This window comes from Semicossyphus pulcher, unplaced genomic scaffold (genome assembly GCF_022749685.1).
Source record: "Semicossyphus pulcher isolate SPU_LCO1_2020_fin unplaced genomic scaffold, fSemPul1.0.p SCAF_21, whole genome shotgun sequence".
Taxonomy (NCBI): Eukaryota; Metazoa; Chordata; class Actinopteri; order Labriformes; family Labridae; genus Semicossyphus; species Semicossyphus pulcher.
This window is the reverse complement of record NW_027211695.1, coordinates 22,665,297-22,716,799: the sequence shown is the minus strand read 5'-3', so window position 1 is coordinate 22,716,799 and position 51,503 is coordinate 22,665,297. Positions and strand designations below refer to the sequence as shown.

Below are 51,503 nucleotides of genomic sequence, written 5' to 3'. Positions count from 1 at the left end.
TTCTGTGTCCTTCCTGTTTCACTCATGAACAGTCTGCTGTTGCTAGGTGACAAGTGGTCCTGTCACTTTAACAGTCTGTTCAGTTCATGAACTGTCATGGTTGGTTGGTGGTTCCTGCTGAAGAGATCTAAAATATAGTTTAATCTGATTATTTATATTCATACTTTGATTCAAACAGTGTTAAACAGTGCACACAGATACTGAAGCCTGTATATAAATCACACACTTCCTGCTCTACACACTGGTGCTGCCCTCTTGTGGTCAACAGTCAGCACTACAACTACCAGGCAGCGACCTGTGAGTGACTTTTTATGCAATCATTCCTGTTTGCTGTTTTTATGACAGTCTTTTTACAGTATACCCAGGGGTCAGAGGTCACAGGACATATGCAGCTGCTCAGGTGTTCTTTGCAGCTTTTTTTCCCCAGGTGATAAACGGGGAATTCCTTCCCTGCAGAACTCAAACTGGATTAGTAGAAACAGATTTGTGGTCATGAATTATCTGGTGTTTCTTGTTTAAAGGATAACTTGGGGATTTTTCAACCTAGACCCTATTTTCCCACGCATTTGTGTGTAAGTGACGAGTGGAGACAACAATTATTGAAATCGATCCAGTGTTCAGGGAGGGAGCACCGGCCGGCAGCCGCCAAATGATATACAATGTAACTCAACGGGGCAGCGGGCAGACGCCAATATACAGCCACTAAAAGCGTTTGTTTTTGCTCCAGACAGGCGCAGACCGTCATAATAAGTGTCTGACAACACTGTACTCCAACACAACAAACGACCCTTCTCCCTTTTCCTCTTCGTCTTCGTCTTCTCTCACTCCTCTCTCCTTCTTCCTGCTACGGTCTTGCACGAGATTTCAGCACGAGACTTCTCCGTGAGCGAGACTTGGTTACAGACAACAACAGAGAGCATAAGGTAAAGTAGCATTGCTGCCACAGTGTTTTGTGCCGTCTCTTTATACTTGTTAATTTTTTTAAATGTATTTTTAAGGCCCATCTGAGGACGGGCTTTGCACTGTAGCGTAGGCACTGCTGTGGTGTGTGGCTGAGGTCCCTTTGCACAAAAACATGAGATAAAATTTCATGTTTTTAGTGCCAAATTTTTTATTGTATAAAAGAAAATGTGTGTACTCTGTTTTTCCTACTTTTACATAAATACTTAATGAACATCATTAGACTTTGTGTTTTATTTCACACGTTACATATAAATACATATTATATTATTAATCTTTCCATCTTTGACATTATTTTAATCATCAGCAGGTGGATTGTCTCTTTGAAAATATTACCCAGAGAAAATGTTTCATCTTATTTTGGAAACATTCCATTTTTATAAATATAGATTTACAGGTCAGATAGATCCTGATTCCCCATATCATAAAACTATGACATGTAAAACATAAAACAAGTGGTATTTATTATTCTGTTATCTTTTAAATACCATGTAGGCCTACGTCAAATAAAGGAAAGGAAATAAAAGAAAAAGGGAAATAAACGCAGCATGAACAAAATGAAACTTCATAATAAAAGTCTGCTGTTACATAAATAAACCTGAACACGGCCTGAACTGTGGATTTAACGAATAAAAGTTGGACTACAGCTCCGGCCCCTCCCCTCCCCTCCCCTCCTCTGCTCGGCCATCATCTCCACATCAGGACTGACACGTCACGCGGCTTCTACGTCAGCAACAGCAGCACGCGGCGACCGAGGGGAGGGGGCGGTGTATGGAACACATATATGCCATGTACACACACACACACACACACACACACACACGTCTACCGCCGCTGCACCTGCACGAGACCGCTACGGTGCCGGATCGACAGGACTGATCGACCCGCCGCCGCGCGAGGATGTAATGAATTCCTGAGCGGGAAAGAGGGAAACCATGGCAACGGGTTTTTAGAATGAGGCTGGGCGACTAAAGCGCCGACGGATTACCGCTTTCATACAAGTAAGACAGAAATATTTTTCTGCTCATTAATAGTTTTTTTTCTTTAGCCGACCAAAACAGAATTCTCACAGAAACTCATTTAATCCATCAGTTACCTGCTTCTACATGCACTCACCAGTATTACTACAGACTTATACACTACAAAAACATCGTTTGTTGTTTCATTCAATTAGAGAAACATTTTGTTAGTGAAATCACAAAATCCACCTACCAGCAACTCTAAAGGTCACTAGTTAGCGTCCTGTTTGTTTAGTATGTAAGAAATTAACAGGTCAAGAAGGGGGGTGACATGTCCGACTATTTGTCTTCTTTGGGCCCATAAAACAAAGTTTTACACTTGGGTTTTTGAGCATGAGAACAGAAAGATATATCATGATAATTATTGATCTTTAAAGATGCTGGCAGAAAGATTTTTCTCCCACTCTCCATTTTGTGCAAGGCTAAGCTAACTGGCTGCTGAGGTAGCTTTGTATTTTACACACAGCAGAGACGGCAAAGAAAAGAATGGCAAACAATACTTTGAGAAGTGTCATAAAATATGCTGTTTTTCCTTAGAGGTTTGGTTAGCTCGAGGCATAGACATGACTGGGTTTGTGAAAGATTTTGAAGGTGATTGCTTACGTCAACATGCTAACATTCTTACATTGACAATGCTAACATGCTAGCAGGTGTTATATTTACCATGTTCAGCATCAAAGTTTAGCGTGTTAGCATGCTAATATTAGCTAATTACTAGTGCACACATCATATAGCTGAGGCTGGTAGGAAGGCTATGAGCTCTGCAGGTATTTTGTCATAAAGAAGTGCTTTTGGCCTGACGATGGCGCTAGATGAAATGTCAGAAGGTCACCAAAGTTATTATGATTCATCCTGAGGTGAGCATGAATGTCTGAACCATATTTTTGTTCTCTGTGGCCACAGAGGATGTAGTTCAAAACTGCCTCTGAAAAACGGCAGAAAAATATCAAAGTGTTAAACATCCAAAAAAGGTCAATGAATGTAGCAGCAGAGACACACCCAGACATCTCTTTCTTCCTGCTCATCCATCCAGACTGAAAATTCCTCTACATGGGGTTGACCTGAGGACACACACACACACAAACACACACACACACACACACACTCAGACTGCACACGCCCAGTGCATCATCAGCAAGTGTGTGTTTTCATATTCCACACACACAGTCAGTGGGGTGGAAGATGCATGCTTCACTTAGCAATTAGCCTCACAGAAACACACACACACACACACACACACACACGTCCTACTAATGTCAGATCCTACAGGCGTGTGTCTGATAGTTAAGCACACATCAACACGACCGGCTCGTCCAGGAAGTGTGAAAATGACTCACACACACATCTCACTGAAGCTTTGCTGTTTTTAATCCTCTGATTTCAGTCTCATTAATTCTTTATCTACACAAAATCAATTATGTAGCGCGCGCACACGCACACACACGCACACGCACACGCACTGACCCAGTTTTTTGTGTGTGCAGGAGGAATACATAAAAGTATGTTACTACCATCCTCTGCTGCAGTGTGTCTGTGTCTTCTGTCTGCAGCTCCCTGGTGAAGCATGTCCTCCTCCTCCTCCTCCTCCTCCTCCACCTCCACCTCCTCCTCCTCCTCGGAGCTGCCCTACTTCTGTCCTCGCTGTGATGACAAGTTTCGTTTCTCATCTGTACCTGAGCTCCGGGCTCACCTGGTCAGCCAACACACCTATGAGACCCTGCTGGTACTGTCACAGGTAATTGAAGGCTGCGACGTGTGGTTCCTTACTGAGTAATCGGTTGTTTTCTCAAAAGATATTTTTTATGTTAAGCAGTGAACGTTTCGTCGCCTTTCATGTCTTTTTTTGCCATTTTCAAAACATGACAAAGTTTTAAAGTCATCGTTAAAATAGTTCCTGATAGTTTCTGACTGTCAGGAGGGATTGGGGCCACATGAGTTTGTTGTCAGATTTCAGACTTTAAACTCAGAACTCAAAAACATAGTTTGCACATTTGGCCTTTCAGTCATATTTCTGTTTAAACTCCGTTTTTTATATTCTATTCTAACGGAATGAAGGAATTTTAAATACGTATCATTGCACACTTACATTTCAGGCTCGGGTAAGAAGCTCCAGAGCCGGTGCTCTCCTTCCACTCCCCGGACGTGCTGTATCCCAAAGAAAGAGCTCATCCCTGGGCATGAGAGCCCACAGCCTCCCCCTCCCGCTGGCCTGCCTCGATCTCGCCTCGTCATCTGCCTCCGTCCAGCTGCTCAGGGAAATGTTTGGCCCTTCTGGAGATCGCTCTCTACCATCTTCTGCAGGACATCCAGAAGACCCCTCCAACGCCCTGGCCCTCCCCGGCTCTGTGGGGCCTCTTCCTGGGAAAGGTCTGGGCCAGGTGGGGCTCCAGCTGGGTCTGGACTTGGGCCTGTCCGTGGGGATCGGGCTGGAGGAGAAACTGGAGCTGGGGCTGGATCATAAGATCGCTCTAACTTTTGCAGAGGTGGAGGAGAGGGTCAACCGCCGCGTGGGTCGACTGAAGGTGGAGCTACAGAGGAGGGAGGTGGAGCTGGAGCGAGAGCGGCGGGATGGGGAGCGACTGAAGTGTGAGAAACAGGAAGTGGAAGAGAGGGCAGCTTACCTGTCCAGACAGGTGGGTGGAGCTATGACTCTGCAACGATACTTAAGTCCAAGAATTTGATCTGTTTTTTTCATGTGTGAATGTTGTTATAAACATATAAATACAGTATCTTTGAATGTTCTTTGATCGGTCAGGTCTCTGCTGCCATGGAGATGATGGAGCAACTAAAGAAAGAAAAGGACGGAAAAGAGAGAGAGCTGAACGAACGACAACAGTAAGTATCTCCAAAGTCTCTTAACGTTTGTTTGTCTGTATGTGTGCATCTGCAGTTTTAATCTTTTAATGCTAAGTGCAGGAACATGTGCATCTGCAGGTGTTTTAAAAAACAACAGGAAGTATAACTCAGAAAAATAAAACTTAGCATGAACGTCACTTTACTGTCGCCAACAAATCCCGCCTTGAAGTACGACCAAGCGTGGAATCTTTCACAGCCTTCAGGCTGTGCTCTGTGTTCTCCAGCACTGACATCAGGTTCTTATAAATGTCTGGAAACAGGATTTCTGGCCACATGTCCATGGATACGTCCATCTGTCCATTTCCTTCCGCTGGGTCGCGCTGGCAGCCGGCCAAGTTAGCCCAGATGTGTCTCTCCCATCAATGTTTCCCAGCTGCTCCTGGGGGATTCCGAGGCATTCCCAGGCCAGGTGGGGTATATAATCTCTCCAGCGAGCTCTGGGTCTGCCCCGGGGTCTCCCTGCCCAGAAAACCTCCACAGGGAGGCGCCCAGGAGGCATCCTAACCAGATGCCCCAACCACCTCAACTGGCTCCTTTACATGCAAAGGAGTAACGGCTCTACTCCGAGCTCCCCCCGGATGTGTGAGCTCTTCGTCGTCTCCCTAAGACAAGGAGTCCAGACACCCTGCAGAGGAAACTCATTCTGTCTGCTTGTATCCGCGACCTCATTCTTTCGGTCACTACTCAAAGCTCATGACCACAGACGAGGGTTGGAACGTAGATCGAGCGGTAAATTGAGGGCTTCGCCTTACGCGCCAGCTCCCTCTTCACCACAACAACGGTACAACGCCAGCATTACTTCTGACGCTGCACTGACCCGTCTGTCAATCTCGTGACCCTCACTGTGAACAAGTCCCCGAGATACTTAAACTTCAGCGCCGGTGCATACCATCTAATGAATATAGGGCAACATAACACTTCCTCTTACATCCCCTGAAGCATTATTATAAGTGCAGTTCCAACATTATCCCCCAGATATAAGTGAGAAAAAAAATATGATATTAATATTAGCTTCTTTCATTAACAAGCACCAGTCGGACACAAATGCAGCTTAGCATCTAACCAGCTTCCTGTATACATGAAAGGCAGTTAATATATATGTGCATGCGTAACTCTGCTGTGGCTTTAATACAACATATTATACTCAGTGATCCTCTGCTCATCATGTGCTAAACAGCAAGCACAACACGATGCTCAGGCAGAGGACACGTCATGTTCAGTCTGCATCACTGGACACACACACACACACACACACACACACACACACACACATAGCTGTGATGATAAATGTAAGATGACAGAGAGGCTCAGCAGCCCTGAGGGAGTGTGTGTGTTAGTTAGGTCAGTCACTTTGTCAGTTTGTGTGGCTGCATATATTTACATAGTGTTTGTTTCAAGCTAAACTACAAACCTGAAAATCTGAAGCTGCTTTATGTGTAAAACTAATACACTGAATATGTGTTTTTCAGGGAGGTGGTGGACATCGAATGTTTTCTGAGGGAGACGGCAGAGAAAGAGGCCGAGGCCAAATCCAGACTGCAGGTGACCCCGTCATCTTCCACTGTCACCTGTATCGTACGGTGGCCGACAAGGGCAATCGCACCGCAACGGCCCAAACGATTTCCACTAGAAGAAACAGGCAAATTCAGAAACACGTGCAAAAGTCCAAAATATTGAATTTTTGGTTGCAAATACAAAAAAATGTCCTTTTAAAATCAGCAAACTGTTCATTGAATTTCTGTTTTTTCTGGAAGGTTTCACCATAAACTGGTCCGTTTGTTTATTTGAGAGTCCACACCTTTTGTTTATGGATTAGTTCTTTTATTTCATTTTGGTCCAGTTTAGCCAACCTTTTTTCAGGTTAGCTAAATGTTAAGTCAGTTGCTAAGATTGTGTTATTCAGTTTGGGAAAAGCCAATCTCGGAACCCATCCGCTAACCTCTGACGACGGTATAGCCTCTGAGGACAATGGTGAAAATGTCAGGCGTGTCCGGTTTCGCCGGCGTTTAGGGATAAACGACTTCCAGCCAAGACTTCCTTTCCCTTCCTGAAATAACAACATCATGATGCAGATTAGGAACAAGTCAACATGAAGCTTTGTCAGGTCTGTCCTCAAGAGGAGAAGAAAACTACTGTAACAAGTTTGTTGAACGGAGGGCGGAGCCAACATTTCTGATGCATTCAGGGTTGAATTTTAGCTCTAGAACAGATTGTTAGCTGTTAGCATGCAGATGTCTGTTTATAGAGATTAATGAGATGATGAGTCGTTGTCAGAGTTCGTTACAGTAGATTAGGCTCCGCCTGCTTTTGCGCTCCACACAGACTTTTTTCACAGACAGTTTTTCTTGTATACGCCGCAACCTGCTGATACGTGATTGGTCAATATTACTCAGACTACAAATGTACTACAAACAGAAACCAGAACACTTGCCGTATTAAAAATCCACGTCCCTGCCTACAGACTCTACATTTCTCTGTAGAATCTAAGTAGAGATTAGGGAAGAGCAGCAGAGAGTGGGGTTGGAATCAAACCACAGAAATGCTTTCTGGGTTCAGTTTTGTACTTCAGTCGATGAAATTCGTCTTTCCAGTGAAGAACTTTCTGTCAGTTTGTCCATACACCCTAAGCCTAAATAACACAACCAAATGCCTAACCCTTACCCTCCCTTAAAACCAGGTCTTAACTTTCAAACAGCCTGCGAAAATGTCCCCACAATGGAGAATGTCCTCACTACGATGGTTTGAAACTGTCTATAGTCCTCACAAAGATACCAATACAAGAACACCCCCTCACACACACACACACACACACAAAGCTCTCAAGGATTATTGAAAAAGATGTAAAATGTTTGCATGTTGCTGCACTTTCAACTATGTAGCTGTCGTGTGATTGGTCAGAACAGATAACAGTAACAGCATACAGAGGTGTGACGCTACGAGTATTGTGGGTAACGTAGCCTGTCTGTGTAAATGTAATCTGACGTCCACATCCTGTTAATGAGACACTCCGGCGTGTCCTGCTGGATCAACACATTTGTTGTTCCTTTCACACCACTATAAAGCAGTCGATGTAAATAACACAGGACGTATTCTTGTGACTGAAAAACCTTTGACTGTTTGACTTCAGGTGTTTATCGAGACGTTGTTGGAGCGAGCTGACCGAGCAGAGAGACAGCTACTGCTGCTCAGCACACACACGCATCACAACCAATACGCCAACCTCCACGACAGGTACACAAACGCAAACGCGTACTCGCTCGCAGAGGGATACACACCTGTACCTGGCCGTGGAGGACGCAGTCTGGATGCCAGCACTGATGACATCATCGCAAACAAAATGCAGGGAACCATTGGCAACCGGGTGAGGAGAAAATTTTTTATATTAAATTGAGACATTGTAAAGTCAGTTTCCTGTTAATTTCTGCTCTCCTTCTCCAACCTCCTTTTCCCTCGTTCTCCGTCATCCTTCTGCTCTCCCTTCTCCAGAGGAGTTACAGTGTTTCAGGCTCCTACAGACTGGGGGAGCAGCAGTACAGCCAACACCACTACAGGTACCTGAACGCATCACGATCTGAACCTCTAAGATGTTGCTTCAGATTGAACATTTTCCTCTTTAATTTAGATCATGTTCTTTTTATTTAATTTGGGTTTTTTGGTATTCAAACAGAACCACTGCTTCCTCTTCTGTGTAAATCTTTCAATGTCTCCCAGCCGCCTCAGCGGTCGTATGAGGACCTTCTCTCTGGGGTCAGGGGGTTGGGACAGTGAGGGGGGGTTCGTCCACCTCCACCCCCATCATTACGCTCCTGTCTGGACCAGCCGAGGGCGAGCAGCAGGAGATGGGAGGCGAGAGAGACTGTGGTACGTCCAACAAGTTTTATTTTGAACCTTGCTCATGTTAATGTGGCCAATACTGTGGTTTACACCTGCAAAACTGAAGACTTTCCCATGAGCCTCAGCGTGAAAATCTAAAGAAAAACTGGGCCACGTTCAATCCAAGCTGGATCACTCGCGTTTCCTTTAACCCAGCTGGTTAAAGGAAAGAGTTGGAGTTGCTCGTCACGTTATTTAAATATGTCCCTATAAAGAATTCAATATCTGACCCACTGTGTCACATCGTTGTCTTCTTCATATGGTTCTCCTCCTCCTCCTCCTCCTGTGTTTCCAGGGTCGGGGAGGGAGGTCTCGGGAGAACCTGGGGCAATAGAAACCGTCGACACCACAGCACAGAGGAAGAGGAGGAAGAGGAGGAAGAGGATGGAGAAGAAGAGGAGGAATTCTGGAGCAGCGCTGAGATGAGGAGACTCATCTTTGCCAGGACACACACACCTGGTTCAGGTGTCCTTCTGCCCAAAATGTTCTCATCAAAAACCTCATTCTCTCTTCGTTTCTTTGTAGTCCTTCATCTTTCTTCCTCTCTCCTTCTCCCCTGCAGAAGCCCCCTCCTCGCTCGGCTCCGCCCCCTCCCGTCGTGGTGACAGACATCTAGGGGTGGACACCTTGAAGCTGAGGGCAGGGCTTTTCTGCGTGTTTCCATATCTGGACGTGCACACCTTGCTGCGTGCGGCCGAGGTGTGCTCTGATTGGCATTTTGTTGCTAGGCATCCGGCGGTTTGGACACGCCTCCGGCTGGAGAACGCCCGAGTGTCAGCAGAGGTAAAGGAGCCTTCATCCCTTTGATATATATCCCCTTTAATTAGCGTGTTGATGCAGGTTTTTTAGACCCGCTGCCGATTGTCTCTTTTCCTATTGCCAGTGAAGTATCCTCCTGTCGGTCTCTTTTCTGCTACTTTCTGACGTCAAAACACACCCGAGACGGTGGTTAGGTCTTTATTGTATCTATTACTCATTCAGGAATGATGATTGAGCGCTGCTTGGACGGAGACGGGCGAAAAGGGGGCGGAGATTAGCATGTCAACACAGGTTTTTGTGTTCCCATCAATGCCGATCGGAGCCGAGACGATAATTACCCGGTCTACTGCAGAGTCATGTGACCCGGGTCTGAATGCTGATTGGAGCCTTTAACCAATTAGTAAGAAAGCCGGGTGTTAGCGGGTTTTTAGACCTGTGGGAAAGCGGCTTAATCTTTGAAACAGAGGAAATATTTTCAGTGGCGGATTAATCCACAATTGTTGTTTTAATTTGTGCGTGTGCGTGTGTCTAGTTCCTGACCACTCTGTCCCAGTGGTGTACTCAAACTCAGTCTGTGGTTCTCAACAACCTGAAGCCTCGAAGCAGACGAGCCAACGAGACGAGAGAGGATTACCATAAGATCACAAGGTAATACACACACACCTCCACTACTATACTTGGTTGTATATACATATGAGGAGCTTTATTCATTTACCTCATTCCCTACACCCTGAACCTAAATAACACCAGGTCTTAACTTTCATACAGCCTGTTTAAGTAGACCCGCCAAAATGTCCCCACAATGCAGAATGTCCTCACTACGACGGTTTGAAACTGACTAAAGTCCTCACAAAGACACCAATACAAGAACACCCACTCACACACACACACACACAACGCTCTCGGGATTAATAGAGACATGCTGCTGCACTTTCAACTATGAAGCTGTCGTGTGATTGGTCAGAACAGATAACAGGAACAGCATACAGAGGTGTGGTGCGAAGAGTATTGTGGGTAATGTAGTTGACCTGTGTGTGTTTTTGTTTCTCAGAGGCAGCGTGGAGCCGGGGGTGGAGGCCCTGCTGCGGTCAGCAGGGGGCAGTCTGCTTCATCTGTCTGTCTCTCAGTGTCCCCACATCCTCACAGACAGGACGCTGTGGCTGGCCAGCTGCTACAGCAGGAACCTCCAGACACTCACATACAGGTTACTCTGCTCACCTGTTCATCTGTTTACCTGTCAGTTTGTTTACATGTAAATTTACCTGTCTCACTTGTCTTTTTACCTGTCTGCTCACCTGTGTGTTTACCTGTCTGTCTGCTCAGCCGTCTGTCTGTTACCTGTCTAGCTGTCCTTTTACCTCTCTGTTTACCTTTATGTTTACCTGTCCGTCTGCTCAGCCGTCTGTTAACTTGTCTGTCAGTTACCTGTTATTCACTTGTCTTTTACCTGTCTGTTAACCCGTCAGTTTACCTGTCTGTTAACCTTTCCACTTCCGGGTGTGTCTGTTTACCTATATATTGACCTTTATCTACCTGTCTGTTTTTCCTCTTTCTGCTCACCTGTCGATTTACCTGTACATTTACCATTATGTCTACCCGTCTGTTTGTCTACCCGTACATTTAACCTGACTGTTTGTTTTTCCGGTTCCGCAGAAGCTCGTCCGACCCTCTTGGTCAGGAGGTTCTCTGGGCCCTGGGTGCAGGCTGCAGGAACATCAGCAGCCTGCAGGTGGCACCAGCTCACCCCTGGTCAGTAACACACATGATCTCTTAAAGACACAGTGGCTGCTTCTCAAGTCTCTTAAATTGCATCCATCCCACCAGAGATGCAAAGGGAGACGAGAGGAAATCAAGAGAGGAGAGAGGAAAGGAGGAAATATGATTAAAGAGACATGATTCCTCTGAAGCATCACGTGAAGTTTCACATCGGTCCGATCACCTGCAGCGTCCAATCAGTAACTGTGATCTAATAAGGGGGCGTGTCAGCCAGTAAAAGACTTCCGTGAAGGCTGCTCTCGTGTATCCTCACTTCTCGCTCTTCCCAGCAGTGATAAGGGCTTTGAGACGGTCCTCAATATGGCGGCTCCGGAGGAGCGAGGAGCGAGGAGATATGAAATAAGAGACCTGAGATCCAGCCACAAACAGGACCGGAAAATTAAAAGGTTACGTTTATAATTTGATCCTTTTCTCTTCTGTTTGGTCCACGATTCTCTTTCTCTTTCCTTCTCTCTTCCAGCCAACAACCTACTCGTTTTGGAAACCGTTGCCTGCAGACTATTGGTCGGTGCTGGCCACACCTCCGCTCGCTTAGTGTGGGCGGGGCCGGCTGTGGGACTCAGGGATTGGTTACTTTAGGTGAGTGACAGTTAAAAACAAAAGAACAGAAAATAATTTTATCGCAAATAAGAAATACTTTTTAAAGGGTGCAGAACTTCTGAGCATTAGTCCCTGAGAACTGTGTGTGTGTTAGGGGGTGTTCTTGTTTTGGTATCTTTGTGAGGACTAGTGTCACTTTTAAACCATCATAGTGAGGACATCTCTGCATTGTGGGGACATTTTGGCAGGTCTGCTCAAAATGGCTATATCAAGTTATGGTTTGAGGTGAGGGTGCGGGTTGGGGTTAGACCTTTGGTTGAGTAATTTAGGTTTAGGGAGTAGGGAATGAGGTCAATTAAATAGTAATATTATTAATAATAAGAGCGCTACCAGGTTTCTGTAGTGACGTTCCAGTTTACAAAAAGTAGTAAAGTATGGAGGTAAGTATGTAAGTTGAAAGTGTGTTGTGTGTGTGTTGTGCATAGTGCGGAGCTGTGCTCACCTGCAGGTGTTGGAGCTGGAGCGTATTACCGACCTCGGCCTTCAGGCGGCAACAGAGCTGTGTGAAGCCGGACTGAAGAGTCTAGAAACGCTGATCCTGATGCACTCACCTGTCAGCGGTCAGGCCATCCTGCACTTCCACAGTGAGACCCACCTACTGTCCTCCAAACACACACACACACACACACACACACTTATTAACATCTTACTGAAACATGATTGGTTAATGAAGTGAGCTCTGTGTTTCTGCAGGTATGTGTAAAAACATAACATCTGTAGTGGTCGAGGTCTCTGTGTCAGATTACTTTGAAGAGCCGGACACGGAGGAAGCTCAACATCTGTTTGGAGAAATTCTCACAACACTGGAGGTGAGTTTAGAAACTACAGGTAAAACTAGAACAGATTTTAGATGTCTGTAAAATCTACAGACTGTATAAGAAATGGAAGTGGTTTCTAAAGTGAAGCCTTTGAAGTGCCTTATTCTGTTTTCTTTCTATTGACCAGCAGGGGGCGACTCCATTAGTAAGATTCTATAGAAGTCTATGAGAAACTGCTCCTCCTCCTCTCCTGAGTTATTCCCTCAGTAAACATGTTCCTGATGACTTTATGGTCTCAGTCTCTAGTTTCAAGTCTTCTTCAACACAGCATGATGTTCATTTAGTCACTGATGCTCCCATTGAGAGTCACACAGACCAGGAAGAGGGGAGGGTTTAGGGCGGGGCTACCTGTGATTGACAAGCTGCTACCACAGAGACCTGAAAAATGTCTTGTTTCACTAAGAGACACTCTGAGGAGTCGTTCAGTTTCCAAGTAAATACATTTTGTTTAAAGCATGTTTTTGGGGTCCCAATTTTTATCACCCAGCTAACTAAGCTCCTGCTAGGCTTTGCTATTAACTTATGTACACGTCTGGCTCCAGATGACAAGACCAAAAAAGGCCAAATCTAACCTTCAAAACAGAAGACCTCAAACCACTTGCTGAGGTCACTGTGGCTACCTCCACTTTCTATATACAGTCTATGACGGAAAACTGCTTTAAGTAAACAAAGTAACGTACTGATGCTTGAGGCTCAGTTAGCAGTTTAGTGAAACAAACCTGACAACTTCTTTGTTCCTCAGGTCCTCCAGAAGCGTCCTGGGCTCTGTGACGTCTTACAGGTTAAAGCTGAAGGATTCTGCTGACCTCATACACACACTCACACACACACACTTCTCTACGTATTTATATTATGCATTCCATGACCGAAAACCTTAACCCCTAAAGCAGAGGGTCCATCCCAACACCAACACCAGAGAGCAGAGAAGTGCCTACAGTAGTAGCATAGAGGTAATTCAAGAGAATATTTTGAGATCATGAGATCACATTTTATTACATCACAACATCAACTTATGGACATAAAAGATGAAAACAAACTCACTGCAGGGAGACACAAATGGACCTTCTACAGATCTGAAACAGTGTTAATAACACGACTGAAACCCTGAGAGACAGTGATCAGAGCTCTGGTTTTTAAAGCAGCAGGTGCCTGTTTGAGACTGTAACATTTAACTGTTTGACGTGTGTATTACTTACACACAAGTTTCACTTTAACCCAAAAACATTTACAGGTGTCAGTTGGTTATTCCAAACATTTAACAAATGGTCCATCCAAAGAAAGACCAATTAAAGCAAAAACGTACTCACACAGAGATACAGAGAAACAATTTTCCATAACGTCCTCCTGAACGACCATCTTACTAAGCTCTCACTTCGGTCAGTCACGAGTTTATACAATTATAAATGAGAAAAAAATGACCTCCCAATCTTCTTATCTATCTTATATAAGTATAGAAGTTAAAATATATATAATATATTCTCCGACGATGTTTAAATTTGTGGGGGGTTTTCTGACATTGCTTTTTTCTGTCAGCGAAGCTCAGATTTTTGTGAACTTGACATGAACTTGAGTTTGTTGTCATTTGCTTAAGAATTAATCTTAATGTTTTTTAATCTTAATATTACCCCCCTCCCCTGTTAGCCTTGTAATTTTTTTTATAATGCACTATTTAATTGTCAATATTCTTCCACAAACTGATCTCGGGAGTGGAGATGGTCCTGAGTCCTTGATTACTTCTTCACAGACCCTTAATGCGTTTACACTAGACCCTCTATTTTACATCACATTTAATTCTTTAGTTGCACTGTAAAAAGATGGCCTTTAACCTTAAAACAAACCATTATCCTAACTTCTTTAATCCATACTGTTCTCTGTTCTTAATCTACTTTTGAACCTCAGGTAAACCTGAAGTCTTTGCAAATAAATCCAATTTAACCATGAACCCCTTTCCTTCTTTATTAAAGCTCACAGCTTTATTTTCCTTAAAATAATCGTCATCTCCATTAACACCCTTTTCTAGGTCTAGCTTTAGTTTACTTAGCTACTCTACTAATGTTAAAATAAAGGTCCAGCCAATAGTGTTAGCAAAAAGTCCATATTGTTCTTTAAAAGCCATAAATCCTAAACCAAGTCACAGAAAACCTTTAGTCTTACCTTAATGAAACCCTCCTTCTTTAGCTTTTCACTGAAAACAAGCACAAACGTATGCACAAATATAATTGCACAAGATACACTGACTGATACACCAAAGACATCAATCAATCAATCAATCAATGAGATGTGTTGGACAAGTTAAAAAAGGGAATCCATCTTTGTTATTCAACATCTTCAGAGTTTTAAAGCGCTACGTGTTTCATTTCACCATCAATAAATTATTTTTTTGCCACTTCTGGAGACTTTTGTGTTCTTATTGAAGACACTGAAATGTCCCACTGTTATTACAGACACTGAACTAACCACAGACGCCGGACTGTCCCACTGTTATTACAGACACTGAACTAACCACAGACGCCGGACTGTCCCACTGTTATTACAGACACTGAACTAACCACAGACACTGGACTGTCCCACTGTTATTACAGACACTGAACTAACCACGGAGGCCAGATCAGACACTGGACTGTCCCACTGTTATTACAGACACTGAACTAACCACAGACACTTCACCGTCCTGACCTTTTGCCCAAATAAGGAAAATCCGGAAGTCCGTGTGTGTGCGCGCGAGTGTGTTATAAAACTGAGATAAACCCCTGCAGAACGAAGGTCAAGTTTAAAGGTCATGTGATCGTGCAGCCAACCCCTGTGAGAATGAGCAACTGGTCAACCTTTAACCCCAACGAGAGAGAGGGGGGGAGAGAGAGCGAGCGAGTAAGCAAAGCATGTGAGGACAACTTTGTACAGGCTTGTAAACAATGTGTGTGTGTGTTTGAACAGCAGGAGTTAGAGTGAAAGTGTGTGTGAGTTTTGGTCACCATGGTTTTCCCCAGACGGACAATGCTGCTTCGCTACCTGCTGCTGTCGGCCATGTTGGCTCTTCTCCTCTTCATCAGTTCCTTCTGGCTACGTGAGTTTCCTCCTTCACTGGCTGTCACTGAATGTCGGCCATGTTGGCTCCGCCTCTCATCCTCTCTCACACTCATTGGTTCACATAGTTACTATTCTATAAATTTGACTCTTGAATACAGAAAATAAAAGAACTAATAATAAAAATGTCAACAATAATAACAGCTCCGTTGAACCATATTTCATCTCAGTCCATCTCACAGTTGTTGAGTGTCACTTTCTAGGTCTTTTTTATTACACTGAAGCCAAAACAGCTTCAAAACTGACGTCTTGATAAGCCCCTCCCCCGAACACTGACTGACACTGCTATCATTGCTTAGCAAAAGTAACTTGTTGGTGTGATGTGCACATTTTAAGGTCTTTTTTTTTTTAAAAACAAAAAATCATCAAAATAATGTATACAAGAATTTAGCTGCGTTATGTGCACTTATATAAGTAGCAAATGTAAGCGTGTCCAGCAAACTAGCTAACTTGCTAATACTAATTTAGTGCTGAAGCTTGCATGCTATCAAAGTGTACGCTAACATTAGCAGCTCCATCCTGCTCTCTTTTTTCTCTTGAATTTAAAAGTGTATAATATCCATACAGTCTTAGCTCTGCTTAGTCTGAACAAACGTTTGATTATTTAAAAAAGACAGAATTATTTTTTAAACTGAAATGTTTCTTTGTTGGTTAACCAGACTTTTGTTTCTGTCTCAGCTCAGGGTGGAGTCAGAGACTGTGGAAGTGCCTGGCAGCCATGTTTGAGTTTTTACCGCCAAACAGTACGACTAACACAACACACACACACACGTTTGTTCTTATATCCTTATGAGGACTGTAACGTATTAGTGTCTTAATCCCCACCCTAATAAAACAACTTCAAATCAATTTGTCTTAAACTTTTTATATTAGTTAACTTTACTGATTAAATAAAGTAAATCAAGTAAGAAAAAACATCTGTGTGTATACACACACATATATATATATATATATTTATTTATTAAGACTAAACATTCACAAATTATCAAACCAATTAAAATTTATTTGTATTTTCTAATTATTTAAGAACACCAAGTACATTTCTGTGTAATCAGACCCCCAGTACAAAAGTCAAAAAGCAGATTAATTTTTTCTTTCAGCCTGAGCCTCCATTGGTCCCTGGGAAGTGGGCGGAGCCGGATAAAGCCCCGCCCCTTATAAAGGAGTGTCCTGGCCAATCGTTTCAGGCCTGGCGTCTGCTTCACTATTTAAAGTCCAGTCTGGCAGATGCTGATGACGTCCTGCTGGAGCCGTACCTGCAGAGTTGGGATCAGCTGCTCAAGTACACAAATACACACTTTTTTAAAGGGACAGTTTGACGTATTTGTTGATCTTTGCCGCCAAGGAATATTCCGGTAAATGTTTGTAGGTGTTGCTAAATGATTTTTTCACTTTTGGATTGAACCAGGTTAGCCGTTTCGTTTCAGGTCTTTATGCTAAGCTAAGCTAACCAGCTGAACAGAAACTAAGGTGGAATCAATCTGAACATCAACAATTGCTTTTTTGGGATTAAAAAACATTCAGGATAATTGTTTGTGTAAAGCTGTAATTCTAACACAAGTCCATTCACTGAATTCATCTCCAAAATCTAAACTTTAATTTTAAAGAAAAAAGTTCTCTTAGTTTAAATATCTTAAACTTGGTCCCCACAACAGCCGAAGTTCAGCAGTGCTGACACACACTAGTTTGATGGTTCACAGACGAATCTCTCTTTCAGCTTCATGGAGGCTCTCGGGACAATGGTCAGTTTCTTCTCTCAGAAAGTAAAGGAAAAGGTTGTACTGATACGAGAGCTGTTGCTGAAACACAGCGCAAAGGCTCATGGGAACGCTGACAGCTCCGGACTACAAACCCCAGCCTCTTTTGGACTCAAAAACGGGGTGAGAGTCAGACGGGTTTGGTAAAAACATTAAGATATGAAGTTCTACTTTTCCCCTCATATTCTTTTTTTTCTCACTAGGCTTATCGTTCGCTGCGATCCATGGTGGGGGCGGAGCTTAACAGGGGCGTGGTCAATTTCTCCCGCCGGACAGATTCGGGCTGCAGGACGCTGCTGCGGCTGCATCGATCACTGCTGTGGTTGAAGCTCATGTTGGAAGGTTTGGCCGAAGAGCCAGACGCAAATGGACGATACAAAACACCTGGAGAACTGAGCAGGTATCGATTTACAGACCGCGGTGTGTTCAAGGACCAATTACTCTGTCAGACAACAGAGAAGGGTCTCAAAATAAGTCAAACAATGAGTACTTGATTTCAAACGCAGACAAGGACAGCAGCTTCATTGTAGCTAGCTAGCTATCAAGCTAACATTAGCTCCATGAGTTGGTTGAAAACAATCTAAAGCTAACCTTGAAATATTGACAGATAATTGGTTTTAAATTGTCTTATGCGCTTCATCACTACATACAAGTTAAGCCGACAGACTGAGGCTCAAGCTAACAGTTCCACGGTCGTGAAATCAAGCTAAGAGACCTAAAGCTGAACAGGTTGTGATTGGCCCGACCAGAATCAGGTCCGATGGAAATCTGTCCAAGCAGGATTATAGATTTGTCTAATTCCCAGGCTAGCTAACAAGTCTAGTGTCAAATACCGTCAAAAGTACGAGCCAATGGTAAAGATGTGCTAAACAGTAGCAATTAATTAGCAATTTTATGAGCATGTTAGCATGCTGATGTTGGCATACTTGTGCATAAGAGCAGCCTCACAGAGTGATTAGCATGACTATACTCTAATTAAGCCAGAAACAGACAACTCCACCCGTCACTTTCAATGTTTACATACTGAATATTTCATGTCACAAAGTTCATTCATTCATTCATTCATATCACCCACCTCTGAAAGACACCCGCCGTCTGCTCCTCCTTCTTCCCTCAGGGACGCCTACCAGGTGGCGCTGGCCCCTCACCACCCCTGGATGCTCCGTCAGGCCGCAGAGTTCGTCTTCCTCGCTCTCCCGGACAGACGCTACTTCCTGCAGCTGGTGTGCGTGCAGAACCAGCAAGAGGCCGCGCCTGTGCTGCACATCATAATCCAAGCCCTGGAGCTGGTGCACACACAAACGCAGCGAATCCTGGCCGAACACGGGATGCTGGAGCTGCCCTGAGAAGACGTCCTGTTGTTCACGTGTCAGATACATGACTGACAGCGGCTACAGGGGTCGCGAACAAAGACGTGTCTCAGGTTATTTAAATGTGGTTTAATTTGGTCGCGTACATGTACATATGTAACAAACAAGCAGGCTCACACTGTTTAACAGTAAAGTATGTAAGCTGTATACTGCAGAGGAAATGTAAAACCAGGATATTTACAGATAATAGCTGAGTAATACTGTTGAGGATAACATGCACTTTAAGGCACCATATGCTGCATTCAGGAACACATGGGATTTTGAACTGTTCTGATGTCACGGTAAACATTTATAAAAAAAAGAGTAACATCAAAGTTTAACAGCCGATCGAGTCAATTTCAACTACTCAGTTTAAGGAAACTTCAAATTTCCCACTGGCCTTGAATGCAACATGAAATCAAACAAACAACATTTGAATATAATTATTATAAGTTATTTATAAAACTGAAGTAAAACTGAGGAAAACATCTGCGCACATGAAATGTGACGTGGTAATAACTCGTGACTGTGCTGCAAACCGGATGGCCTGTACGTGAACACACCTGGCCTGACACCTGATTCTGAACAGATGATTTAAGGACGTCTACATATGTTACTATTTGTTTCAGGAGGACATTTTTCACACGTTCATAATAACTGCCTGTAAATCAATGTTCAGCTCGTTTGACTTTCTGATCAGAGTTTCAAACTGAAAGAGATCCTCTGTAATAAATCTGTTCATGATGACTTTGTAAAAACAACACGGCTGCAGATTATTATTCTTTTCTTTATCGTGTCATCTGTTGATTATTTACACAATCGAATGTGAAGTTTAGAAGACGCTTCTTTCTTCCAAAACTTACAGAAGCTGAATTTTGTATTTCGATATATGTTTTTGTTTTGTCTCTTTTTATTTTATTTTCCAACCTCACTTTGAAAAGCAGGGCTGGGTACTTTTTTACAACAATTTGCTGCTTTACTGAACTTTAATTTCCTATTTGACAAAAGAGGCCATAAAACTGCTCGGAGACAAACGAGTGAATATCTGAGCGGACGCAGTCACAAACGAGTTGCACTCGTTTTGATAAAAACAGGACCGATGTTTTGGACGCTTCAGGACGAGGGTGCGTTCAGGAACGGGCTCTCGCTGCGATGATGACTCTTCATGTGCGTTTTCAGACAGTGGCCCTGAGTGAAGGCTTTGTCGCAGACGCTGCACTGGTACGGTCTCTCCCCGTTGTGGGTCCTCATGTGGACCGTCAGGTGCTCCTGCCGAGAACACGCCTTCCCGCAGACCCCGCACACGAACAGTTTGATTCCCAGGTGGCTCCTCACATGCGTGTTCAGGTGAGTCTTTCGTTTGAAGAAGCGTCCGCATTGCGAGCAGCCGTACGGCGCCTCGCCGGTGTGAACACGCATGTGCACCTTCAGCTCGCCGTTGGACACGAAGCCTTTTCCGCAGACGACGCAGGGGAACGGCCGCTCGCCGCTGTGCGTCCTCATGTGCGCCGACAGGCCGCAGTTTGAGAAGAAGCTCTTGCAGCAGATGTGGCAGAGGAACGGCCGCTCTCTGGACGTGTGGATCTTCTCGTGAGCCTTTAACGTGTAGGACAGTTTGAATCGCTTCCCACAGACCTCGCAGCCGTACCGCCTCTCGCCCGAGTGCGTCGTCTTGTGGCGGGCGAGGGATCGCAGGTCGGACAGAGACTTCCCGCAGACGGTGCAGTGGTAGCCGTCTCTTCCCGCGTGCGTCTTCCTGTGAGCGCAGAGCTGCGCCTTCAGACCGAACGCCTTCGGGCAGATGTCACATTTGTGTGGTTTATCGGCGGCGTGGACCCAGCGGTGGACGCTCAGCGCTGACGTGTGAGCAAACGTCTTGTTGCAGACGTCACATTTAAACGGGCGGTTTCCTGTGTGGAGGGTGGTGTGGTTGTTGAGGCCGGTGATGGTGAGGAAAGACTTCCCGCAGTAAGAGCAGTCGTGAGTCTTCTTGTAACTCCTCAGATGTTCCTTTAACTCGTCCACAGACTCAAACCGCTGCCCGCACACTCCACACGCACTCTGCGGCTCGTCCAGGTGAGTCCAGGCGTGCTTGATGAGGCTGCCCTGGATCCTGTACCAAACGCCACACACTTTACAGGGGTTTTTACTGCCCACCATCAGCTTCCCCTCCACAGCCCCTCGCCTCCTCGTCTTTGATCTCCACAGCTCGGGATCCGGGTTCCAGTCTCTGTCTCGCTCTTTCGCCTCATCGTCGTCGCTTGAGTCCACTTGGCTCTCAGCTGCACCTTCGTCATCAGCTTCCTCTGCTTCCTGTTGTTGTGACGCTGAGCTGCTGGACAGGACGGACACTCGGTGGCCTCTGTGCTGAACAGAGAAGCTGAGGAGCACAAACGTAGGGTTAGTTCGCTTGTGTATGTCAAAGAAGGTTTGAGCTTTTGTAGAAACCCTGAAACTGTTGTTTAAATTACCTTGAAGTGACGCCACCTTTGTCAGCTTTTATCAGCACAGCTGCAGCAGAAGGAGAACCAGTGATAACCTGGTTGTTTCTCTGTAGGAGGTGAAGGTCCTCCTCCTCCTCCTCCTCCTCCTTCTCCTCCTCTTCTCCTGTCTACAGGGCAAAAAAAGAAAAGATCATCTCATTGACCATCCTACAAAAGACCTCAGACAGTAAGGAGTGACTCGGATCAGGAGTCTGGACCTTCAGTCGGATGTAGAGGAGCGTCTTCTCCACCCCGGTGCTCCTCATGCTCCTGTAGATCTCCTCAGGTGTCAGTGTCTTCACTCGGAGCCGCTGGAGCCTCCTGCTGCGGTCCGACTTGAACACTTGAAGAGGTTTGTTTTCTCCTGCCAGCTGAGGGAAGGCCGCCCTCAGCAGGTCCAGGAAGTCCGGCTCCTGTAGTCCACGGGGGCACCTCAGGTCCTGAACTGGGGACTTCAGCAGGTCTGGAGCAAAGAAACAAACCCAACTAGATCAAACTACCTCCATCAAACATGAGTACATTCAGAACCCCATCTGCGTTTTCACCTTTTTTTGAGAGCACGTCAGACTGGAAATCCTCCAGCATGCAGACCCGGAGGTGGTGGTGAGTGGGTTCTTCACCGAGGCGGGGCCTGCCACGCTTCCTCCTTTCAGACGGAGACCTGAAAGATGAGACACGATGAGACGGTCCTAAAATCGGAGAAAATCAAGCAGAGGTTTGGTGTAAAACGAAGACGAGCAGGATCAGCTGACGGTTTGTGTTTGGTCACCTGGCAAACGTTTGATCAGCTGACGTGGATGGAAAATCATCTCCTCTCTGCAGGAGGTGAGCGTCCTCGCTGCTGCTGTGAGGATCCCCCGCTGTCTGAACAGATCCCAAGAATACAGACGGAACTTATCTTACAGCAGCAGAAATTCTGCCCCGTCGGGTTCAAGCGGTTTTACAACAAAGAACTACTTCTTTTGTATCCAAATGATCAAAAACTACCCCAACTGGCAGAAATGTACCCAAGCTGCTATCAAAATACCCCAGGAGATAAGAAACCCTATCCCATCTACAAGTTATATTACCATTCTGTCGGGTTAATACCCCAACTGCCAGAAAAAGCACCCCATTGGTATCAAAGTGCCCTGACAGACAGGCAAGACTGCCCTACATCCCAAAAATATTACCACTGTTATTATTAAAATGCCTAACAGAGAATAAAAATTGCCCCACTGTGATTGAAATGCCCCAAAAGACAAGAAAAACTGCACCAACTGCCAGAACTAGCACCCTATTGGTACCAAAAGACAAGAAACATTTTGACAGTTGGTAATAAGAGACGGAAAACGACTGCCCTATGTATACATGTAGCTGTTGACATTAAAATGCCCCATAAAAGAACATTTTAACTCGTTGGAATCAAATCAGACAGAAGAAAACTCCCCTACAAGAAACACTCCCCCCTCTTGGAGTAAATGTACCCCTCTGTTATGTAATTACCCTACTGATGATACCACATATTCAGAGCACCTTCAGTCGGATGTAGAGGGCAGACTTTCCCGCCCCGCTCAGCCTGATGCTCCTGCAGATCTCCTCGGGTGTCAGAGTCGTCACGCTCAGAGGCTGAAGCCGCTTCGATCTGTCCGACGTAAAAAAATCAAAAAGTTTCCGATCGGCCAACTGAGGGAAGCTGGACCGGAGCAGGTCCAGGAAGTCCGCCTCCTGCAGGCCACGAGGGCACTGCAGGTCCTGCACCGGACTTTTCTGAAAGACTGAAACAGACTCATCATGAGTTCCTCGTTCAGTTCAACGATAAAAACACGAACGCGCCTCAGTAAAGAGAAGTCTTACCACTTTTTGAGAGCACATCGATCTGAGAGTCGCCCAGGATGCGGATCTTGAGATCGAGGTGGCTTTGGGAGTCACTGATCCGAGGTCTGCCTGGCTTCTTCCTGCCAGAGCTCACTCTGGGGGAATGAACCCAGAGGATACAGATAGTGAGCAGGCTATTAAAATATACAAAGCTAACTGTTCCAACTCCGTAATGGACATATTGAACTTCACTGTTGCAACCATGCTATGCTAAGTTATGCTAACAGAATGCTGCCCGAGCAAAAAAATAAATTAACGATAAAGGAAAACTAGCCTGCTGAAATATCTAGCATCATCCTTTAGCCTCCACCATTCAATTCAAACTAGCAAACTAGCATGCCAAGCTTACTAGCATTCTGCCTCAGCCTCCAAGTAAATCAAACACCATCATCAACAGACTAGCATGCTAAGCTAATGAGAATAGTTCCATGGCCGCCAGAAAATAAAACACTGTTGTAGAAAAACTAGTATGCTAAGCTAACTAGCATGCTTCCTGGGATAGTATAACACTAGTATACTGGGATTTGTAACCTTGGTGATATTTGAAAATCGGGGTCCTTCAGATCTTCTCGCCTCTGTCTGGAGCTTGTAGTCATTGAATGCAGAGAGAGCTGCTGCTCTTCATCTCCACCATCATCTTCATCAAACCAGAGGCCCAGACTCCCAGTGTCCTCCACACCTGGACACAGGTGTAGTCGCAGGTCACAATTTGGTCATGATTGGATTTATGATTAGCTGTATGGCGGCTGAAACATGTCAAGTTAATTTGAATATGAAAAACACAACATCATCAGCATAGAGCGAAATCCATGTGGTCATAAACCAAATCCAGTGCAAAAAAATGCTAATTTAACCTCTGGCTTAAACATATGTATGTTTCTGTTAATGTGAAGACCGTTTTAAATTATTACTTAGAGCTAGCCTATATTTGTATGTAATTAACTGCAAATAAATCAAAAATCCGAAACTAGAGAATGTGATATGTTTTTATTCCTACAAAAATCGATATAATCTACTTAATGAATTAAGTATACCTTTCCCTATTTTTTGTCTTAATTATTCCTTTTTCTGAATTTGAAAACGTACACATAAATATTTGAATCACACTAAAGACTGTGGCTGATGTTTAACTAAAAATAAAGACAAAAACAGTAGCTGTAAATAAAATACAAGCTGCAAAAATAAACCGTAATTAACTCCCACAACCTTTAATTTCAATAATATAATCCTGCATTTAGTGCAAAAGTTAAAATACTGTAATAATGGAATAAAAAGAGGAGATTTACCGGAGTGCTCTGCGGGCTGCTCTTCCTCTTCACTCAAAACGACCACTTCATGGTCTTCTACATCTTCAATCAGAGCTTCGAGTTTTCAAGTACAAGTCAAAGAAAGTCAGATGTAGATTTTACAAACATAACATAATAAAAATCCTCCTTTAAACAGCGGACCACAGCAGCTTTAAACAAACATCATGGGCGTTAGGATAGGGCCCAGGAATCAAACTCCAAACCTGACTTGAGTTACTGGATAAAATCTGGCTTTTTGTAAGCCGAATAATAAGTGACAGCATGATAATATGTTTAAGCTTTTACTTTAGTCCCCCTGTATGCTGCAGAGTTTTCAGCCTGCTAAGACTCATTAAACTCGCAGTTTTGTGAAAGAAATTCCACAATCCGCATCTGAAAAGTACAGAGCCTTTGTGACTGTAATAACAGGGTTATTTATTGCTCCGAGTTCACCCAGACGCTCACCTCGTTTCTCTAATGTGACCCGAGGCTGCAGGAGAACCTCCAGCTGCTTCCTCTGCCGGTCAATCTCCCGTCTGAAGCCCGCCGCCTCCTCCTCGTACCCGGCTACGGTTCTCTCTACCACCGCTAAGATCTCCTGCGCGGCTGTTGTCAGTTTCTCGGTGACGATGCCTCTCAGTATCTCGGATTTAGACATGTTACCGAGGCCGTCCAGTGTCTCTGAGCCGCCGCCGCTCCTCTTCATCCAGTAAAACATCTTTTCTTTCTACTGACAGATGTGATTTTACGCACATTTATTTCGCACATTTACGTTCACTGAGTTTTTCCGGGTTTTGGTGCAACTGCAAACAGTGTCCGTCGAGAAACAAAGTAGCGGATAAAACTCGCAACGTCTTATATGGTTACCAAATGTTGCTATAGTTTTTTGTAGGGGTCTTGCAAATACAAAGATGAATCGACCCAGTTATTCTTTATCTGTACTTGACAGGTGTGTGAAGATAAAGAACCAACTTAAGAAAAACTATTGACCATAATAAGCTCACTAGATTCTAAAAAGTTGCCACGGTATGAAGAAAGGGTAATGGGGGTAATTAAATATAAACCATGTTTCGTTTACGGTTATTTCTTGGACTGAAGATGGCTCTGAATTCATCCTGACTTCCAGATATCTGACTAAAAACCAACGACTTTTAAGTTTAAAAACTACATTTTGAATTAATTCTTAGAAGTCGGACATGAAATACAAATTTCTTAAAGCTCATTCATTAATCCTGAATTTCCCAATAAGTATCTAATTGTGACGTAAAACTCTTCTAACGGCCACTTCAGATCAATGATTCGCAACGAGACTGGACGCAACTGCTCAAAGAATCCGGACATCTGATCGTAAACGTTGCAAAACCATGCCGTTCACAGAAACGCAACGCGCACGGACGCAGCTGACCGTCTCCATAGCTACGACGCACTGACATACCCCACTACTACTGCGTTAATACTAAACCGTTAGTTAATACTATAACGTTATAAGGTTACATGAATTAACTAGCTGGATTTCTGTTATCGTTATAAAAAGAAGTGATGACAGCGACGTGCTCAGTGTTAGCTGTAACACTGATTCATTAACGGCGAAGACGCAGAGTTTGGAAAGAGAGGATCCGGAGCCGTCTTCGGCTACTGCAGCGCCAGAGACAGGGTGCCTACATGCTGTTTCCTGATTGGCTGAAGTGAAAAAGCGACATCATTCAGTTCTAAAACTGCATTGAAGATTTGACAAGTGGAATGTTTTGCAACTCCAGGCAACGGCTTCAGACGCTCTGCAACGAACCAGCTCACACGGCTGCAAGTTTCTCTGCAACATTCTGAGACTGCTTTGTTGCGAAGCATTGATCTGGCCTTAAATCAACTTTGACTTTAACATATAATTCTGACTTTTCCAGTCATACCGGAGAAAAAATGTAAACAAAAATAGCTAAGAACCCTACTCAAGTAAAAACCAGCTTTATGAAGTATTCTAACAATACAGGTGCTGGCTGTGCACTGAATGATATCTGATCTTATACGGCTTCATCAGATTGTTAACGCTGGTAATGTTTGAGCTGCATTCACTGTTGGACGTGTTTATTTTGACATAAAAGGATTTGTAGTCGTTTACTAGCAACCACGCCCTGTGGCTAGTCAACAATTCCCAGCATAAGCAGTTTAAGATGTTTACAAATGAAAACAAAAGTCATCAACAGGACAACAGCAAAGAAAAAAACAGCTTCAGTGTGGGAAAGCATTGAGTTTAAAATCTGAGATAAAACCACAAACAGCTTCATCTCATTTCTGCTGCAGGAACTCGTTCTCATGTGAAATCTGCTGAAACAAATACAAAATAAAAGCTTTTTTTTGCTTAATGTGGAAAGGGCATCTGTAGCTAACTGTGCAAACCCTTCCTGCTGAAAACTGCTAATCAGTCAGACTCTATGAGAACCCACGAGAGGCTGAATATCCCCTGAGGACACTGAAGGAATCAACGCCTGAATCATCCTGACGACTGTTTTGGACCGATTGTCAGTTCAGTTGTAGTCAGAGCTCAGTGTTCAAACTGTGGCCGACATTCAGGACTTTAAATCTGCTGCATAAATGCTCAAAGAGAAGTCACAAGTAGAAGAATGAGATGCATCCAGCCTCGTCTTTACGTTAGCATCACTGGGTACAACAAAACCATTTGTTCATCAGCTACGTTTAACCCTTTTACTGCCATTAAATCTGCTGGTTAAAAGTCGATCTGAAGCGTCAGTCTCACGTTTGTTTCGTCTAGCCGGGTGTTTGATGTCCATGTGTCTCTTCACACCGTGGCTCTGACTGAAGCCATTGCCACAGACGGGGCAAATATAGGGTTTCAGTCCGGTGTGGATTCTCATGTGGACCCGAAACTGCAGCTGCGTGGGAAATGTTAGGCTGCAGACGTCACAGGCGAACCCTCCTTTCCCGACAGTCCGTCTCGTGTGACTCAATATGTGTTTGGACAAAGTGTAAAAGCTGTTCATAGTTTCACCACAGATGTGGCAGCTGTGCGTCTTCTCTGCTGTGTGGATTATCCTGTGCTTTGTAACTTCTTCTATTGTAGCAAATGTTTTCTGGCAAAATTCACACTGATGTCGTTTGTCCGCCACATGGGTCAAGCCATGAGTCCTCAGCACCCACTTGTTAGTGAACCTTTTGTGGCAAATCTTACATTCGTGCAGTTTCCACCCTTTGTGTCCATCGACGTGTCCTCTGAGGCCAAAAACGGAGAGGAAAGACTTTCCACAGATGTTACAGCTGTGGATTTTTTGGTGACCTTGAAGATGACTCCTCAGCGTCTCTGCAGACTCTAAATGTTCTCCACACATGCCACAAAGCCTTTCTGGTTGGTCCACATGACTCATGGCGTGTTTGATCAACATGTTCTGTGACTTGCGCAGAGCTTTGCAGACTTTACAGGACAGGGGAGCTTTGCCGGTATCGGCTGATGCCTTCCGAGAAGTCTGATTCCTCTGAACACCGGGAGGTCTGTCTCGCTTCCTCTTATCTGGATCATTCTTCATCAGATGTTTCTCACGTTTATCGACACTGGCCTCATCGTCCCTGTCACTGTCTGAGGTAACGATTGGACCGGCTGCCTCGGATCCTCTAACATCTTCATAATCAGCGTCCTCAGTTTCCGTGTCGTCCTGTGTGGGTCTTGAGCTGCAGCAGGAATCAGAGTTATAGACATTTCATTTAGATACACAGCGTATTTTAAACACATGTATGGAGATAACACTACACCTTGTTGTGTCCTTTAATGTGGATCATCGTGGATTTCTCACCAATCTGTTGAGGGAATTGTGCCACAAACTTTGACTACAAGGACACATTGTGGATGTAACAAGCTTTGTTTAGGAACGTGGTTGTTCTTGGGGCTGTAACAAAAGACACAACCAGCCTCATCATTCCATGAATCGGCACCATGACATGGAGGAGGGGTTTGCGTGTCCCTATGAACCTGGGAGATGTGGAGCAAAAAGGTATGACAGCTACCTCGCCCGGATCAGGGAGACTGGGGCCACCCCCTGGAGCCAGACCTGGGGGGGATGCTCGATGGTGAGAGTCTGGTGACTGGGCTCTCACCCATGGGGCCCGGCCGGGCTCAGCCCGAATGAGTGATGTGGAGCCGCCGCCTTGTGGGCCCACCACCTGCAGGGATAGGCGTGGGGGTCGGGTGCATTGCAAACCGGGCAGCATGCGAAGGCGGGGGCCTTGGCGCTCGGATCCCCGGCAGCGTAGACCTCATAGATTCTAACGCAGAAATAAAAGTGGTGGGACTCACCTATACCTTTGGCATTATGCAAAACAGCAGACGGACTTATGACTTGTTGAAGTGCTTGGTGACGTTGCCCTCTGTTTATCCATTCTGTCAGTTCAATCTCTACAACGTTGTCATTTAGCAGTGTAATTACACACAGAGCATGACTAGAAACCGTGTCTAAAAACAGCCACCAAGCACAGAACCAGCTTTGATTGAAGCGGGGAAGTGGTGGCAGAAACTCCGGTCTGTTGTCTAGAGCCCTTTCAGACCAGAGGGAGGTACAACCCGCCCTGTTCATTGGTCATGTAGGCTGAAGTTTGCGAGCCAATCGGAGTTTTTGGGACATTGGACAGTACCGTCCTAGTTCAGATACTCCATTTGAGGCACTGTGTTCACTGAAATTAAACATTTTCATAGTAAAACATATGTCAGAAGTCAGAACACATTTTGGGTTACAGTTAAATAGTTGTATGCCAGTAAACGCTCAACATAACTGAATTACCTTGTGTTAGGCCTGGTTTGATCACGAGTGGATGAAGAGTTGGACTGGACTTCCTCTTGAGCCTAAAAGAATTATATTTCCAGCCAAAAGCAGAAACACCATGTTTACTTGAACAGAAGGCAGAATCCACAGATTTCCATCCACCGTGCGGCGCAGTAAACATCGTCCCGCACAGGCGTTTGGTAAGAAAGCAAGAAAAGTGTACCTTCAGTCGGATGTAGAGGGCTGATTTACTGGTGGAACTGATGTTCCTGTTGATTTCCTCTGGTGTCAGCGACTTCACTTTCAGAGGCTCCAGTGTCTTGTTCTTACTGGCTATGTAGAAATCAAAAGGTGTCTGAGCAGCCAGCTGAGGGAAGGTGGAGCTCAGCAGGTCCAGGAAGTCCGTCTCCTGCAGGCCCCGAGGACACTGCACCTCCACTAAGGGGTACCTCTTGTACACTGAAACACAACGGTGCAGAAATAAAAAGGTAGATTGATCTGTTGGTTGTGAACGCACATCAAGAAAAAATGCATAATAATGAGCTAACTGTACCCATTAATCTAAGCTAGCTACTGTCGGTCTGTGATGGTGATTAGGGAGAGACTGCTGGTGCCCCCAGCTCACACATTAGTGACATTAGTTTCCATCACCTTCACGGGCATTGGTCTGAAGACGCCGCATGCTTTCACCTACCCATTTCTTTAACTTCAGTGCTTCAAAGAAGAGGGCACACTTAAAGGCAAATAATGAAGTGTTAACTTTCCCTTGGGCGTTCAGCCGATCAGGACCGTTAACGTTTATTGGCCAGTGCAAAAACTTCAATACAATTATCCTTTGAAACACTCTGTCCTGGGTTGCCAACTAACTGCTTCTTTGCGACGCCGTTGGAGTTCCTTTCGGTACAGGACTGTGAAGGTCTTCTTGTGAGCAGGATGCAGGTGGAATCTGGAGATGGTGTGTCCAAGGAAGCAGAGCCAAAATTCAGGGGATTACAACTACCGCGGATTTAACCACCTACTGTGAACCGCCATCTCGATTCGGTGCGTCACCAGTTTTATCGTGCGCTAAGAAGTGAATTGCTTCCAGGCGTGGGAGGTAAAACATCGGCTACTGCCATCGGTTCATGCCACTTTATTTGCCGATGGCCCGATGTCTGTCAACACGGCCAACATCGTCCGATTCCGACGCTCAGCCGATGCATCGGTGCATCCCTACTCAAAACAGTAGACTTATCTCTTACCTGCTTAGATAATTAATGACGCAGCAGCATTTTACGAGACAGTACGCAACCTATAACTTACACATATTCTTTGCCTTCTCTGCCACAGTATCTGTTTACTCATCCTGAGATCTAACACCCATCCTGAAGGCATCACAAACCGAACCAAACGCAGAGATACAGGAAGAGAATCGGGACCATTGGCAGCATGTTCTTGACTTGCGTGTAATCACAACCAGCCTGGGCCTCTAACACCGCCTGTTAGTGAGGAACTTTGTGGAATCAATCGCCCTGCCCACTTATTGTACAGAACAAAACATTTACCGTTGATTCCGAGCACGTGGATCCGAGAGTCCTCCAGGATGCAGATCCTGAGGTAAACATGGGATCCTGTTTCATTCATCGAACGTTTGCAGAACTTACTCTTGTGAGTCTGAACGCTGCGTGACAACAAAGAGGAAGATCGGAAGTTAATAACAGAAGCAGGTTCTCATTGGCCTGTGGGCATAAGATGATTCACTTCAGTCAGAAGCTCTTCGTCTTTTCACCTCAAGCTCAGTCTGGTTTGATCAGTGGACGCAGAATCTGGAAGAGCTGCAGAAGGAGGAGGAGCGGCAGCAGGAGGAGGAGCGGCAGCAGGACGAGGAGGAGCAGCAGAAGGAGGAGGAGCGGCAGCAGCAGAAGGAGGAGGAGCAGCTGCAGCAGAGGGAGCGGCAGCAGGAGGAGGAGGACTCGCAGCAGGAGGAGGAGGATCTTCTTTCTCCTTGGGCTTTTTTTCTCTGGCCTGGATAAAAAGAAACCAAAGGAAGAGGCTTCAGAGAGGACGTTTGTCTGCTTCATGGAGCCAGAGGTCCACCGACACTTTGAAGGTCTAAATCAAGCAGAACACAGTACCTTCGGACGGATGTAGACGGTGTTAGTTTTAGCGAACTTAGAAACCGCCTCTGGTGTCAACTTCTTCACTCTGATGGGCTTCAGCTTTCTGTTTTTGCGGGCTATAAAGAAGTCCAAAGGTCTCCCAACAGGCAGCTCAGGATAGGTGAACCTCAGCAGCTTCAGGAAGCGGCCCTTCTTCAGGCCAGGAGGACACTGCAGCGTCGTCAACGGGACCTTCCTAAACACTGAAACACAAAGTCAGTATTCAGCGGGAGGTGGCTTCACTACCAAAGCTGTCATGCAGAGAGATTCAGGCTGCGTGTCCACTAACGCCGTTTTTGCGTGGTCTCCCTAAATTGGTCTGCATTCGTGCGATGGATCTCAGACGGGACCCTGAGTAGTCTGAAGTAAGCCTTGAAACAGGCGTCATCCAGACGCAGCTCCTGTACCAATCGCTGATATTCTCCGAAACCTTTTCCTCACACGGTTCATCTCATGCATCCAGAGTCGTTATTTCGAGGGTACAATTTCCAGGTCTCGAGCTGCTGCTAATGCCAGGACGCCATTCCTTTACATTGGCTTTAAATTCTGCTCTATGCTTAATAATTGCTTTTATTACAGCTTTCAGCAAGCGCTCTAAGATTGAGTTCATGGGTGCTGGCAGTTAGCGGACACGCAGCCGTAATCAGCAAACATTTAACATTTGTTATCATCAGAAAGTCGCCTTCTTGAAGGCAAGGATGACGTTTTTCTAAAATAGCGTGAGGTCATGGGAGTTGTCTTCATCATTATTTTAAAGGGTGCTTACCTGTCAGGTAGAACAAATGTGAAATGTATTTTGTACTCTGAGCTTGCTACAAAGCTCCGTCCATCCTGGAAACGCCACGCAAACATTCACCTTCTACGGCTCTTCTTCTTCTGCTGCTGCGCGTCACGGGAAAAGTCCACCAAGGCCACCAAAAGTAATCATATAACTATTACTAATGATTAACTATCTATAACTAGCTATTATTGGCTCTGGTAACTACCAGAAGCTCCATGTAGTTCCTCATCAGCCGGGTGTCCGTCTCACAAAACTGAAACTGAATTTCAAGAACTGAATGTGGAATTTGAATTTTCAGATCATCTGAACTCAGTCCTCTGAATCTCTGTCCTTTCGGCCTTCCAGTGCTGACCCCTATGAACTGTTACTACTGACTGAAAATAAAGATGGCCGACGTGTCTCCATCTCCTCTCGTGGTCCAAAAGTGAAGCTAATACAAAATGTATCTGACGTGTATTTTGATTTTATACTTTGACTCATGTCCCATCTGTTAGCATGGAGGAGGCGGGCTTTATGAGCTATACTGCAGCCAGTCAGCAGGGGGCAGTAGAGAGGGTTTGGCTTCACTTTTAGGGAGCTGTCATGTCGGCCATCTTTATATACAGTCTATAATAGCCATCGGCGGAGCTCATCGCTGAGAGGCCGCCCTGCCTCTTCTTCCCACGATTGCAAGGCTCCACAATATCAGCCGTGATTATCGGAGCAAATAAAACAATCAATTGATTTTATTTCTAATCAATCATAATATTTCAGAAACACACATATAAATGTCACATATCTACCGTAGACGGAGACCGATCTACTCGGACAGCCCTTCAGGATGCGGATCTTGAGGGTGACAGGCTCCTGCGGTGAAGCGCTCCGAGGTCTGTGCGGCTTCTTCCTGTGAGACTGAACTGTGGGCGGCACTGAGCTGAACGGAGGACGTTGGAAGCAGGTTAATGAAGAATTAATGCAGTAATTTACCTCGTGTCTCTGCTGGTGTTTTGTTTCTGTTGTGTATCACCTTGTTCGATCAGGAGAGGGTGGAGAATCAGCATCAGCATCGTTTGTCTCTGATGGATGGAGCTGTGCTTCAGGGGACTGCTGTGCTTCAGGGGACTGCTGTTCTTGAGAGGACTGCTGTTCTTGAGAGGACTGCTGTGCTTTAGGGGACTGCTGTTCTTGAGAGGACTGCTGTGCTTTAGGGGACTGCTGTTCTTGAGAGGACTGCTGTGCTTTAGGGGACTGCTGTTCTTGAGAGGACTGCTGTGCTTTAGGGGACTGCTGTGCTTTAGGGGACTGCTGTGCTTCAGGGGACTGCTGTGCTTCAGGGGACTGCTGTTCTTTAGGGGACTGCTGTTCTTGAGAGGACTGCTGTTCTTCAGGGGACTGCTGTTCTTCAGGGGACTGATCTTGTTCAGGTTCGCTCTCAGGTGACGGGTTCTGAAGGGAAACAGCACGACATTAATAAGCAGATATTCTGTTAATCGTTTAAACAATTCCTCGAGGAAAAAAGGGCAAATATTCCATTGAGTTTGGTAGATTAGAGCAGACATGTTTTGTAGATCAAAGCACCTTGAGTTGGATGAAGATGGTCGAACATCCTGATCTGTAGATCGCCTCTGGCGTCACCCTCCTGACTCCGAGCGGCAGCATTTTTCTCTTTTTGCCTCTTAGGAAGTCAAACGTTTTCTGAGCGGCCAGCTGGGGGAAGGTGGACCTCAGCAGGTTCAGGAAGTCGGCCTCCTTCAGGCCACGAGGACACCGCAGCTCCTGTAGCGGGTACTTCCTGTACACTGACAGAAAGAAGAGAAAGTTGTGATCACAACCAGGACACTAGTTTTTAATCACACTGGATTTGAAGTTAAATGATCATACGTACAATACGGTGAGATCATATCGGTCTGAGGGCCCCCCATGATGCAGATCTTGAGGTCTATGTGGTCCCCTAATTCAGTGATCCAAGGACCGCCTCCACTCCTCCTGTCAGTCAGTGGGGAGGGAGTCAAAAACCTGTGAAATGGCAGACATGATGTGTTTAATCATGACTGACTGGTCTGTCCGGGCAGCTCCAAAGTCTGGTATTAAAACATCATCTTTACAGGAATGTGCGTGTAACCTGGTTGCTGCTTCGTCCTCCAGTTCAAAGAGATGCTCTTGATACTCCACCTCCTCGTCATACTCCTCCATCTGTACCTCCTCTCTGTCCTCCACACCTGCACACACGTCAAATGTCAAAGTTCAGCCCCCCTTTAAACCAACGAAAACCCGGATTAGAAAACTCTTCTTAAAGTGAAATTAATAGAAGACGTACTCGGCTCATGTTTGAGGTGCTCTTCCTCTTCAGTTGGTTCACATCCTCCTCCTCCTCCTCCTCCTCCTCCTCCATCTCGTCCTGCCGCCGCCGGCTCACAAACAGGAAACTGGTTATCTGGATCAGAGACGGACATGTTTGGTTCCTTTAATTACAAACATGCTCTATAGCTGGAAGTCATTCTGCACATGCTCAGTGAGACTTTTTACCGAACAGGAAGACACATTGAACAATTGTTGGTGCATTTATCGAGGGGAAAAAAACAGATTCATTGCTTTCATTTCTTAAGACTCAGACGATCTCACTTGCACTGAGCTGGGTTCAAAACGGAGCGCGAAATTGCCTCAAGACCGCGGCTTTCTTTAATGTCGGGTGAGAAGATCCAGCATAACTATTATTCAATATAATCACGGCAACAAGTGTGAATCTACTTAAAAATAACCTGTTGTTCTTTTTTCACTTTGAGAGCCTAAATTAGGCCTAAATAAATATTTACTAAATAATTGATATTTACTGAATAACGTGTCACACTGAAAATAAAGACGGATTTAACAGCAGCTGTAACATCCAAACACTATGTTTACCCAGGTCTGTAATCTACGCATTAACACAAAAAAAGGTTAAAATATCAGAAAGTCCACGTGACATTTGTAAACATCAACCGTCACGGAGCATTGTTGCAACATGTGACTTCTTTATTCAAATAAATATCATGAACATTTATAGTCATCTTTATACGGTATGGGTTGTTAGCAGACAGACGTAAGTTTGATATACATTTTGTTGATCTCGTTCAGATGGTCTTTGTGAAACCGGGGGAAATAAAAGCAGTGATGTAGCCGTTTCTGTTTCCAACGGTGACTTAAGCGAGCTAGTTGGCCTTTGTTTTAACTGTAGAATTGTTGGTCAACAGTAACAGTTGTTGCAATATGTCCCAAAACGTCGGTGGGTTGGCCCGTTAGCAAAGCGGCGTCAAATTAACGCTTTTATAAACCGGGTTCGTCATTAGGTTCGTTTTCTCTGCAGGGAGAACGTGTGCACAGTTGAAGCTAGTTTACTGAAAGAGAAGTTGAGTGTAACACCAACCTAGTGCCTCTAGTTTGAGCTGCAGGAGTATTCCCAGCTGGTTCCTCTGCCGATCTATCTCCTGCCTCAGACCCAACGCCTCCTCCTCGTACGCGGCTACAGTTCTCTCGAGGACCGCATAGATCTCCCGCGCGGCGGTGTTCAGCTTCTCGGCGACGACTCCTCTCAGTGTGTCCGCTCTAGAGTGGTAGATGAAGCCTTCCGCCGTTTCAGCCTCCATGTTGGTCAACACGGTGTCGTCCCTGCGCGGAAGTGTTTTTACAGGAACAAATACGCGGGAATGTTTGGAACGGATGTCGGGACTGGTGCTGGCGCGAATGCTGTCCGACCAGAAACATAGACCAAAGATAAAATACACTCTCCAAGTCGACAAGAGATGGCGGCAAAGTAGCGGCCGTTAGTATATTAAAAATAAGGAGGCAACTCTGAGAGGACAGATTACAGTAAACAGATTGAAAATAAGAGTACAGCATGTTAAAACAGTACACTTCACATAATAGGAAAACATCCGACAGGATTTTAACAGAGAAAGTGGAACATACTGTAAAACAGAGACAAGAAATGACAAGATTACGAACAATGGGGCATTTAGAAAGTGGAAACAGTTGCGAGGCAGAAATGGGATATTTGCTTTTTAAAATTATTTTGTATGAAATTTGAAACCTGAAGGTGGCAGGAAGGCAATTGCAAACTCAAAGTAAAGTTGCTGTTACTTCAGAAAGTTATACAGAGCCTTCAATTAGCCTTTTCTGTTGAAGTCCGTCCCATAGAGTTAATAAATTCCTCCCAGGTCAAAACTCAGAAGTGTAACCGAGTTTAGGAATCTTATCTCGCGGTTCAATCACGGAGTATTATTTATCTGCAGTTGTTTATGTCGGATGATGAACAAATGCCAGTTTAGATAGTATTTCAGAATTGTGTTCTGTTTGTTTTGTCAAAGGAGAAATTCAGAATCAGAAATACTTCATCTTCGCCGAGGGGCAAATTTGGGGTCGCAATGAAATTCAGCATTTGTTCAATCATCAGACTTAGAACGATTGATTTTCACTCCTGACAAACTTTGGCTTGAAGCCACACAAATCCACTAATGTTACACTGCATGGAAGTAGAAAATACGTGAGCCAGCAATGAATCACTTTAACCTCTAGCAGAAGAAACTAGCTCTCTCACTTTAGCTAGCTAGCTTAGAGGTCAGCAACTTCACACTTGCAATGAAGAACATGGTGATGGCTAAAAAAAGAGAGACAAGTACCAAATTCCACTTTTATTCATATGATGTTAAAACGTTAACATGATAACAAATACACATTTTGTACAGGTTTCTTCTTACAGGAGGGAAGGAACAGACACTTCAGTCTTTCAGGACTTCCCCGGATCATCCCCTGCTGTCTTGCCTTCCCTCTGGTGGCTCTTCATGTGGGTTTTCAGACAGTGACTCTGAGTAAAGCCTTTGTCACAGATGGAGCACTTGTATGGTTTTTCTCCATTGTGGGTCCTCATGTGGACGATCAGGTGTGCTTTGCGATAGCTTGCTTTCCCACAAACCCCACACACGTATGGTTTGATTCCTGAGTGGGCTTTGAGATGGACTCTGAGAGCACTGCTGGATGCATAGGTTCGTCCACACTCTGAGCATTTGTAGGGTCTCTCCCCAGTGTGGGTGACCATGTGTCTCTTCAGAGCCCCTTGAGATGACAGTCCTTTGCCACATTGGCTGCAGATGATCTTCTCCTCGCTGTGTGTTCTCAGGTGAACCTTTAACTGACTTTGTGTATGGAACAGTTTGCAGCAAATATCACAGAGGTATGGCTTGTCCCTGTCTGTGTGAATTTTCTCATGTTCTTTAACATTTTTGTGAGTGAGAAACCGCTTCCCACAAACCTTACAGCCGTAACGTTTTACCCCAAAGTGAGTCAACTTGTGTCGAGATAAAGATCGGAAGCCTGAGACAGATTTACCGCACACGTCGCAGCTGTAGGGATTCTCACCTGTGTGGGTCCTGCTGTGAATCCTCAGCTGCTGTTTGAAAGCAAAAGACTGATGACAGACATCACAGTTGTGTTGTTTATTCTCCACATGTTCCCAGCGATGACTCCTCAAACTGTTCTTGCATGCGTATGCTTTGTTGCAGATATCACATCTGTATGGTTTCTCTCCTGTGTGGAGGGTAGCATGCCTCTTTAGGCCACCGAGAGAGAGGAAAGACTTTTTACAGATTTTACAGCTCTGTATTTTCTGATGACTTTCCAGATGACTCCTAAGCACCTCTGTAGACTCCGAATGCTCTCCACACACTCCACAAAGTCTTTCCGGATCATCCACATGAATCCAGGAATGTTTAATCAACATGTTCTTTGACCCACTCAGAGCTTGGCAGACCTTACAGGACAGAGGAGTCGACACCAGGATCCGTTTCCTTCTCTTTGTTTTGACTCCTGAATGTTTGACTCGTCTCCTTTTCTTTGAGGAGTCCGGCTCAGGTTTCATCTCGTCAGTCTCATCTGGTTTCCACTCTTCATCCCCGTCATCTTTCTCTGCCTCATCATCGACATCGCTTTTGTGGATCTCAGATGAAGAGCCGGCAGATGACAGGGCACCGGAGTCTCCAGATATTCCCTGTTTTTCTGCGTCTTCCTCTGCTTCCGTTTGTTGTTGCTGTCCCGAGTTGCTGGAGACAGGACGTGATTCATTGCTTTCCCCTTCCTCTACAGGACTGTTGTGAAAACTGAAGGTAGAAAAAAAAGATTTCTCCTTTAAACACACTTCATTGTGCCACAAATGAATTACATTTTAATAGTGCCAAGGATAATTCTTTTGAGTTAAACATTTCAGCTTATTGTACATTAACAGAAGCGGGTACATGCATGTGCAGCATATATCCGCATGTACCTAATGCTGTTTTGGCTCACCTAGCATGTGCTCCTTTTTCATCATTCCTTGTATCATCGATGGCATTGTCCTCAGTCCGTGAAGGGGGGAGTGGCTCCATACTGCTCAGGGATTCCTTTGCAGCCTGGAAGAATTCAGCAGTCGAGTTATTTTGTGACCATTGGAGGCAGTGGATGGAAGGGACCTGAAATAAGCAGATGTTCTACCTTTACTCGGATGTAAAGGGCTGATCTTCCTTTCCCTCTGGATTTTATGGTCCTTTCGATCTTCTCTGGTGTCAGTGTTTGTAGCTTCAGTGGCGTCAGCCTTCTGGTGGAGTCGGTTGTGAAAGCATCAAACTGTCTGGTCAGCTGAGGGAAGGAGGACCTCAGCATGTTCAGGAATTCTGTCTCCTGCAGGCCTCGAGGACACCTCAACTCCTTCAACTGCGACTTCAACACTAAAATGCAAACAATATAAGAAGTTCAAGGAACCAACTTTTTTTTTCTGTACAGACAAAACTTCAGGCAAACGTAGGCGTGGCCAACCTTCTCCTGCAGAGCTACCTTCCTGCACGTTTTAGGTTTCTCCGTACTCTAACACACCTGATTCCAACGCTTTGCTCGTCATCAGTCCCCTGAGAAGCTTCAGTTGGAAGGAAGCTCTCTGAGTAAGCAGAGCTGGATGGACAGCGAGCTTAGTAGAGAAGTACTAAAGGGTTTTGGCACCCTGCTCTGAGACTAAAGCCTTTAGCCATTTGAGCAGCGAGGGAAAGGGGATGAAGAGAGCCACTTGCAAGACCACTGAAGTGGCAGAGGAGCCTCAAGGTGTGCAGATTTACTGGGTGAGAAGCAGGGTGACCAGGAACACCCTGTGATTCCAGGAACATCACTAAAGATGTACCACCCTGTTTAACCCAAATCAGTTCAACAGCTCAGACTACAGTCTACATAATGCTCATTTTTGTATTCAAAAGTTGTTCGAAACAAACGTGCACCGAGTTCGTCCACGCCTGCTCTTTTGCTGTCTTACCTCCTCTCTTGAGCATGTTGGCCTTGGAGTCTTTTAACAGACAGACTCTGAGGTTGAGAAGATGCCCCTTACTGCGCCTCCTCTTCAAAGACGAACCCCTGCAAGGAAACCATCAAACTAAGGAACAAACCAAACCTTTCATGCAGTTCCCTTTCTTTCAGTTTTGCTCCACTGAACATGTATTCAGTGGTGATATCAAATCAGATCTGAACCTTGTATTTGGTGTCTGACAATCACTGAGATAAAACACTCCAGTATTTTGTACTAGAAGCAAAGATTCACATTGCACGTGTTCTTTTACGCCGATTTCTTCTGTTGCTGGTGGCATGTTCTTTTCTCTGAGGAGGAGGAAGCTGCGGAGGTGGTGAGGGGCTGCGGAGGGGATCATTTGTCGCCTGGAAGAAATCAACAGTAAATATGTTTAATCATTAAAGCTCAGACCTTTGGGAGCAGTGTGCTCACAGCTCAGCCGAGGTACAGTTTCAGATGTTCCACTCGATTCTTTACCACATAAGAGCTTCACACTTTCATGTGGGAGCAAAGATTATTTATTATTATAAAACCCCATGGCAATATTTTACAGGACGAATACCATGAGACAACACGAGAGAGAACAGCCTGAAGTGTATCTCACGTTAGCTGGTTTGTAGGTTAGCATGCTGTCCCTACAGATCCTGCTGCAACGCTAACATTCAGAGTGTTCTCCTGAGTCAGGAATGATTGTGAAATAAATCAATGATGCACCTTTCCTCGGATATACAGAGCTGACCTTCCTTTCCCTCTGGATTTGATGGCCGCCTGGATCTCCTCCGGTATCAGTTTCTTTAGTTTAAGTTGTGTCAGTGTTCTGCTTGAGTCGACAGTGAAAGTATCAAACTGTCCAGTAAGGTGAGGGAAGGTCGACCTCAGAATGTCCAGGAAGTCCGCCTCCATCAGGCCTCGACGACACCTCACCTCCTGCACCGGGGTCTTGAGCACTAAAACCCAAACACACAGTCAGATTCTGTGCGTGTAGCACAGAGGCGTTCAGTGTGGCAGAAGCTGCAGGAATGCTTCAGTCACATCCTAGATACACACACGGTAAACCTGCCTCGTTTCCTCCACAGCACACTTCAAACGTCGTGATCCTCACACTTCACTTCTTTGTTGGACTCTTACCACAGTTTGAGAGTTTGTTGGTCTTGAAGTCCTGTAACAGGCAGACTCTGAGGGTTATATAATCCCACTTCCTGGGCCTGTTCTGAACTGGCTCCTCCCACTCATCTTCAGCCTCCTCGTCCTCAATGGGACCAAAGTCGTCCCAGCTCCCCGAGTCCTCCCCATCTGAACCCAAAAAAGTCAAAATGTTAAACTTGCAACTTAAAACATACAACGGAGAGTACTGTACGTGCGTACTTAAGTACTAGTGTTCATTTCACTATCGAAAATAATGACGAAAAATGTTTGTCGACGATCTTTTTTCCATGACGAAGACGAGACGCTGACGAGCTAAAAATAGATGGTTGATAATAAGAGCTCTGACGTTAATGAGACGGGACTAAAATGTTAGTGGTGAGCTGTCAGACATTCAGAATGCATATTTCTTTCTGCTGTGCGTCTAATCCGTCTGTCAAAATACAAGCAATGCATTCCTGTTACTAGGTTACGGGCAACCGGAAGCTGGTTGTGAACTTTCTGCGTCACCCAGGCTTTCCGCTTCAGGCTCTGAGCGCGCTCACAGAAAAACAGGCATTTTACGCGTCATTGGATGATCATCAGCGGTCTGGGGGGGGGGGGGGGGGGTCATTAATGACTACCATGTGATTACTTCTTAGTGACTAAAACAGGACTTACATGTAAGGGGCAAAACATATAGCTGCCAAAACGAACACTGTTAAGCAGAGCATATGAGTAAATGTGCTGGACATACATGTGTGTTCACCTCTTTCAGCCACCTGCGGTTCACATACAGGTCCATCTGGAGCAGAGAAAAAGGGTTGAATGATTTCTTCACGTATCCAAGACTTCACATTAGAAGGGAAGAACACAAAATTATGTTTTGATGGTTTAATGTAAGAAAATTAAAATGCATTAATATTATACGTGCACTGTAAGCTTCACCAATATCCTGCACACCCTTACAGTTTTTAATCACACCTGTTGTACATGTTTTGTATTATACTTAATGTTTTTTACATTTGTACTCTTATTGCCTTTCTTTAATCTTGTTCGATTTAAGTCTTTACTTGTTTTTATCTTAGTTCTGTTATAATTGTTATGTTATAATGTAGCAAACACGTCAACATTCAAGTGACCTCCTCGGTTAAAATGTACCCTGGTTCGAATGTGTTGTTTGTATGTCGTCAGTTACCCACCTATCCTAAAGAGTGTGACCTGGGGCTGCAGGACAGCCTCCAGCTGGTTCCTCTGCCGGACAATCACCTCCCTCAAGCCCGCCGCCTCCTCCTCGTATCCGGCTACGGTTCTCTCTACAGCTGCGAAGATTTCCCGCGCGACTGTCGTCAGTTTCTCTGAAACGACTCCTCTCAGTATCTCGGCTTTAGACAGATTAGGGTCCACCGAGGTAACAAAGATCACGTTAACGTCCTCCATTTTCTCCGTGGTGCACACGGTCACTAATGATGTCCGACTTAAAAGCACCCAGACCGAAGGTTCCGCTCCCATCCTCCTTATTCTGGAGCATCTTTACGGCAGCTGGCGTCTTTCTGAAATGAATGCCATCTTGTGGAATAATAACATAAATAAGTATTTTTTTCATTGATCAAACAAGCATGTACAAACAACATGACATCGAGATTTGAACATGTGCAGAAATATAAGGGCTCAGGTGCAAATCCAAGAGAATAAAAGAGAGAGGGAGAGAAATTAAACAATAATAACATAACATAAATAAATTCTTCTAGAATACTAAGAAGTTTCTTTGCATTTCCTTTGTGTAAGAAAGAAACTCACTAAAAAATATACAAAATTTGGGTACGACTTTTAAGTACTTAGATTTGTGTAGAATTTACAAGGATGAGAATACTGTTCACCAAGAAATAATTATTTTCCACCATAAGACCTTCATGAAGAGAACAGATGAACAGTGGTCTCAACGTCGTCACAGAATACACGGTTGTTTGTATCAAAACCAAAACGTTGCTGCAACAAGTCACTAGATGGATACACGCCATTCAAAATCCTAAAATGAGTTTCCTTTGGGGGTTATGTGAAACTTTCGATATTTAGTACGTAAATGATGAATATCACTGAGTAAAACTGGGAGATAGAATTTCTGCAGGATTTATAGGGTACGAGATATTATTGAACACATTTCTATTTATTTTATTTGGAAATTTAGTTTCACTAAAGTTACAGCTTCCAATTAAAAGTTGCGGGAGTTTAGGGCTGTCAGGGCTCACTATAAAAAAATTACTAATACAGTTGGATGAAAGTGAATACAATCAAATTAAAATGTGTGAAAGTAAATTAAAGCTCTGACTATATAGTCAAATAGAAAAGGTTTTACTAATAATTAAAAAAGTATACAAACATAAAATGCAGAAGGGAATCACAACACAGAAACCTCATTACAGTAAGTAAAGGCTCTGGTGTTTCTCCCTCTGGTTATTGTCCACCATTTTCTTATTTCTAAAGCACATATTGTTAAACATTGTTGTTTGAAACATTCTGCAGCAACATAGGAGTACAGATACAGTGTCTCTGGAAAAAAATGTGACTGCATCTGACTCTATGTCTTTCCGCAGTCTTCCTGTCCTTTTTGCACTTTGACCTTTGACCTCTTTGCCCGCTCTCTATCCTTTCCCTTTGTCTTTTCTCCCCGCAGGTTTTTTGTGTCAGAGGGGAGTACCCCTGTGGGTGTGCTGGCACAGCTGTCAGAAATGTTTGAATCAAAGTGAATAGAAGTCAGCAGGGAAAATATGAAGCTTTGAGTTCTTGCACGTGTCATTTTTTGTAACAAATATAAAATATCAGAATTTGAGTTTGTTGTTTGGGCAAAAAGAAAAGATAGTGGAGCATTTAGCAGCTAAAGAGCCAGATATCTCCCTTCAGAAGTGTGTGGAGACAAAAAACAGCTGAAACAGATGTGGCAGTTATGTTTGAGAAAATGAGCAGGTTTTATAACAGCAAACAGAAAATATAAAGGACCTACGATAGAACCCTGAGGAACACCACTGACACTGTCAATAGATACTACCGAGCTCTGTAGCTGCTAGGTGTGGGAAAAGGAAGCTGTTTGCTAACATGTTAGCTACATTAATTTCAGTGTGAAAACACTGAAGCTCAATAATGTTTTAACAGTTTGTTCTGCTGCCTCAAAGTGGCACAAAAGAGGAAATGATGCAGCTTTAACTGAGTTAAGTGTCATACTGTTTACTTTGATACTTTAACTACATAAAGCTGAGAATACTGCTGTACTTTAAATTTGTAATACCTTAACTACATTAAATACTTTTACCAGGGTACCCTAACCTGCATTAAAAGAAAGAAAACACTTGACATATGAATTGATATGAATGGGGTGGACAAAATAATACAAATACATGACACTAGTTTTAGTTTGGTGTTCTTAGTAACTGGAAAACAAGTGTGAAACAAAAATATCAGCAAGAGCAGTGAAAGAACCCGGGGCCAAACATGAATGTGTGTGTGTGTGTCTGTGTGTGTGTGTGTGTGTGTGTGTGTGGTGTTGGGGTTTAATGGGGGGGGGTTCATAAATGCCAGCAACAGGATTTTTCTCCTCTCTGACAGTCAGCTCCGTCTTCATAATGTTTAACTTTATTTAATAATATGAATTCATATTAGATTTATTTTATTATTAGTTACATGTTATCTAGTTTTCACTGATTCAAGTCAACAGATGGAGCAGATTCCCAGCAGAGGGGTGAGTAATTATTATTTTTTCTTTTCTTTTCTTTTTAAAGAATTTTGTGTAAAAACGCCAGAAAAGGAGAAAAAACAAAATACATTAATTTGTTCGATGTTACTATATGAATGTATTCTTTTCTCTCATTTATATTTTTATATTTTTAAACTATATTGAAAAAAAAAAATTACTACGGAAAATATTTTTGTTATCGAGGTCACATTTAATAGCTTTTAATATACATTTATTCTACACATGAATTAACAATAAGTATTATTTATATTTATAATAAATAAATTACCTTTAGTGTGCTAAGATTCTTTTTCTGCTCTCTCATGTTTTACATATACTTACTTTAATTAATTTTTTTTCACTTGTGTTTTTCTGTAACTTCTCTCCTCTTTAAAACTTTATTTTTATTTTTTAACTATTCTTTTATTTTGTTAAGCACTTGAAGCTGCTTTTTGTACAAATATACCTTTTAAGTTTGAAGAATAAAGAACATTTCAAATACAGCTGATTCATAATTAACCATCCACCATAACTCTGTTTCATAAGTCAGTCATTGATTAATCACTTATGTAACATTTATTTCTTATTGATTGTTCCTGTGCAACAGTGTGCATAAATAAATGTAACTATTGATCTTGTTTCAGGAGGTCGGCCTGATGAGCGGATTTAATCAGAACTCTGCAGGTCCAACGTGTGATGAGAGACAAAAAGATTTTATCTGAATAAATATGATCATGTTTCATTTTTTATATTATAATTTGACTGTTTTTGTCCTGTTCAGGTAAAGTTGACTGGTGTCCTCCTCGGGAGCAGTACCTGAATTTGACCAGCAGGGGGCCAAACAACTTGTCACACACTCAGACTGCTGCTGCTGTGAGTGTGTGTGTGTGTCCCTTTGAGCCAATATGTTCCCCTTCTAACACAATCAGTGTTAAATGTAACCCTGAGAGTGTGGAGTGCAGCGCCCCCAGGTTGTGTGTGTACGTTGTGTGTTTGTGTGTAATCTTCACCATATTGTTACTCCCCCTCTTGTCAGTGTGTTATCCATCCAACCCGGCTGAGAGGACAAACAGATGAAAGCTACGAGCTGCTGTCTCTATCTGTTAGAATCAAGTACTGTTTATGTACTACTTCTTTAACTGCCCTTTTAAGGAGACATGCATTACAATTTATAACAATTTTATTGAAGGTTGAATTTATGCTTTGGGGTTTTTTTTCTGCAATTGACCATATTTGCACAGCGGCCATTTTCCTTTCTTCATCATATGAAGTAGCAGTATTAGAAAATTAACCACTTCTCTTCAGTGATTTCAAGTTAAAACAGCATATTTCCTAATTCACTGCTAACGTTAGCTTTTAGCCACTTCCTAGCTTTCATTAGCCATGCATTGTAACACGTCTATAAAGTAGACATCAAATCCTAGCTAACTTTCACTGTCTTGGCCTTTCAGTTGCTCATTAATTGGCAAACCGGGATTATCTTATGATAATACCCTACAATATGATTCTTGGTGTCAGTGGAAAATAGCCGCCGTGTGTATCACATCTGTGCTCTCTCTGCAGTCGTCCGTCCATCCTCTCGTCCCTCTCCTCCTCTACAGCGACAGACACTTCCCTCCTTCCTCACCGTACAGCCTGCCAATCAGCGTACCTGCTGCCCGACAGGCCGACGCCCACTCCAGGACACGCCCCTTTCACCATGGCAACAGTGCCAACAAGTGAGTCCTTTGAAGGCTTCCGTTAAATCTGGATCTTCACGTGTAAAAATGTACAAGAAGAGTAAGTGTGCAACTGCAGTAGTCCCCTCTCCCTCCCTCTCTCCCTCTCTCTCTCTCTCTCTCTCTCTCTCTCTATCCATGTACTGTGTATGTCTCTTGCCCTCGGCAGCAGACAGCCAGTGAAGAAGCCTCTGAATGCCTTCATGCTCTACATGAAGGAGATGAGACACAAAGTTCTGCAGGAGGGACGAGAGAGAGAAAGTGCCGCCATCAACCGCATCCTAGGACGCAGGGTGAGCTCCGCCCAGCCTCGATGATGTCACAGTGATGTCATCAGGATTGTCTGTATATAGACCCACCCTGTACCTATATTTGACAGGCAGACTGAAGGTCTCAGTTTCAAACTGAGAGATGTGGCTTTTTACTAAGCAAGGAGGCTCCGATGACAGACATTCCATGTGCACTATGGGAAATGTAGGATTTATTGTTTTCTATTACTTTTTCATACATTTCTACCACACTGACTGCTAATGCAACAACTACAAGTACCACTGCCTCTTCTACAACAGATCATTTTGGAGTGACAAAAGGACTAAAAGTTGGAATACTCTGATGGTTTTTTGAGGCTAGCTATTTCCCTTTGTTTCCAGTCTTGATGCTAAGCTAAGCTAACTAGCAGCACAGATATGAGTATGGTATAGATCCTCTTATCACACAAGCAGTAAGAAGTATGTTTTCCAGTATTTTAAGCTTTTTCTTTAAAGTGACAGGTTGCCGTTTTAAATATTAAATTACAGTATCTTAAAAATGTAAACATTTTGTTAATAATTTTGAATATTTTCGTAACTCACTAACTTTTATTTTAGTGGCACGCTCTGTCGTGCTCGGAACAGTCCAAATACTACGACCTAGCCCACAAGGAGAGACTGCTCCACATGCAGCTCTACCCCGGATGGTCCGCCAGAGATAACTACGTATGTACTACATCTGCACAACCGCCGCGCACTACTACACACTGTGTTTTTGTTTCCCAGAACTTTCTTCTGTTATTTTCAGGGGAAAAGGAAGAGGAAGCAGAACAGGCAGCACACAGGAAGCTGCTCGAGGTCGGGTTAATACAAAGCCAATACTACTTTAAGTCAGTACAGGAATACTACAACTGCTAGCCTAAAACTGGTGCTTCTACTTCTTTTATTCCTCTACTACTACTTCTACTAATACTACTACTTCCTTTTTTTGTTACTTCTATTTCAACTACTACTACTACTACACCCATTTCTGCTAATACTACTACTCATAGAACTACTTCTATTTTGTACTATTACTGCAACTACTAACATTAATACACCTACCATACTGCTACTAATATTAGTTCTATAAAATTAATACTGCCACGACTGCTTCCACTTCTACAAGAAACTAACTCCATTGCAACTACTACTACTTCTTTTCCTACTGCTATGGCTGCTAGTTCTAATAGAACCATTAGTAGTCTAGTATTAAGTACTGGTACCATACTGTTTAATACTACTACCCTTACAACAATGATCACTGCTAATTCAATTTTTATTGTTGGAACTACTTCCACTTCAAATACTACTTTTCTATAACTATTACTACAACTACTACGTTCCAAATTTTTTGTCCGAATAAAAATGTTTAAATACCTATAATTTCATCGAATCACATAAATGTACCATGTATGTACTTAGGTATTTATTTATGTGACTAAGTATGTTGTTCCTTTAAAGTGGAATAATACGGTCTGTGGCTGTTTTTCCTGCAGCTGGACCCTGAGCGCTGGATGAAGAAACAACACACTCTCTCGATGCCCTTGTCCAGTAAAATGTTGTGAAGTTGAAGCTGATGAATCTGTAGTTTGGTCTAAAATGTTGTTAATAATTTGCTTAATGCCGTCTGTTGGTTTATGTGCAGTTTTTTGTCTAATCGTGGTGAGGACAGTTTGTTGGGAACCCTGTACTTGTTCAGAAAGTTAACAAAAGTAACAACAGAAATGTTTCCTTTATTTACAAAATATTTACTTTTTTGAATTTAACATTTTTATTCTTCTTTCTATTAATAAAAATATTTCTGTGTGATGCTGTGCTGATGCTGGCTGAAATCAATCCCCATTATATAAACAGTCAATCAATAAATGTGTTTTTCATGGATGTAATTTGGTATTTGAAGCATTCTGGTTTGCGTTTGTAGTCCGAGTAGTTTTGTCCATCCAGGTTTGAATTGGCGATGGTGATATGTAAACAACAAAGGTATTGGACAAACTAAAATGTTGACCTGATTATGATGCTATTTGAAAAGTCGGAGAATCTCAAAAGTTTGTAATTCAACGGGAACATAGATTTTTGGACCAAATTTGATTCAACTTTTACCCTGCTAGCATAGCTTAAAACTACCACATTCTTTTACTTACAAAACATCAATCGTCAGCACCAGCTCGACTGAAAATAAATGGTTTATTATCAGAGCAGTCATTTAACTCAGTGAACTCTGACAACATGAAACATCAGGTAACACTTTCATAAAAGTAACTGGAGCTTTATGGAAGGACAGTCTTCATCAATCCCACTTTAAATAAGCAGCAGTTTTGTGGAGTTTTGGGTCAAGTTACTATTTCACTGATTCCTTTCACAAAAAGACAAAACTTAGAAAACAACAGTAAAAAAAACAGAGCTCAGTGTGTCCAAACTTTAAACAATATGACTACAAAATATAACTTAACAACAAAAATCAAGTATACAAAGACATATACAACAACACTTAAATATACTCATGAACTCATACTGATGTAGACCCGACTGAAGTTAGCTCGTGGATTGTGAAGTTGCTCTCAATATAGCTAGCAGAAGCTATCTAGCTAGCTGGTTAGCTGACAAACAACACGTTCATTATGAACGATCTCAATACATAAACATTTATCTTTGTGGTACATTTAACTTCAAGAATGCAATACAAATATTTTGACGGTTAGCATTTAGCTAACAGCAACAATTCGGTACCATAACCAATGCTCTCATACTGATGAGTCATCTGAAATTTAGCCCTGAGAATGCTATGTAGCAAGCAATTGAGCTTTGGTCCTTAACCTCAAGCTACAGTTAGACAATTTTATCTTTAATCCAAGATTAAGTTTACCTTCCAAGGATGTGGCTTCACACATTTCTTTTAATAGTTGTCATTACTCAAAACTTAAAATTAAGCATTAGCATACTGCTGGAAACGTAGGTACAGTTAGCAGTTGAAAGTCTTAACTGCTATCAGTTTAGCTGTGGTACAGAATCTCTAGAAAAATAGTAAATCAACAGTCAAAAGTAACCTCTATTTTTAAAATGAAGTCGAGTGTGTCTTTGTTGAAACCCACTGCATGTTTAGTTTTTTAATTATAGTTATTTTTTTTACCTTTGTTAGAATGACTCAATAAAATTGTTTCGGTTTAGCAGCTACTGAAGTGCACGAAATGAGTTGGCACAAAGTTTCACTCCATTTGTTTGGAAAAAAAAAGGCAATTGTTACAAAAAAACATCTGTTGTCACTTCAACAACACAACAGATGTTTGGAAATAGAGACATGGCGAGTTCCGACAGCTATCAAAGCCACTGATCGTTTGCAGCCATCTTAAGAGTTGTGACCTTTCAAACAACTCAAAGTGTACTGGTGTTTTTGCTTTAGTGTTTAAAAGAACCATTTTTTTTTACAGAGAAATTCGTTGTTACAAGATATTTTCCAAAGATCTAGTGGAGGCCATTAGCCAGTTAGCATCTGGCAGTGAATTGAAACTAATTTTCTAAAGACTTTTTTGGCTTCTAACTCAATTATTGACCCATGTGTTCTGAACAGGTAACTCTTAAGATTCAGATGGAAGTCTAACAGCATTGTTCTGTTTCGGGTGATCATAAATACCAGGTGATCATGATACTGTCAACGTTGTAACCTTCTCCTCAGTGAGAAGAAAGCTGGAAATGCTGGTTCTTAAAATAAACTGTTAAAGTTCTCCGTCCTATCAAACAGCATTCAGGATGGATGCTCCTCATTCGTCCCTTCCCCCCTCCACGATCCTGTACCGCTGTGTGCAGGAGGACGGCAGTGCTACAGGCCACGAAAACACGATGGGAACGGTTGTCTGAACGTTCCTCTCCAGGAAATTAAAGATTGGATTCCACCACGTCCTCGACAAGTAGTTATTGGGAGCCTGACGAAGTGCCTAAAAAAGATACGAACAAAAGTTAATGACAAGAAATTAAGAGAGATAAAAAACTAAAAAAAACTATCAATTCGATTCAATCAAGTCACATTTACAAGAAATGTGTTGTACAAGTATATTTAACACGGCCCCCAGGGGGCAGTCTAAGGTCACAGGTTAAACAGTCACATTGTGGGGACCAGTACTCCTTACAAGTCCCCACAACGGTCCCCATAGACCATTGTCACATGGCGGCCATCTTCCTCTGACGTCACAGTCAGGGTGGGAAGCTCCATTGCTGTTATGCTGTCAAACGTGTTCAGGGTTTAAAGTCGTGTAAACAAAGAGAAACTCACTGTTATCACAAAGCTGACAGGAAATGAACGGTTAAAATCCTGAGGGCCATATTTCAACAAAAAACAACATACCATTAGCTACAGTGTGTCAGGGCTTGCGTTAGCATTCAACTAATTTCGAGCTAGCTTTACAGTATGCTAGGAAATGGCTGAAAATGCTAACATAATAGTTTAATAGTGTTCTAAGACATGTTGGAATGGAACATATTTGGCTTGGTAACCCATTAGCTATCATCTGACAACAGCTAATGTTAGCATTCAAGCACGATTAGCTAGGGAGTGGCTTAATAGTAAGTATATTGATTTAATGATATGGTAGGAAAGGAGTAAAATCCTAGCTTGTGGCAAGGTTTGCACAAAAGTGGTTGAATGCTAACATTAGCTTTGTCTATAGTAGCTCACGGGTTAGCGATGTCCCTCCAGATTGTCACGATCCTTATCTTTTCCATTACTGATCAATCTGGAGGCGGTAAAAAGCAAACAATTCATCAATTTCCCAACATTGACACAACTTTAAACCTGGAACACAGCAGTACGACATTAAAACAGCAATGCAGCTTCCCACCCTGACTATGACAGCAGAGGAACATGGCCGCCATGTGAATATGGTCTATTGGGTGGGTAGTGGTTAAGGTGATGGAAACACAACTGCGTGTTACTGTGTTTACATACATGTGTGTTGGCCATGGTGTGGTACCACCAGAAGGTCCTGGTGGTGGCAAAGTATCCGATCACCACGTCGATGCTGTAGTGCTCGTGAGCGATCAGGATGCAGAGGACTCCGGAGGCGGAGAGCAGCCAGCAGAGCCAGTGATACCACCACATCCAGCGCGGAGAGTCTGCACACGTATGTTTAAGATTAAACAGCGATGAAGAAGAAATATTGTTTTTAACAGATTTATTCAGAATGAGTT

The 51,503-nt window shown here is 43.7% G+C and overlaps 6 protein-coding genes across 6 annotated transcripts in view; 2 read left to right on the top strand and 4 right to left on the bottom strand.

Moving 5' to 3' along the window:
* Positions 1-1,830: 1,830 nt before the first annotated feature.
* On the top strand, positions 1,831-15,098 carry LOC138600673 (F-box only protein 41-like). The gene is made up of 17 exons (XM_069672148.1): positions 1,831-1,961; positions 3,530-3,714; positions 4,073-4,612; positions 4,735-4,814; positions 6,305-6,377; positions 7,963-8,196; positions 8,322-8,386; positions 8,547-8,696; positions 9,004-9,173; positions 9,271-9,491; positions 10,000-10,115; positions 10,519-10,671; positions 11,121-11,216; positions 11,704-11,822; positions 12,269-12,427; positions 12,537-12,652; positions 13,404-15,098. Exons 2-17 carry the CDS (start codon positions 3,544-3,546, stop codon positions 13,464-13,466), a joined length of 2,526 nt encoding a protein of 841 aa, XP_069528249.1. The 5' UTR covers positions 1,831-1,961; positions 3,530-3,543; the 3' UTR covers positions 13,467-15,098.
* Positions 15,099-15,634: 536 nt separating this feature from the next.
* LOC138600697 (ceramide-1-phosphate transfer protein-like) lies at positions 15,635-18,848 on the top strand. Its single transcript, XM_069672174.1, has 6 exons — positions 15,635-15,725; positions 16,424-16,488; positions 16,846-17,027; positions 17,463-17,625; positions 17,706-17,902; positions 18,620-18,848. The coding sequence occupies exons 1-6, from the start codon at positions 15,635-15,637 to the stop codon at positions 18,846-18,848; spliced, it is 927 nt and encodes a 308-aa protein (XP_069528275.1).
* Positions 18,835-25,258, bottom strand: LOC138600669 (zinc finger protein 37-like). Its single transcript, XM_069672144.1, has 10 exons — positions 24,943-25,258; positions 24,478-24,552; positions 23,723-23,870; positions 23,171-23,286; positions 22,850-23,091; positions 22,104-22,198; positions 21,880-21,995; positions 21,553-21,797; positions 21,323-21,462; positions 18,835-21,231 (listed from the first exon to the last, which is right to left on the bottom strand). The coding sequence occupies exons 1-10, from the start codon at positions 25,193-25,195 to the stop codon at positions 19,965-19,967; spliced, it is 2,697 nt and encodes an 898-aa protein (XP_069528245.1). The 5' UTR covers positions 25,196-25,258; the 3' UTR covers positions 18,835-19,964.
* Positions 25,259-26,547: 1,289 nt separating this feature from the next.
* On the bottom strand, positions 26,548-35,783 carry LOC138600711 (uncharacterized). Its single transcript, XM_069672188.1, has 13 exons — positions 35,539-35,783; positions 34,453-34,569; positions 34,258-34,354; positions 34,021-34,151; positions 33,714-33,934; positions 33,163-33,581; positions 32,939-33,069; positions 31,352-31,578; positions 31,006-31,241; positions 30,782-30,897; positions 29,461-29,696; positions 29,256-29,317; positions 26,548-28,152 (listed from the first exon to the last, which is right to left on the bottom strand). Exons 1-13 carry the CDS (start codon positions 35,756-35,758, stop codon positions 27,156-27,158), a joined length of 3,210 nt encoding a protein of 1,069 aa, XP_069528289.1. The 5' UTR covers positions 35,759-35,783; the 3' UTR covers positions 26,548-27,155.
* A 1,012-nt stretch (positions 35,784-36,795) lies between these two features.
* On the bottom strand, positions 36,796-42,030 carry LOC138600505 (zinc finger protein 37-like). The gene is made up of 9 exons (XM_069671924.1): positions 41,793-42,030; positions 41,360-41,395; positions 40,597-40,761; positions 40,183-40,415; positions 39,721-39,833; positions 39,439-39,536; positions 38,634-38,866; positions 38,448-38,551; positions 36,796-38,263 (listed from the first exon to the last, which is right to left on the bottom strand). The coding sequence occupies exons 1-9, from the start codon at positions 42,028-42,030 to the stop codon at positions 36,898-36,900; spliced, it is 2,586 nt and encodes an 861-aa protein (XP_069528025.1). The 3' UTR covers positions 36,796-36,897.
* Positions 42,031-49,989: 7,959 nt separating this feature from the next.
* The window catches only part of LOC138600690 (phosphatidylcholine:ceramide cholinephosphotransferase 2-like), a 6,553-nt gene continuing 5,039 nt past the window's right edge, over positions 49,990-51,503 (bottom strand). Inside the window, exons 6-7 of the mRNA XM_069672168.1 lie at positions 51,262-51,428; positions 49,990-50,254 (exon numbers count right to left, since the gene is read on the bottom strand). Coding sequence (XP_069528269.1) covers positions 50,081-50,254; positions 51,262-51,428 — 341 coding nt within the window. The 3' untranslated portion in view covers positions 49,990-50,080. The remainder of the gene's footprint in view (positions 50,255-51,261; positions 51,429-51,503) is intronic.

Excerpts from the sequence above, each read along its gene's own strand:
- LOC138600711 (XM_069672188.1), bottom strand. The coding sequence starts at position 35,758 with ATGGAGGCTGAAACGGCGGAAGGCTTCATCTACCACTCTAGAGCGGAC. Across the intron at positions 34,355-34,452 it reads GCACCTCAAACATGAGCCGA|GTGTGGAGGACAGAGAGGAG; the intron begins GTACGTCTTCTA and ends ACGTGTGTGCAG. Across the intron at positions 33,070-33,162 it reads CCCTCTCCTGATCGAACAAG|CTCAGTGCCGCCCACAGTTC; the intron begins GTGATACACAAC and ends TCCTCCGTTCAG.
- LOC138600673 (XM_069672148.1), top strand. The coding sequence starts at position 3,544 with ATGTCCTCCTCCTCCTCCTCCTCCTCCTCCACCTCCACCTCCTCCTCC. Across the intron at positions 11,217-11,703 it reads GTGGCACCAGCTCACCCCTG|CCAACAACCTACTCGTTTTG; the intron begins GTCAGTAACACA and ends TCTCTCTTCCAG. Across the intron at positions 12,428-12,536 it reads GGCCATCCTGCACTTCCACA|GTATGTGTAAAAACATAACA; the intron begins GTGAGACCCACC and ends GTGTTTCTGCAG.
- LOC138600669 (XM_069672144.1), bottom strand. The coding sequence starts at position 25,195 with ATGTTTTACTGGATGAAGAGGAGCGGCGGCGGCTCAGAGACACTGGAC. Across the intron at positions 23,092-23,170 it reads CGATGTGCTCTCAAAAAGTG|TCTTTCAGAAAAGTCCGGTG; the intron begins GTAAGACTTCTC and ends AGTCTGTTTCAG. Across the intron at positions 21,232-21,322 it reads AAAGGTGGCGTCACTTCAAG|CTTCTCTGTTCAGCACAGAG; the intron begins GTAATTTAAACA and ends TGTGCTCCTCAG.
- LOC138600505 (XM_069671924.1), bottom strand. The coding sequence starts at position 42,030 with ATGGAGGACGTTAACGTGATCTTTGTTACCTCGGTGGACCCTAATCTG. Across the intron at positions 39,834-40,182 it reads CTCTGTATATCCGAGGAAAG|GCGACAAATGATCCCCTCCG; the intron begins GTGCATCATTGA and ends GATTTCTTCCAG. Across the intron at positions 38,552-38,633 it reads CCCTTTACATCCGAGTAAAG|GCTGCAAAGGAATCCCTGAG; the intron begins GTAGAACATCTG and ends GAATTCTTCCAG.
- LOC138600697 (XM_069672174.1), top strand. The coding sequence starts at position 15,635 with ATGGTTTTCCCCAGACGGACAATGCTGCTTCGCTACCTGCTGCTGTCG. Across the intron at positions 16,489-16,845 it reads TGAGTTTTTACCGCCAAACA|CCTGAGCCTCCATTGGTCCC; the intron begins GTACGACTAACA and ends TTTTTCTTTCAG. Across the intron at positions 17,903-18,619 it reads ACACCTGGAGAACTGAGCAG|GGACGCCTACCAGGTGGCGC; the intron begins GTATCGATTTAC and ends TTCTTCCCTCAG.